Source organism: Nesoenas mayeri, assembly GCF_963082525.1.
Source record: "Nesoenas mayeri genome assembly, chromosome: Z".
NCBI lineage: Eukaryota > Metazoa > Chordata > Aves > Columbiformes > Columbidae > Nesoenas > Nesoenas mayeri.
The window spans coordinates 65,478,645-65,546,920 of NC_137542.1; the positions used below are offsets into that span (position 1 = coordinate 65,478,645).

At 44.5% G+C, this 68,276-nt stretch overlaps 1 protein-coding gene across 1 annotated transcript; it reads left to right on the forward strand.

The window, feature by feature from the left end:
• Nucleotides 1-8,381: 8,381 nt before the first annotated feature.
• KANK1 (KN motif and ankyrin repeat domains 1) lies at nt 8,382-58,969 on the forward strand (the record flags this gene model as incomplete). Its single annotated transcript, XM_080363024.1, has 11 exons — nt 8,382-8,526; nt 31,505-34,159; nt 44,324-44,542; nt 45,377-45,485; nt 47,090-47,299; nt 49,780-49,867; nt 51,640-51,859; nt 54,564-54,706; nt 55,239-55,439; nt 58,176-58,274; nt 58,907-58,969. Exons 1-11 carry the CDS (start codon nt 8,490-8,492, stop codon nt 58,967-58,969), a joined length of 4,044 nt encoding a protein of 1,347 aa, XP_080219150.1. The 5' UTR covers nt 8,382-8,489.
• Between the last annotated feature and the right edge of the window lie 9,307 nt (nt 58,970-68,276).

The window sequence follows — 68,276 nt, forward strand, 5'->3', positions numbered from 1 at the left end:
TCATCTCAGCTTTCAAATTTACCAACCTTTAAATTCACTTTAAATAAGTGAATTGATTTCGGAGTATTGGGACCTGCAGATGTGTTTTTACAATTGTTGTTCAGTCTTTAATGCTTAAGCCGAGTGAGTGAAAAGGATGCTGTGTTCTGCCTGCCGTGCTGAGCGAACAGGTGTGATTGGTGGTTTATGGACATGCTGTAGAGGAGAAGGTGGAACCGCTCCTTGTGCCAGGCACAGCAGCTCTGGGGTTGTCAGCGCTGGGAGGCCACAGGTATACTGCAGCTGGCAGGCATGAATCATCCCCACTGTGCAATCATTCCTCTCCTAACTTAACACACATTTTTGAAGGCTCTTCATTTGTTATTGGTGCTGGATTCAGGTCTTTGTCATGGCGGATGAAAATGCTGCTCAGCACATGTTTTGTTTCCCTCTTGAAGAATGATTAAATGGAACTGCTTCAAAACGTAGAAATCTCATCCTTCCCACTTCTCCACAAGAAAAATGTGGGTAGCCCAGTTGCATCCTTTGGGTTCCCTGTCACAGTAAGCATTACAACTGATAGCAATATCATACCGGCCTGAATTCATGTGCTTTCATGTGACTCATTATTCACTGGCATAAACCAAAGGAAGTGTCTTCCACATCACCTACCAGGAATTTCAGGTATAAAATAGGAAAGTGTTTTGTTTTGGTTTGTTTCTTTTTGCTTTTCTGTGCTGGATTGTGTTTCTTTTTCTTGTAGAATTTTTTCTTCTCAAGTATAAACAGAGACAGGTTTCTGAGTTACAACACTGTGCAGCCTTCTAAGTGGTTTTTTGGGGGGTTGTTTTTCTGTAATGTGATGACAGTGATGTTGTCAGGAAAGACTGCAAGAAGATCTGCATTGTCTGAGACTGTCTGGAGGCTGCTGGCTGTGGGGGGACCTTGCAGCACTGTGTGATGGGTGTCATCCGAACATTCCTGTCCATGTCCAGGCTCACAGTGTGTGAGGGAAGATCACACTCCTGCACATTACACATGGGCCACTAAGTCAGCAGACTGGACAAACCAAGAAGATTTTAGCCCAGTTCTATATGGACAGGGTGTCCTTTTTTATCTGGAGTGACAAAAGCACGCCACCTATGATGTACAGAATCCATATATAGAGGTCATTTTACCAATGAACACTAATCCTGATAGTGAGAAAATAGTGAAAGCTGCCACACTTGGCTGACAGTGAGTCTGCTGGATCTTGGAGAACAGGTATGGCTACCTAAAGTCCATAAGGCTGGCCTGATGTACATTTGGATATTTGGGAGGGCTGCTGCCAACCTCTGGCCTATACTAGGGAAAGCTGTTTGTTTGCAGGTAAATTTTGTTTTGGTTTAATTCTTGCCTGATAATAATTACTAAAATTGAGGTTTCCCTTCTCGTGTTAGCTGGTTATTATAGGCAAGCTTGGTTACCCTGAGAAAAGTATTGAATGTACTTTACCACATTTTATAAGATCATTCTTGGAGACAGTTTTTAATAAGATGTGATTCATTATGAGGGCCTTCATATGATGAGTATACACGAAAGGGTTCAAATTAGGGCAAGTAAAATGATCTGGGGATGGAGTTGCCTTATGACCTGGGAGAGAAGATTGAGGCTTATAAAATCACAAACGGTGTGTGATAAACTGAATCTGCACTGATGTTCGCCAAGTCCTGCAATACAAAAATTTGGTGGCACTCAGTAAAATTTGTAGGACATCAGTTTAAAACAAGAAAAAAGCATGCATTGGGTATTGGCAGCCTGGGACTTCCTGCCTTAGAAGGCAGCAGAGGCAGGTGGCATCAGAAGGGTCAGAAAGGGCCTAGTTGCGCTCACAGGTGACTTATGTGGATATTGAAATGACATGGTAAGGATTTGCCTTCAGACATTCCCAATCCAACAATTGTTGGTGCTGAGAGAGCAGAGAAGCACGGACTGTAACTCATAATCAGGCACGTGTAGTGTCCTTAGATAGTATCTCTTGTTGCCAGTATTGAAAACAAGATCATCTATATGGACTATTTGTCTGGCTCCACAGGATGCTTGTTATGTTTGTGTCTGCTGGGTGGTATTTTGAAATCCAACCACTGTTACTTGGTACCAGCAAGTTAATGAGTGTCTTGTGTAGAACAGCTGATTTCTTTTCTGGATCCTCCAGACCTACTTGGGATAACTCCATATGAAAGGAAACTAAAACCCAACAGCAGATAGTAGAGCATTGCTGTCGCTGCTGGCCAAAGTGACAGAGCAATACTGGAGGAAGTTCAGAAAATCACTGGGTTATTTAGGGTAGCTAGAAGGATTGAAAGATTCTGATGTATGTCAATTTTCTGAGGCGTTTTCTGTACCAAAAGCAGCCCAGTAAAGCCCAGCTCCTATGCAGCAGGTAGGTGACATGGGAGCATGAAGCAGAAGCTTTGTAGAAGGTGAGATTAAGAGGGGACCATTTTCAAGTATGCTGAAGAAAACCCCTCAAACCCTGATGTTACTGAAGGTTGTACATTTACTCTCTGCTTGCAGAAATAACAAGGCAGGCAGTTTAATGTTGTTCTGCTTAGGCAGGGGGAAGACAGTTTAGGACATACCCATGAAAGTGACTAATGATTAATTAATTCCAACATAACCTGAGAATTAGAGCCTGGCATTGCAGTAATTGGGAGTTTGTGGTTCCAAGGCAACGAAGCTCAGGGTCGAGTTTGATTGGTTTTGGTTTTGTGGCAGGAGGGAAGCATATGCCCTGGCTAGGATCACTCTGACTGTTCTCTGGTTTGCTGACTCAGGTCCCAGAGTTTCTGAGCCATCATTCTCCTCTTAACAGAGCTTAGCTCAGCTTTCGCCTGGAGCTCTGCTGTAAAGAGACATTTTACAGGCCAATGCCTTAAGTACAAGGAGTGAGGAAGGTAGGCAGGTAAATTCATGCTGACCATAGCCATATCTTGTTAATTAACTTGCCTGTTGAAAGGATTTACAAGGCTTCTTTTGCTCCCATCATACTGCAGATCCTGCAGAAAAAATGCATACAGTTGTGAGAGATGACTTTTTCTTTGGTTGTTGGCTTAAATATAGTCCAAAATAAATTGCTTGTCATATTGCATATAGTGAGAATCATCTCTGTATCATCTCTGCTGGTGGCAGGTGCTGAACCACAACAGATGGCTGCGTGAGAGAGGCTGCAGGAAACACTGATCCCAGGGAATTTTTACTTCGGCGCTTTAGGGTGGCCTAGGCAAACACCTATGCTAGTGATGTAGCTTGTTCAGTTAGTAGCAGCAACTGAATTTAAATAGTTTTGCTTGTGATTTGGATACAACATTAAAAAGACATTAACTCTATAAAGTATGTAAATGGGTGAATTGTTACATGATTAAATAATTAAGTGAAACTGAAAATGATTCACAGTTTACCCTTATCTTAAAGTTGACCGCTCTGCATCTGACCTGAAAAACATCCTCATATACCTGCATTCTTACCTGTTTTTTAAGTCTTTTTTAAATAAAATCTTCCTTACAAATGTTGCCTGTTTATTGGCCACCTGTTTTGATAAACATATGGATAAGAACACAACTACAGTAAGGGTAAGATTGAAAAGAACATACCAGTGAGATACACAGTCGTTCTCCCAGAGTAGATACCAACCACAGATCAACTCCCCACACACTTTCTCTTTTGCTGCTGCTGACTTCAGCCCTTGCTTCATTTAAATTGCACCTGGCATATTTAGTTGAGGATATGAATTAGGTTGCCGACGTTCCCATTTCCTGCAGAGATGCACAAGTTTGGGAAGCGCTGGCCCCTGTGGCTCAGCAGGAGGAAGGATTTCCAATGCCAATTTCTTCTTCCAACTGGAAGAACTACCATCCTTGCACTTAGATGCATTTTGCATGTCTTTTGGCTCTTCTTTGCAAATGTTATCAGTATCTTGCAGAATGAAACTGGGCAAGTTCTACTGATGGGATGACCCGCATGTGTGGCAAAGTGTACCAGTTCTTCCTCGAGTGTTGCATCTCGTGGGTAGACTTGTTCTGTCAAAACCCTCTATCCCAGGCCTATTTCATCACCCTTTGCACTTACTGGACAGCATTGCAGAGCTGGTTTCCCTCACGGGACCACCCTCTGACCGCATCCATCTGAACAACTGGGAGCCGGTACCTTTGAACCCTGCACAGCTCTGCCCCACAATGCTCGCACTCTTGGTCCAGATCTGGCGAAGCAGCGTCTTGGCGTCTCAGCCACACTCACCCTGTGAGTGGTTCAAGATATCTGCAGATCTGGAGCTTGTGTTGAGTGGCTGATGTGACTGTTTACTCTTAACAGTCTGTGTGTGCCATGAGAAAAAAAGTTATATGCATATCTACTTAGCCTGAAGCCCCATTGTCTGGGAAGCCAAGGCCTATCTTGTATCCCACAAGCATTTGTGCATCACCATTTCCCACACATGACGGCAGCCCCTGGACAGGAGAACTTTCATGATTGCTTTTCTGGGTTAAGAGCTGAGTTCAGTTTCTCTTTTCATTACTGTGTTGCCAACATGTCATTCTAGAACTGCTCCTAGATCAAACCTCAACTGTTTTCTATCTTAACCATCTCTTGCACATATCAGGCCGAAGTGAGAGCCTGGATCTTCTGCAAGGTCGGTGTATCTTCAGTCTGCAGCTCTTCTGCGTGGATGCCAGAACAGATGTGTATTTACCAAGATATTGCTGGTGCAGAAATACTGGCATAGGTGTAGGTGAACTGACAGGATGCAAGACAAAGAAGGAGCAAGGTTCTTGTCCCTTGTGACTAGGATAGGATTAGGACATAGGCTTTGTGTTCTGTCTAAAGAATCACCATTCTGGAAAAACCTGTAAAAGCTTGGGTGTCGTGACAGTTTGTAGAAACTGAGGATCGTGTGTGTTTAAGGTTTCTGCTATTGAACCTCAGGGCAGAAGAGAGTTTGAATATCTAATTCAAAACACTTTAAACAACTGCTTCGCTGAGCAATAACGCTTCATATAGCTAGTCTCTGCTTGCTTTGCATTTGCCCTGGGGTCTGCAAATCACGGTATTCGCAGGCAGGCATAGAGTGAGCATGTAAAAACACATGGGCAGAAAGTTGAAGAGTTAGGAATTGAATATATAAGCTCCTCTACCAATTTTCTTTTGTAAGGTGTCTGTACTGCAGAACATGTTTCAGTGTGGAGCAGGCTGTTTTCCTCCTCTGTTTATTTCAGCTGGTCTCCAGTGTTGTCCTGTGCCTTGCCCACACAAGACACTTCTGTTGAAGTGCAGAGATTGGGGTGTGTGTTGCTGGAGAATAACATTCAATACCTTTCTAAAAATGGTCCATGCACACGCTGGTGCAGTTTCAGAAATCCAGTTCCCAAAGCTGTGTCTCAAAGCAGTGTAAATCGCCTTCCTCCAGGAGTCTGCTGCGATAGATCAGAATTTTTCCATACTTCGACAGCTGTTCAAAAGGCAGGCTGTCAATTGCAGTTACATTTCACCTTAAAAATAAATAAATAAAAAAATTAATTTCTTCCACTTACCTCTGTAGCATATTATGAGACTCCATGTTTTTATCTTTTTTTTCCCTGTTAGATGGAATTTGCTTCCTAAATTATTGTATTAATCCTCACTTAAGCTCAGAAGCATATTTGTTTTAACTAAAGATGAGTTTGTTTCTCAGTGGAGGTACTTAAGCCTGCACCACTTTGAGAAGTGTACCCAGAAGGGAGTTTGTACGAGGTCAATTACATCTCTCTAAGCCACAATAAAATGTAGACCTGAGGCCTTGTTCTTGCTTTCAGCAGTGTCTTATTAATTTTATGTCAATCCTACCTCAACTGCATTTGTTTCTCATCATTGGGAAGCTCTTCCCATGCCTGCCTGTGATGGTGACTAGTGTTTTTGAAACCGACAGGATGAAGCTTACCAGATTTTACTCCTAAACCCATTATGAGTTTCCAGGCATGCCATAGCGTGGGTTGTAAGCCAGGGCTCACTTCTGCAGTTGACCTGCTCTTGTTTGGGACTGCACTGCACCTAAAAGACGTGGGTTTTCCACGAGGCAGGCTCCCACCCATGTGTCATACCCATCCTCTTGTCCAAGCGTTAGCGCAGCGGGTGGTGTGAGCAGCGTTAGCTCAGGGAGCTCACTTACATCCATCCCTGCACAAGTGCTGAGACAGGACCCTGGAGGACTTTGGCTTTTTTATTCCTGAGCAGGCTCCCTTGAGCTCTCTGTGCTTCTGGTGGGATAGGAAGCTGCAGATCTGCAGAACATGAGCTGCCCAGTAAGGCGAGGGCTATCTGAGACAGTGTGGGTCTTTTACTGTGCTTTGTTGGTTAGGTTTACAGTGGTACAAGCTTTCTGCTTCAGCATTATACAGTAAATATATATAGTGAAAGCAAGCAAGGACACCTTGTGCTAGTGAGAAGCACAGAGCTCTGCGGAACAAATTAGAGGCGGGTGAATTAATTCAGCCCTGTTTACCCTTGGGTGCACTGGTGGGAGCGTCTGATGTCCAGCTAAGTGTGGCCTGCCCTGAGACAGCGGCTGTCCTGAGAAACTTAACATGGGGATGGATGAAGATTTTCAGTAAGCATTCATTGTGACTCAGTAAAAGTTGCTTTTTTTGAACTTAAAGCATAACTTTATGTCCTGATGGGAATGATATTTTAGTATTTCTGCCTTTGAAGGGAAGTAGTTAATATTTTCCTAAAAGCTCACAGATTTCAAGCTTCAGTCCTGGCTGCAAACTCAGCCAGCAACATGCTTTTCTGTTTTTATTTCACCATGTTTCATTGTTTCAGAAATCTGATCATTATTGTTATGCCTGGAATCTTGTGATGGGCCTCTTTGCGTCATAGTCTGTGCTGGATATCTGCTTTATTTTGTTGTTTGTAGATGTTTGCTTGTACAGTCTTCATGATAGCTTCATGTCCTGCCTTCCTTTCAGCAATGGGTCATAAATTTAAGAGCATACAGCAGAGCTTGGGGAGGAGGAGTTGCAATGGAGGTCTTTCTACATTCTTGGAAAACTGATGTCAGGATTGTACTAAAAATGGAGTGATTTGTGCTTGTATTGCTTGAAGGGGAAAACTAAGCTGTATTAACCCATTGTGATGGAGCGGTGTCACTTTTAAGAGACAGCTGCTTTATCAGTTGGTAAACCTTTGACTCAGATTCGCATTGTGCTTGCATTAATTCATTTCTGGATTTTCTTTTCCTTTGCTAATCTTCTTAGCTTTTAAATACTTCCACACACGTACTGTCAGAGCCAAATCAAATATAATTGGAAAAATGTGACTGGTTTGTTGAGCAGCTGTCAGCGTGAGTCAGACTGGGGTCGGTGAAGCAGGGTGTTCTTCGTACACCTAAGCTCCACCTTTTTGAGTCAACAAAATAAAATGCTGTTTGGATGGTAGAAAACTTGAAGCAAAGCCAAGAGGAGGTGTCTCTGCAGCCCCAGAGGAGTCAAACCTGTTGCTCTGAGGATGAGGGCTGTGGTCAGGCTGCCCCCATGGTGGGCAGGGAGGAGGAGCTGGAGCCCTGTGGCAGACCAGGCAAGGCTGGCTTTGCAGAGCCAGACAGCTGGTCCCAAACCTGCTGCTGGTTTTGCTTCTGCCTCTCGCTTGGCGGTGACAGCACCCTTCTCCTGTACCCCCAGCCTGAGGGTCAGCCAGGCACCGCTTCTCGGTCGAATCTGCCACATGTGGGTTGAAAGAAAACCTGACACCCAGAAAACCTGTCACTGCTGGGACCTGCAGGGGATGGTCTCATGGTCAGCCATGCACGTCCCAGCCCAGGGTCCGTGATGGCTCTGGTCCCCAACACAGGTTCCAGGCAGCAGCTGCCGGGTTTATGAGGTGGTGGGGATACAGCCGGTGGTTTGTCCGCGTCCACTGTGGGTCCTTCTGTCCTCACCTCCCCTGGGACACAGCTGAGCTTGGAAATTGCAACTAGTCCCCTAGGTCGCTGCTACAGCTCTTCTGTAGGTGCTCTTCACCTAAAAATCGTAACCTTTGGGTAGTTTAAAACTTACACAGGTGCTAGCAAATGTGGAGAAGCTCCTGTGGTGCAAGGAGGCTAGGGACAAAATGCAAAAAAGCTCAAGGCAGACCAAAAAATCCAAGGCCAATTGCACATTCAGCTGGTTGCATCCTTGCCAAGGACAGATCCAGAGCAGTGGTCCTCCTTAGGGATTATCAGTGAGCCGCCATGCAACTTCCGATGCCAGGAGAGCTGTGGGTTTTGTGATAGCTAAGCCGCTGATTAAGAGGAAAACAAGTTACCGCTAGAGTGAAGTTTGCACTGAAGATAAGACTAAACACTCATAAATGCCTAATGCTTAACCTACGTGACTTCTTGAAACTGTCGTTTTTTAACTGCCTTTTTCTTGTCTGTTTCAGGTTGCATGTCTGGTTGGACTTGATGCATGGCATTTGCATGACACCTAACAGCCCAGCTCTGGATGTGTCACTGAACAAACATGGCCTACGCAGCAAATACTAACGGCAGCGCTACAGGTAACTCATCACGAACGCGCTTACCACCTTGGATTATTATTTTAAAAAAAAAAACCAAAAACCAACACTTTTTTCTTAAATTGTGGAAGTAGAAGAACGTGAAGTCACAGTAGTTAAAACTAAATACTGAAAACTAATTTCCTGGGAGATCAGAGCCTGTCTGTTCCCCCACCAACCCAAATAACCTTTTTAATATTTAAAGCGTGGAAAGTTGTTTGCGAAGTTGTAAAGGCTGGCGGGCACTCAGTCGCTCAGGATGCAGAGCTGTCTGCGTTCACGGACCTGCACTGGCCTAGGGGTTTGCTCCAAAATGTCCCATCATTGCTAACCTGTGTCTGTAATTAACGTAGGAGATTCACCGGCTCTTAGACATTGAAGCCCCATCCCTTCGTGGTCACCCTTACTGATCAGGCTGATTTTTGTTTCTGGCTTCTCACCAAAACATAAAAGCATTTCCCAAGCAACATTAGGAGGGAAATGTCCAGTTCACTTTTTCATTATTTTAAGAAGCTCCTGAGATGTCTATTTTGGTTTGGAATAGATCACTTGCCATGTTCAAAGGTTGCTGAGAATGACTGGTGGGTCAGGAGGGGGCAGAGATTGCAGAATGCTTGATAAATGCACAACAGCAGCGTTCCTCCTGCAGTTGTGTCAATATTTTCCCGTCCTCCCGATCACTGCACAAACATAGCTTTAGCCCAGTAAAGCTGAGGCTGCTACACTGGGGTTACGTGGAAAATTTCAAGTGCATGGCAGGAACTTGTGGGTGCTCTTTTGCGATCTCGTAATATAGGTATGATGGGAAGTAGATTTGTCACTGAAGGCGGGGGTTGCTGGGAGCACTTTGAATGTCCTGGGAAGGAAGATTAAATACCTTTTTGCTGTTCATGTGAACAGAAATTTCAGCTTCTCCCTGCCCCCCAAAGCTCATGCAGTCATGTTCAAATGCTACTGGCTAGATCGTGACACACACATACTGAGAAATGGCTTTTCTGGTGGATTTTAGCACCGACCTTCTTTGAAAGTATGTTCTGGTACAGAAACAAAGCCTAAATTACTTGCTGTGCTCAGTGCAGAATTGTTCTAATTAGTGCAAGGGATTAAAGCATTTTGTGAGCAGGAAATTAGAAATATGGAGTGTCATCATCTGCAATTTATGCAAAACAAGAAGTATTTCTTAAAGGCTAGTGGAAGTTACATGAAGACATTTGAGTCAGTGTTACTTGTTGATGATTTAAAGTTAAATTCATCAGTGTTGTTAAATCCTGAGACCACAGAAAAAGGATACTTTCTGTGTCCCCTTCCCCCATTTTTATACTATTATAAGTATATTCTCTGAGCAAGAAACTATATTCTTTTGTAATCCTTTTGAGAAGGCAGACTTCAAAACCTCTTCTGTGTGACTTAACTGTAGCTGTTTACTGCCTAAACCCCCCACATAACTTGACTTTTTTTAGTAATATGCTTTTAACTTAAGTCATGCAGAACAATTCCCTCTGCTTACAAGGAAAGAGAAATTGTGCATGGAGTGTTACTGATTGGTTTACTAATTTCCTTTCCACCCCCACCCCCCCAGTACAATTGTCTGTTGGAAATGGTAGACTGATGTGTAAGCCTAAAAGAAGCTAAATGCTTGTACCGGGGATGAGTTAATCCAAGATGAAGTTTTAGTTTCAGGATTGTTATGCAAACAAGGCTTCTTGCAGGGTAGAAGCTGTTTGTTCCCTTACTGGTAGAAAGACGCTGTAATGAATTGCAAGTATTTAATTCAGAACTAAATTGGAAAACATTTTGCAGAGACTGTCAGGACTTGTTGGCTTTGCAAACCCTTGAGGCTGGCGTTCTAACATGCAGCTATGTATGCCCGTGTCTCCAAAACCTCAGCAGTTCATAATGGACAGAGTATTGGGCTGCAAATACCTGTGATTTGTTATCCTGCTGTGCTGCCTGGGAGAGAATGCCTTCGGATGAGCAGGAACTGATTTGGGCGTTGGAGGTATTGAAGCCAGTTTCTTAATTGCATGGAGCTCTAAGAGTGGAAAGACAAATTTCAGGGGTGGTGTTTTATGCACCCTCTGAATCTATCAGCAACAGGAAAAAGAACTAGAAAGACTTGTTATGGACTTCTAAGCTGCGTTTATGTTACTTGAGTATTTTGGCAAGTCTGACCACATGTTCAGCTGCATTCAAGTACAAGGTGACTAAGGAGCAGTGGTTTGCTTTGGTTAGCTCGAGAATGTGAGTACTTACACTGTTAAATGATTATGCCTGTGTGCCATTCGGTGAATTTTTTCAGTGTACAAGCCTATATGGACTAACGCTGCTGCAGATAAAATCTATAGAGGAATGCTTGAATTTGGAACTTGTTTCCAGGAAAGGATCAAGCTATTTCGCATTTGTACAGAGATACTTTAAAAAATATGTTTATGGGAACTATATTTGCTGTAAATATTTTCAATGAGTGTGTATGTGAGATGAGCTACAAAGCAAGAGATTATTGTGGAAGCATCTGTCATAAATTTCTCTGTCTCTTCCGTATCTCGGTAAAGACATGAACTTTAAATGTGGCGGATGATAACAGAGGCTGTGATTTAGACTGAAGTACTGTTTGTCAACAGTTTTGTTTGCTGCTGACTTAAAGTTTTATCACTCTTTTCCTGGTATCATTGCACAGCGGTCTTAGAGTGAACTGTATTTCTGTAAGCTGCAAAGTTATTTGTTCATACATTTTGGAAGCTGGTTCAGAGACCTGGTATTGATTTTTGACTAGGCTCTTGTCACAGTTTTGCTGAAAATAGCTGAAGTCTCTCTGACAACTAGTGATAAATCAGTGCTTGCAGAAAAATTTCCTTTATCAGTTGGGTGCTGGCTGTTTGCTGTTTTCAAGCCTGCCCCGGTAGCATGTGAGGTTACTTACTGCTCAGCCGGTAAGCTCAGCAGGGCTGAGGGGTGCAGCTGGGCTAAGGGGTGCAGCCGAAGTCCAGAGCGCGTCACGCACTCGTCCACAGAGCTGCAGCAGGAGCTGGGAAATACCCACTGTCGGTGGGGAGAGACTGAGAGCCTGGACTTGTTTTGGTACACAAGTTAATTTCTCTTTGCATAGTACAAGGAAAAAAAAAAAGAGAATGATTGTTTCTCAAAATAGTATTAGTGTCTTCATTACCCACTGGGTGAAACTTCCAGTAATTGTTAGCTTCTGTGCTTGCTAGGACTGATGCATTAATCATCTATTTAATGAGGCTCTGCAAGCATTTGTGTAGTGGTATCTGTAGAAAGGTCCTCCAGTCAGCTACTAAGAGTACAGTAGACACAAGCTCAAAACTTAGGAGCCTAAAAGCTATGGGGCAGTTTGGAAGTACTTCTGGCTGGATTTTCATTCCTTTCACTAATGCTTGATTTGCTGAAACTTTGTTTTCAAAACACATGCTATGAATGGTGTGAAATTCAAGTCCCATTCCTTTTATTCTGATGTAGAAAACTAGGAAGCAGCAAAACAAACACAGGAGACTGATTTTAAAAATATAAAGGATTAAAAACTGTATCTGTTTCTAACCATAATGAAAACACATCTGTTTTATTTGACTTCCCCAAGCACCTCATGCTCTGTATCCAGAGACCTCAGATTTGTCAGTCAGCTCTTTAACAAGGACATTAAAAAAAGCGTTTTAACAGAAGAAAAGCTTTTCTAGTTTTCCTGAGTAGGGCGGGCTGCAGGGGTCAGTATAGCAAGGCTGTTGCACAAACCCTTTACTTCGCCGTAATGCAAATGCATTTTGTTTTCTGTACGCGGAGGCTGAGATTTCCCTGATTCTTTCTGTTTTTCCTTCTGCCTGCACCTTCCTCCTCACTCTTGTTTAAGGATTTGTGTTTCTGTGCCTTCCCATACCACTTTTAACATGCTTCTACTTACAGGAGTGCTACGTCTTACACGGATTCATTTGCACTGCTTCCCTGTGTGTTCATCTCCGCGATGCGCTTTACCTCCTTCACATTCCTACACAGTTCGTAAAGCAGTGGCATCGTAGCAACCCACCATCATTTTTACTGCAGGTGTCTCTGTACCTGTAAAGCAGAAACTGCTGCTGTGATAGCCATTGTGCAGGCAACAAATGTCTTTGCTCCCAGTGCACTCCTCTCAGCCTCCTGGAGACAGGGAGATGTCACCCCCAGCAGACCTGGGCACCCACCTCGGCTCTGCAGAGCAAACCACGGGTGGTTTGGTGGCAGATACAAACTGTGTTGGACTGCTGGTTCCCCTGCAGCAGCCTGGTGTCCCTCCGGTTATGTTATATATGCACAGTTACTCTGCGGCACCCTGTGGGCTTCTGTTTAGATTGTATTTGAGTGGTTTTCTTGACCCCTAAGTGAAATTACAACTGTGCGCCAGTTAGTCGGGGAATGAGGCCATTACAAGAGGCTGCTGCCTGAATTAATGTTTTTTTGAGATATTGATGTCAGTGTGACTCACAGGACCAAATGTTTAATAAACGTGTTTTCCATCTGCTGGTATATAAATGCTTAAGCAACTGTTGTAAAGGAGTATGAAAACCCCTGTTGACTTATTAACCCTTTTTATTGAAGCAAATAAGTAGAACACATGTTTTCTTAGAGTAAATGTTTTTATCATACACATCCCCTGCATTGATTCCTAACAATTCTTACCAAACATATGTAGGCACACTTTCCTTTCAGTCACTGGATTATTTAAGTTGGAGTCTCTCCTATGATGTGATTTTCCTGATGCGTATAATCTTAGGCAACATGCGTTGAGTTGCGTAATTTCCAGCCTAATGATCCGCAGCCTGAGAAGAAAGTGCCGTGCACTGCAACATTTCTACTATTACTAATTTTAGCAGAATATCCACCAGTTTTCATTAGAGACCTTCAGTCAATAAATGAATGGGAAGTGTTTGCTTGCTTGGTGGCAGTCAGTTTGATCGAGTCTTTACTCCCGAGTATTGCGGTGCCAGCCACATGAGCCCCGCTGACCAGTGCTCTCCAATGCTTTCCTGCAGGGTGGGTGTCACCGAGGTATCATTGCAGTGCTACTGACACCCCAGCTCTGAGCTTACCAGCCTTAAATGCATTGAGTTTGCTTAGCTTAGCAGATGCAAATGACCAGAGTTCAGGTGAGTTTGTGTTTTTACCAAGTCAGCCGTGCAAGCAATGGTAATTTGGTTGAGTCAGGGCTGTGAAATGAGAGGCTATTTAAGCCTGGGCTTGCTCCCCTACCATGCTCTCTGCTCCAAGCCTGTATCTGATAACCATCAGATTTAATGGAGATGAGTGTACACCAAAGGTGTGCTTTGGCTTGGCAGCTGGTGGAAGACTCCTGCCATTGGGAGAGCCTGCTGAATTGCCATGTAGTCTTGTGCTTTCTGGATGGGCGGACAGTATGCAGCACTGTCACTGGGATCCTGCTCCTGCCTCACCCACGAGTGATCTAGTGAGTCACGCTGGTGGTGCCCAGTATCTAAAAACAAGCTAGGGTGGGACCCTGAAATCTGTGGAGTGAAGAGTGAGTGAGCCTCCAGAGATTTCACATCAGCTTTATCATAAGGCATACCAAAATTTCCATCAATATGCTATAGTACACTCACTGATACCAGATCTGCCTTAAGGACAGATGACTGGAGATGGAGCACATGATCTCACAGCCAGTGCCAACTTTCTAATTGAGTTAATACATATTTCTTCTGCAGTTGCTAGTTGATCTCTGTAATATAAGGGTGGATTTGCAGCTGCAACAGAAAGCTTGAAAACACGTTTACTTGCCTTTGCCCGAACCAGAGCACTTTACTAGACCACAGAGGATCAGGGATTGTGCATCTTCTTTTACATAGAACTTGTTGGTGGAAGAATGCCCTTAAGGCTTGATTTTTGGGATCTGCTGGAAAGGGATAGCCCAGTCTTTAGAAATGTAAATTGGATGTGATGGGACGCAGATGGCCCAAGACACAAAGCCATGTAAGATCCAGATGCTTTGCAGAAGGACAAAGCACCGTGGGAAACAGAACAGATTTAATTAGTTTGTCTTTTGTTCAGAGATTAGTGTGGTTGTGTCTTGTTCTGGATTACCTTCTACAGCTGCCCAGAAGCTTCTTACATCTCACCTACACAGAGGACTGTGTTTATTCCTCTCTGACGCAGGCTTGCTCATGGAGTAAGGCATGCTTTCCTTGTCTGAGCTGTTGAGATGCACTTGCATGGGCAGCACCTGGACCTTCTCAAGTGGCCTGCTGCTGTTCCCTGTGGAAACACATGCCCTGTACACCCTTGGAGGCAGCTAAGGGTGCTGATCTTGTATTTTAAAGCCAATAATGCTCCAGGGACTAAACAGGCATGGCTTGCTGTTTATGGTACCCTGCAACCTCAATGAACGGGAGGTGATTAACAGTGATAAAAGCCCTTAGGTCTTGTGATGGAAGTCACTACTTTGCACTGACCTGGCAGCAGTCTGGTGAGAGGTGCCTGTGTGGAGGAGCAGCCCGTGGGGACGGGTGAGGGGCAAGCTCCGGTAACGAACACCCAGGTGTCATGGGAAAAACACCAGGAAAAAACTTTTCCCAGACTTGAAAAATTATTCTCACTCCATCTTCTTCCTTCCCCCCAGATACATAACACAACAAGTCTTCCTGTGGCCATTTAACTCAAAATAGTGTGTTTTCCTCAAAACTGTTCTACAGTATTCCTCACTCCCTCCCCAGATTCTCCTGCAGAAAGCAGTTTATGCATAATGCATCTGAATCTCCTCCCTGTGGGATGGGAGGAGATTTTGTTCCCTTTGAAAGGATACAGTCCCCCGGGGAAATGGCTCAGATGGAAATAGTCTGGTTACAGCTGGTTGTCTTCTGTTTGTGAACACTGAGTGCCTGCATTTATACATGTTCCTTGCAGAAGGGTTATTGCTGAAGCAGAAGTCCTTGGGAAGCTCTTTGTGGTGGCCAGCTCTCTGCTCCCCGCCTTTGTGCCATTTGCACGGCTTTGGATTAGAGATGACGGAAGGGCAGCCCTTCCCATATCATGTTTTGACAGCAGTTTTAAGGGCCAAGAGAGCGCTGGGGCTGCCCACGTTGGCATTGCTGCTGTATCTCCATTTCCTTCCTCTGGAAACACAACTCCCCTTGGTGGCAGAGTAGATTCCTGCCAAGATGTCCCCATCTGACCAGTTCAGAGCTTCTAGACAGAAGCGTGGCTGTGGCTATCCTGCCCTTTCTTTCTCCCATTCCCTCCTCTGATTTCATCAGGAAATCACACTTACCATATTGGCTGAAACAGATGGCTGACCACTGTGGGATGCAGCTTGCAGTGTGTGGGACTTAGCAGATCAGCGGGGTCCAAATAGGGCTCTCCCCCCCATCTCTCTGCCTCTTTAAGACTCCTCATAGCATATGCTCAGTCTGCATTAGGTAGTCTCCTGAGATTTTTCTTCACCTGACTTAACACACTATGAAAAACTACGTGCTCAGATGCTCTGAGAGGTAGGTGAGAGTGAGATGCCATCATATTCTTCATGCTTTTGGTCTATCCGTCCCTGCTTAAAAACCTTCTGCCTGTAGAAGTAGTTAATTTGACCCCCTGTCACAGCCCATCCCTTTTCTTGCTCCATTTCTCCTCCTAAGTTATCTCACATTGTAATGAGTGTTTTCTTTAATTGTCTTCTCATTTTTTTAATTAAGTAGCCCTATATGTTTTTTCTTCATAACAATATGTTGCTTTCCTTCAACATACAGGACCAGTCTGTGATATTTTGGTATTGCCCTTCAGTATTTGTTTGAAAGCAAGAGAGAGAGGGTGAAGGGAGGGGGTGGAAACTGTTTTTAATAGCTATGTTTGAAGGTTTGGTCAGATTAGGGTGAGGATCAAATTAACTGGTAATTGGGAACAGATTGTTCTCCCTATGTAAACCAGACATGGCTGGTCGGGAGTTGCTGAGGGGCACATTTGTTGATATACTCCTAGCCCCTTCCCTACCCTCTTTTTACAAAACCAACCCCTGTGCCTGAAGCACTGTTGTATGGGTTACAGAAGGTCTAATAATAAAAAGAAAACAGTTGTGCAATTTAGCTGCTGTTACTGGAATTTCAGGTCTAATCCTAGCAAACAGGTCAAGTTTTAACACTTCGTGTACACTGCTTGATAAAGCTGAAGTGTGCAGCTTTCAAAAAAAAACCCAAAAGGTATAGTGCAAGAAAATACAATAAAATGCACGGTTGTGATTTAAAAAGTGGACTGAAATGTGCATATGACAGAAGCACAAAGACAAGATCACAGCAGTCAATTTTCAAGGGATTACAAGGATGAGCAGTGTTTTTTACTTAGTTGTCCATGACTAAGCTCTTTCTCCCCTTCTTCTGCCTTCCTACAGCAGAAATTGTGATTCTTAAATTTTAGGTATTTTTTCCATATCTTAAGTGTAAAAGTGAAAAAAAAAAAAAATTCAGAATCGTTCTCTCCTGCTCCTGTCCTCCATTTTCCTACATGGAGACAGGTGTTACATAGCTTGTAAGCTTGCCAGTGCTTGAATGTGCTCACAAGGCTGTGCATCCACTGCGTGGCCCTTTAGACTGTCACCATTCTCCCTTGCCATCGTTAGTTACAGTCCTGTTCCCCTCCTCTGCTCTCAGACACCCTGTCTGCCATCGTTTTCTCCTTGTTTCCTTTTTGTTCCCTGGTATTCCTACGGGCCCCTTTCTCCAGTGCTTCCTCTCCCCAGCTCTCCCTGAAGACACACAGGGACCTCTCCCCAGGTGCAGTCCCTGCGCCTCCCCCCGGACGCCCGGCCCTCCTCTGCCTCCCGCTCTGCCTTCAGTGCTCAGAGGCTTCCTCACCACCTGTCTTCAATGCTGGGCAAAGTGACGATTCTGGGAAAATTACTTCCTCTCTCCCTTTGCAGGGAGAACTTGTAAGGCTGCAACTCCACAAGCATGTGCATGGCTCAGCCAGACATCTCATCCCGTATCCCTGTAGGACAAGACACCTGGTACAGCCAAGACTGCGGCAGCAGGAGAGACATCTCTGTGCGAAACCTGCGTGTACCATCTCCTGTTCCTCTACAGCTTTACCATCTCCTCTGATCTTCCTGCTGTGTGGTGTACTGCACACACTGTTTATCACCTACACGGCACATTATTAATGATAGGCATGCATAGTCTTGCCCATGGATCCCCATTAGTTATCCGTGGCACTTGTTTTTTTCCCCAGTCTGTGTAGCACTTTCCTTGCCCCAGCCTTTTGTATCATCAGTGTGTTACTGTGGGTAGAAGAGCAGTATTTCTGGATTAGTAATTGTTGCTAGAAGTCCATGTTATTTGATTGCAGAGTCTTGATCCCAGAGGGAAAGAGGTGCCTGAGACTGTAGCCTGTACAGTCTCCCTGGCAAAGCTGTGAGTTCCCTCCTGCCTCTGCCCAGCTGGGGAGGTGGGGGGTGACGACTGAGGGACACTGGTACCTCCCACGCTGGCAGGATCCTCCACCTGACCCCGAATGACTCAGTCTGCATTTTTCAAATGCACCAGGAGACAGTCTCTGGGCTGACACGTCCGCTTGAGCTCCCAGCAGGCAGAAGTGCACTTTGCATCCTTGTCTGTGGCATAAAAAGCCTGTACATGTTATTTCCAGATTTGAGAAAGCGTATCTTTCTTTTACAGCCATGGATTTTTCCTTTCTCTTGAGTTCACATTCAGTGTCATTCACTTTTCATCTCTGTAAAATGGGAAAACAAAGCTGACCCACAAAGCCATGCTGGGAGCTACAAACCAGGTTGCTAGCTCACTCAGTTCTACCACCCCAGAACAAGTGAGTATGCCTGACCATTCACACACACACACACACACAAATCAGCAAATGTGAAGGCTTGAATGGTCTAGTTCATCCCACAACAAAACATTTCCAAGGAGTCATACTGGGAGAGGAGCAGAGATCACAACTTGCCTCATGACATACAAAATACCAAGGAGTTGAAGGCTGTTCTCTGTGAAGTTAGACCTGGTGAACACTTAACAATGAAACGGGGCACATCTTTCAGTTGCCTCTGCACTCTAGGTGGATGCTAACTAGTGAGGGACCTAACTGTAGCCTGTGAAGTCTCATATGGAAGTTGTGTTATGTAGTCACTCGGTCACATTAATCATCCATAACTGTGTCTCCAGGCACTTGACCAGTAGATCTCCTTACAGTACTAACACATCAGCTGCCCTCTGACATTTTGAACCTAGTTATTGAATACCTCACAGCTACCCTGAAAATACACATTTGACACTGTGACTTAAAACCCATCCTGGGCCACCCCTGGCTCAGGAAGTCTCTCAGTCACAGGTTACTGAAATCCGAGAGGAGAAATGTTGCTGTATGTTTACTTTCTTCTTATGCCCTTCCAGAGGCATCTGCTAGGGAGGAGAAGGTGAGTAAGCCAGATCAGTGTTAGGTCTGACCTGAATAGCTAGTGGGTTTTAAATCTTTCTGTAGAAACTGGCTGCCAAATTCTGAAAGGCTGTAAAGAAAACAAAACAAAACCACCACGGCAATATCACCCCTCCGTCCCAAAACAAAATCCACCAAAATAAAACCCGGAAGAGCCCCATATCCACTGTTCATGAAAATGCAACATCCATGGTTTTGGGAGTAGGAACATAAACCTGAGAGTGGTGGGTCAGGCCAAGCTCTGCGCTCCCCTGGACCAGACTGCTGTAAATCATTCAGTTCTTTCCAAGCAGAGCCACTCCAGTGCTGAGAAGGTGGTCTGTTGGAGGCAAAGAGCTGTGGTTCATTCATTGCCTTTCACAGATGTATTGTGCCCTCTCTGCTTTTTGTTTTCAAAAGCAGTGTGAATTAACCTGCCCTTTAGATAAGAATTTACCATCTGGATGGGTGTCCACACACCAAACCTTACATTCCCTCCTGCAGACCAAATCAGGGGTTTTGGTCACTGCTGAGCTGTGCTGTGACCTCAGTTTTGTTTCCAGTGTAAACAGGAGCTGAATGAGTTTATTTGGCACCATAATGGTCTCAAAGGCCAAGAGAATAAATATGCATGTGCTTTTTGCCTTTAGGTTTTACTGGTGCCAACCCAGACATGTGCCTCCATATTTGACTTGCTAGACAAGGGATGAAGTGCTGATACATGTTATGGCTTATTGCTTGCACTCGTGGCGGGTGTTTTTCAGCCTGCCTATTTGACCAAGCTTTGGGGAGAGTCCACTGAAGGTGTGTGACTTGATGCAGGGCTTGTTCAGATGTCAAGCCCTTGCAACCACAGAGTAATGAGAAACAGATGGAGCACATGGAGAGAGTTGCTAAAATCTGTTCTTCTCTAAACAGGATATCATGCTCTCTTTTTTTTAGAAAAATGAAATCATGCAATTTTAGAGATTTTTTTTTTCTCTGAGCAGAATTCTAACTCTTGAGAAGGATGTTTCAGCCATGTCTTCTATTCTCATACTGTATGACAGAAGTCACTTTTTTTCATAGCAGAAAAGTAAATGGGTATTTTCATGTTTTCCCCTTCCTGGTATGAGGAAGCTGCTGATGGAGCTACAGATGCCCACCAGTAACACCCAGTGCTGCTGTGCACTGCTTGTCCTCAGCCAGCTGGTCACTCGCTCTGCAGGTCCAAAAACCATCTCTGAAGGGCAGCAAGCACAAAGCGGTGCCTGCAGGCTCTGGCCAGTGTTTCAAGGGCTGAATTGCTTCTCTTTCCCTGAACAGAAAGTACTAGTCATATTTCAGCTGCCTTAGAGCTTTTCTGTCTTCTAGGAGAAACTTCAAAGCATGGTTAGAGGCTTTTCCCAAAGCATTGTTTATGGAAAGCTGCTTTTTTTAATGGATGGGCTGGTTAGAGCAAAGACCAAACCCAAACCAAGCTTGTGGTCCATAGATGTAACAAGTCGGCTAAATCTAGAGATCTTCCTCGGGCTTTTTTTAGGAGCTCATGTTTTATAGTGTATGCATCACTGACTCGGAGTTCAAGGAAATAAATGTAAAATTACCTAGAGGGCAGGATCTAGTTTATAGTCCAAAAGCTGGTGCCTGTAGTATTAAATATTACTTTGCTTCATATTAAATACCACTGAAGCCACTAGACATGTTCAGGAAACGCTTTTATTGTAAGTCTGTGCTATTTTAGATGAAAGCACTGAGGACTTAGACCTCTCTCCTGTCATTTCAGCAAAAGATCCCACTTCTGCTTGAAGCATGACTCTTCCAGTCTACAGTGATCTTGGAAGTTATTTCAACAATTCATGCTACTGTTTTTCTTTCCTTGTAACTGTTGTTGGGAAGCTGGATAGAAGGCATATTAATAAAACTCTTCCACTTTAGTTCTGTGAAGTCTTAGGACCATTATCCTTGTTAAATTGGCCTCTCTCCTTGCCCACTCACCTTTGCAGTCCTTGTTTGGCTGTACTACAGCAACTGTTGTTGTAAGCAGAGGTTAAGAGAGATGGAGCTGAGGCCTCTGAGGATCTCTTTATGATGGTGAGAAGTGACCCTCTTTGCATCTAGAACACCAGTCAGCTTTACTCGAGTGAATACTTGAGATTATGTGGAAACAAAAAAACTGAGTACAGAAAAATCATATGTTTGTGGATCATTTCGAAAGTTCTTGCACTAGCAGGAAGGTTGTCTCATTTTATTTTGGCTGTTTCAGAAAAAAAAGACAACTGTCTGTGTCTGTAACTTTATACTAAACGTTTTTATTTTTATCCTTCAGATTATAAGTTGCATTTGAGAAGAGTAAACAAAACAAGATTGAATGTAACACAGGCAGAATTGTGGTGGTTACAACAGAGGTAATTGTTCTGCCCAAATTATATCAATGAACCTTTCTGTGCTCTCAGTCCACACGTGGGAGTGAGAAATGAGGGGGGTGGGGATGAAGGGCTCGAGGAAGAAAGGAGAGCGGGTGGCAGAGAAGTCACCTGAGCTCTTAATTCCCTCTTGGGAATTAAATCCGTCCTCATCAGAGAAAAAAAATATTGTTTTCGTAGCGTTTTTTTGGTACAGTTCCTTTCCTCCTGCTGTCCATTTTCTGTAATTTAACCCTTGGGGAGCTGGAGGCATCACGCAGCATCTGACGTGCTGTGAAGGAAACCACTGGCGCAGCGCTGGGCTGGCTGCCGGGCTGGGACTGTCTCAGGAAATTCCAAATGAGTATAAATAAATGCTCTGTAGCAACCTCTGGGCTCCCTGCCTGCTGATGTGTCAGGAATACGCACTCCCTTTAAGGCAAAGGAAAGTGTGCTTCAGACTTAATTTCCTGAAAAACCAAAGGCGGCGAGGTCCGAGGGTCTGCTGCTGGGTGGATCGGTGAGTGGGACTCTGAACGGGGCGGGGGGAGAGGTGAGATGCTGAGAAAAGGGATGGTAGGCACCCAGGGTAGCACAGCTGAAACCAGCCCCTGCTGTTCTTATAGGATATTAAGTTGGGATGGGATTTTCTTCCGTTTTTTAACAGTGTGTGATTAACTGGGTTGTCTCGCCAGTGCTGCCATCTGAATCTGAAGGGAGTTTGCAGTTGCTGTTTCACGCACCTCTGGTAGCCTCTGGTTTTGTTGTTACATACGGAGTAGTTTATTTCCTTCGACAAATGAAGGTCTTCTAGTGAGAGATGGATGTTGTGAACGCTGAAGTGAAGGGTGCGCTGCACCTATTTACTATAAGACATCATTTCAACAGCAGAAGGGGTAGCTGTTACCCTTCAAGTTGCTAATTTTGAATACTGTTCATAGGCTATCAATTACAAGCCACTGGTTTTATCTATTTAGAGTGTGCATAAAGAATTATTTCTAATAATGGCCTTTTCTGTATTTTCTCTGATTGTCACTTTTTGAACTTTTTGGAGAAAAACAGTTCACCAGTCTGAACTTATTTTAAGTGCAGAGAAAAAGCTTTTGGTGTTTTTGGAAAATGCAAATTGCTTATGCTTTTGAAGTTTGGAAGGCAACACACGTCTTATATCATACAAGGAAACAGTACTAGATTAATATAAAAAGGGGTAGGAGGGAACAATTCCCAGTATTTGAAATATCATACTGATTATGCAGCATAAACCATATTCCCTATGGAGGTAAGCATGTGACAAAATAATGTCCTTCTAGGACTCATAAATATAAATATTTGTAGAACCATTCTTGCAGAAGACAATTCTTCCATTTTTCCAGCCTGTGCACAGCAGTGAGACCAAACTGAAGCTGTAAATCAGTTTTAATATTCCATGGCAGGTTTATATCCCAGGAGTCCAGATTCTTTCCTTATGGTTACTCCTGTTACAATAGCCCTATGTATCTGTTCTCCACTTCTCACCTCTTCAGAGATTTATAGGCACAGAAGGGTAATGATATTATAAATCTAAATATTTTGATTTTGTGATTCAGCTGTTTTTGGCTAGAAAGCAAACACTGCCTTCTTTGCTTGGGTTTGAGCGGGTAACACTGATGCACAGTTGTGTTAAAAGATGTTTTCAGGCAAACACCTGGCTTTCATCCACGACTCCTTTGGTCACCACAGACAGTGGGGATATGACCTGGATGAGTGAGGAAGAAGATAAATATTTGGGGGTTTTGCTCCTATTCTGCTTTGCCAGCCCTTTATCTGGGTTTTTTGAAGCCCATCCTACTATATGGATGCAAGCCTTCATCTTTATGATTATCTTTCCTTTGTCATTTTTCTCGTGACAGTGAAGTGGTGTAAAGTAACCGCGGATGATGTACTGTTGGAGGAGCAGAACAGATATGCCACATTTTCAAGGGTTGGCAAGGGAGGTAGGGAAGCTTCAGTGTTTCTTGTGTGCAGCAGAGGACAGCAAGCTGCCTTACCAACACTGGGACCCAGCAGTGCATTCATCAGCATCGCTGGCTGAACCACTTAGCCCAGATCTGTTGGGGTGTCTTTTCAGAAAGGAGGGCTATGGTAGTCTGAAACAGTGCTGTTCTCCTACTGTGTTCAGTAGAGCACATCATACAGCTTTGTCCCAGGCTGTGAGGAGCTTGTGATTGGTATCTACTGTTTGCCGTAACTTAGATTCTTTTTCCAGGCCTGAGTTAGTCTGATTTGTAAAGTATCTTTAAACTGAATGTTCTTCATTTGTCATAAACGTGCCTGGAGCCATAAGTGTGCACACAGTAGAAAGAGAATGAAAGAAATGCTCCAGGGAGTGATGAAGGGCAGCTCTCAAGTGACAACTACTGCAAGATTGAAAAAAAATGCACATGGAATCAGGTGCTCGAAAAGAATAAATTCGTACCAGTTTGGATTTGCCATGTTGGCATCTGCTTTTCAAATGTAAGCAAACAGGACTGAGATGCCCCCCCATTTCAAGCCTAGAAGGACAACTGTTGACACCTCGTTGCTCTTTCTGGTGCTACCGGAGAGAGCAGGAGGCCGACTGTACTACAAGGAGATGAGTGCCTTTCATTTTCTGTGGCTGAGCCAAAGAAGCCCCTGTCACCTGGGGTTCACTTTCAATGTAAGTCAAGCTCTCTCTTCCTCAGTCACATTTCTTGACACGGCTCCTTGGTTAAAGTGGCATTTGCAGAGGATGATTTGGGAAATGCATCAGTGCAATGCAACTAAGGCTGCCATTTGCTTGATGGTGGACATGCGAGTCATGCTCAGAGCCACGGTTTACCCACTGGCTGACTTGTGGCAACAATTTGCCCAAGTGACCATTGTTTTTAGAGTAGTCTCTACGCAGGGGTCACAGCGCCGCTGACAACAGCAGCAGCCCCAGCCATGGTTGCTGCTCTGCTCTGCCTTGCTGCTGGTGGGGCAGTGAGCAGAATAAGCTAATGACTACATCCCTTCCCACCCATGCCCTGCTCCCTCCAGTCGTGGTTTGATTTCCCCTGGGACCTTTGAGTCAGAACCTGTGACGGAGGCAAAACAGACTAACCTCTTAGTTTCGAGTTTCTGTGGTTACTGGCCTTGAGGTGGTGCACATACAAGATGTCCCACCACAGAACTGCCACATGTAGAGCTATTCACAGAAAAGTGAGAGCAGTTGAAAAGGAGGCTTCATATCGGCTTCAAATAAGGGATCTGTCAAAAATATAAAGCAGATTTTGTGAATTTTGATAAGGGGGTATACTGCAGTCATTCTCAGAACAGCTGGTTGTGTTTGCCTCCTCCCCCAGCAACAGATCTCCCATAAACAAGACTAATCCTTTATTCAGGGTTGATTAATTGCATTACTTTCTTATAGCCTGTATTTTATATTTTAAATGAACTTACGTTTGAGCTGCAAGTTTTCAGTTCAGAGATCTAGATGTAAAAGTTACAGACGTTCAAAAGACCAGAGAGGGTTAGGAGGTGTGTTTTTTGAAAGGTGGTTTCCACTTTCAGCTCACAGAAATAATTTGTAGTTGTGGTTACATGATGTTCAGATATAAACTCTGTAGGTAACTCCTTTTTACCCTGTGAAAGAAAACCTTTAATGGTGTAAAAAAGGTAATGTGACCTTGAAAGCCCCCTTCCTAACAGCAAAAAGCCTGTTCATTTTATATATATGTGTGCTTTGGAGTATCGGGCTGGTGAGCAGGCTGAGCACTTTCTATGTGATAACAAAATGCTGCGGTTTTCGTAGCTATGAACAGTAGCCAGCATGTAGTTAGCAAACACACAGCAAAAGGAGAAAAATTTAAAAAGCCAGAGTCTCTTTTACAAGGTTAAGAAATGGTTCTGTAGTTTAGGAATTTACCCTTGAGGAGGAGGTGACAGTGGGTCATCCAGACTATGCATCCATCTGATTGCTAATACCAAGGTGAGAGCTGGCTCACCGTTTTTAATCTAATGCTAAACAATTAAATTTTTATTATGTCATTATTATAATGATAATCCTAGTATAATACTAAGCAACTAACAGTTTTCAGGTTCATAAGAACATAACTGCGTGAGAGACTGTTTTCACTGTGGGTTGATGAAGTCAATGGAAGAGCCTAGTTAAGTCAGTAGAAAGACTCGATTCTTTTAGTGGCCTTAATGGTCCTACTCCTTCTAGAAAGAGCATGATATTAAGACAGCAGATCCATTCTTAAAATGCCTTCTTTTACCAATGTTGTGTGGTAAGTATAGCATCCAGCCCAGGCCTCTAATGTTTGCATTCATGGTGCAACCAAAACACAGCAGCCCTCTGAACCATCTTTCTTCAACATTGCTGCTGCGGCTTATGTTCATAAGGTGGTGTCCTTAATTCACTTCTGTGAGGTTTGCCACTACAAATACCTAAGCTGGATCTTCTACATCTTGAAATAAAAAACTATTTATTACATGGTGTTGGAGCTACAGCCTTTCTCTGTTATTATTACAAGGGAAGTTGCTATCCCCCATTTTTCGATTACAGCCCGAACCCAAAGTACTGAGTATTTAGATGTCAGATTTAAAAGTTAGCTCCCCAGCTGAGGTATTGGCCCGTAAATTTTAAAAAGTAATCTAAAAACCTTATAAAAATATCTTACCATTTTTCTGCTCCTCGTTTTTCTTTGAGATTAAATTTGCAGCAAGCATTTACACTGGAGATTTATTTCTTCAGTAAAACGTGCAGTAAATGGAATTCTTCTGCAACAGGAGAATCTTCCGCACCTGTAGCTGTGGGGTTGGTAGCAGGGTCAGTCATCCCTCTCTGGTTGGGGCATTTTGGTTTGGACTGTAGTACCCCATGCCCTGCAGCCTCAGGTGCACCAGGAGTTAAATCCCATTTGCTCCGGGGGCAGCTGTAGCTGAGTAATAGCAAAACAGATTACCTTTCTTACAATGTGGTACTTACTGGTTGTTTTTCCACTGCAAAAAGAGGGGAAGGTCTAGGCTGTAGTGTAGTGTGCTGGGCAATTGTGCTGCTGCTTGTAGAAGCTGCTGTGGGTTATCCAGCCTGGCGTACTGCAGGAGGGGTGGCTGGGGCCAGCACCGGGTATCGTCAAGGACAGCTTTGTGGCTGGACTCTGGTGTGCTGCGGTGGTTCTGCTCCATCTGGGGGACAAGCAGCCAGATGGGGCAGTCTGAGCTCCACGGCTGTGTCGTGCTTCATGCCACGCTGTGTGCTTCACCGCGCAGGGAAAAATACAACACTCGGTGCTCCTGCTGTGTGGCAAAGGGCAGAAACAACCTTCTGTTTCTGGTTTTCCCTCTCAGTTGCTGGAATAAAATAAAAACCTGACAGATTGATTGTCTGGCTTTTTGGCTTTTTTCTCCACACCTTTGAGAACATTGGAGACCTAGGCTGAACTGTTGGAGAGCTAGTAATTTCATAGCATCCTCTGTATATTGCTAGCCAACAGAAAGCTGATCAAATGAGTGTGCTGCAAGGCCAGGATCTATTTTCCAGGTGTTTGGGGTGGAGTTTTGTTGTTGTTGTTTGTTCTTCCGTTTTGATTTTTCAATTACACTCAAATCCTAACACCTGAAAAGGAGAATGAAATAAAAATTGTTAGTTCTTCCATTCTGCTTTTTCTTTTTGAAGAAGTGCTCAGCCTTAAATGTTTTGCTTCTTTTCAGAATGCAAGGGCCATACTCATTTATATATGCTGAAGAACAGAAAGAGAAAAGAACAATAGTATTTGGGGTGGGAGGAGAGGGTAAAAACATCAGTTTTGTCTCTGTTGCAGTAAAGAATCGAGAAGTTAGAACTCTTTTTTCCTCCTTTTTTTTTTTTTTAAAATCTCCTCTTTTCCTGCCCTAGATACTGTTTAAACTGAAGTTGAGCATGTAAGAATACTGATTGAACTCCACTTATGCCAGCTATAGCCTCTGTATTTTCCTTTGCAGCATTCTTCATTAACTGTCTTATGCCATAATTCTGGAAGGACACTCTGTTATGCATAACATTATTTCAATGGAAAAGGCTTCTTTAATAGCAGCCACATCCAAGATAAAAATGCCGTAGAGGAGATACCATAACCAGATGGGGAGAGAAGGCTTTCGATGTGATGTCTGTATTTTTCAGATACAGAAATACATCTTTAGTTGCTTCTCTTTGCTCTTCCTGGACCCTCAAACGTAGCTTTACAATCAAGTTTTCCTAGTTTGCAGAACCAGAACTCTGTTCACATTTTCACTGCTTTTCTCTCCCTCAGAAGTCCTGAAGCACAGCAAGTAAATGTCATGGGTTTTTTCCAGTTCTCCTGGTCTGGGAGCAGACACCATTAGTGTGGACTTGGGTATGGCTGACTCAATATTTTAACATACTGCATTGGATAGGATGTAATTTAATAGAATTTGGCAAGACTGGAATGTTTGGACAGAGCCAGTCCCAGCAGGGCAGGAGGCGAGAACTAAAGAGTGCATTTTTTAAATGCTGCTTGTGTCCTGCCCGTGGTTATCCTGCAGCAGGGAGAGGGAAATGAAGTCTTTGCATACTTCTGGAGAAATGCATTAATAGCGACGGTGCCACAATGAGGCCTCTGTGCTGCACAGAGTGTTTTGCTTCGCAGGTACTGGCCTGAAAGTATGATGTGCTTGCGTCTCATTGCATTTAGTGACATTTCAGAAGAAAACAGGAGTGTCTGCAGCGCTTTCACAGACAAAAGTGTCTGTGTTTGTGTCTGCCCATACTGTCTCAGTGTAACACAGTGACTTGATTAAACTTTGCCTGAGCTACTATAGAGACTGCAGAATAGTTCTAATTTCAGCAGTGCCATGATCAGTTGGCCAAGGATGAGACAAGAAGCCTAATGAGAGTGTTTATGCTACCCGGTATTTGCCGCAATACTTCTCTGTGTGTTGGGGTGAATGGGGTAGGATTCTCTTGCTCACTTTCTGGCTGAGGGGCAAATAGATGCAGCTTTCTCTGAGGTTAATCTTGTGTAGCACTTGGTACTCACCCACCGAAGCCAGAGAGTAAGGGCATCCATGGTTGATCCAGCACCTAAGGGCTGAAAGGAGGAAGGGCTGCACTTTCACTGAGTGTTTACTCATTTCATTTTTATTAGATTTTTTTTTTCTTTTGGAACCAACAAAAGCATTTTTTTGCAGCTTGAAAACATCCATCCATTTTGCTTTGTTCCACACTTAACAGGCATACCCATTTGGGCCCTTTCTCTGAGACAGCAAAATGCACAAAGGATTGGCGCAGCTCCTGCACACTGCATCAGTGTTGTGTTGTTGATACATTGCATGCCCGATCCTTGTTTGTATCGAGAAATGTCTCCAGACATCAACTCACAATACTGGGATTTTGTACGTGGAGTGTTCACTTTGTGGTTTCAAGGATAAATAACAGGCAGTCAGCTCCACACACAGTCTTGTGTAGTGGCAGATAGGAACTGTGTCCTGGTAGTACAGACAGCTTACGCCGAGGACCAAAAGGATTTCATTGTGAAGACACTTGAGTTGCCTCCAGGTGTTGTGGAGAGGTTTAGCATCAGTGTGATTATTTTTATTATTATTTATTTTTGACAGGTTTCTCTTCAGCAATCTTAATACCATTCTGTGAAGAAGAAGAAAATCTATCTGAGGTTCCAGTTTGGCTCTCATGACTTAACATGAGATTTGCATGTCTTTTTAGAGGTTTTATGAATAGCTTTCCGAAGATGCATTAATTCTTAAGTTCTGGGACTTCCAAAGACTCTGTCCCTCCCTCCACCATCTAACACTTATGTGTTGTGCCCAAGGACAGTGTGCAGGAGCTGCCTGACTTCACTGGTGTAGTGATGGGAGAATCAGAGATATTGCTGGCTAGGAAGACAAGGACTGAGACCAGCAGGAAGGAACTGGGAAAAATGGGAGAGCAGGTAAAATTGACGGGACTTGAATTTACATGGGTTGGGTGAAGTGACTAGATCACAGCCTGGGATGAAAGGCAAGAGTATAAACAGATTTTGGGTTAGAATTGGTGAAGCAAGCAAATGGAAGTCAGTAGAAAAAAATGTGTCAGAAATCCAAAGCGTGGGATAAAGGCTGAAGGAGATCAGAAGACTGCAGGGGGTGAGGGCCACTGTGAGAGCGGGGACAAACCTCGGGTGCAGTCAGGGAGGAACGGTGACCATCCTGAGGCGAGGAGCTGTGGGGTGTGGAGAGTTGTCTGTCTGTGGGGAACGGAGCCAGGATGAGAATCTGGGAACAAAATAGAATTTTTAAAGAGTGTGCTGTGCCTCATTCCCTCTCTGTCAGTGGGAGTCCTGGAGACTTTTTGCCTGCCTGACATTGAGGCAGTCCTGATGGAAGGAGCTGTGTGTGGTTATGTGCTTAAAGTATGTGCGTCTGCATGTATTTTTGCTTCCACTCTGGTATTTAGATGGCTATTTCGGGTGCATCTATAAGTAAATACCACAGCATACTGAGACTCTGGTCTTTCAGCAGAAACATGTGGTTGGGGCTGGGGGGGTTGTTTGTGTCTCCTGAACAGTCTGTCCATACTGCCGGACCGAGATACCAATGTGGTCAGGTCAGCCCCACTTCAGTGGCTCTCACAGGTCCCTGCATCTCCATCCTGTTCTCTTCCCGTGCCAGTGAATTTAGACTTTCCCTGAGCAGCATCCTCCTCCTGTCTGCTGCTTAGGGTGTCCTGTGTAGCCAAAAGCAAAAAGGATCACCATGAAAGCACTTATACCGTCTGTAGACAAAGCTTTTCTTAAGCATGCCAAGGAAACTGGAAAAACAGGAGCTTCCCCCCCACACACCCCGTTCTCCTAAACCTCTTCACTACAACATTAAGTCACTTCCTGTAGTTGCAGTAAGTCGAGTTTCTTTCCACTCCCGGCGCCCTCCCCGAGGCTTATATTCCTTTAAGAGGACGCGACTTCCAAACCTCTCCTTTTTGAAAAAGGGAGAGGGAGCTGAATTCCCTCCCCGTCCCGGTGGCAGCCCCGCGTTCGGGGCGGGCGGGGCGGGGGCAGCGGCGCGGGCGCGGGCAGGCGGGCAGGGCGGCCGCGCTGGCGGAGCGCGGCGGCGGAGCCGCGGTGCCTGGCCTGCCGGGGCTGCGCGGCCGCGCTTCCTTATGGGGTGAAGAAGGAGAAGCGGGAGGGAGGCAGGGCTTCGGCGTCTGACACATGAAGCTGGGGCAGTCGTACGTGGCTGGAAAATTTGCAGTGTGGGCGCAGAGGCATGTGGCTAATTCAGGTAACCGGAAAGCTGGCTTTTATTATTCCTCCAGCTCATAACTCGCAACAGTTGGTTTTGTGTTGTTCTTTATTGTTTGTTTTTTTTTTTTTAAGTGGTGGAGGAGGAGCAGGTTATAGTATAAATATTCAGCTCCAGGAAGCGCTGCAGATCTGGTAAAGTTTTATTTGGATTGCATTGGGGAGGAGCAAGTTCTGTGTATAGAGGGCAGACAAGTTTTCGTTGCGTGCGAAGTGACAATCTTCATCAACACTGCAATTTGGGACCCTGGTGGAAGGGAGTCCTGCTGCCTGTCTTGGTGCTGAGGGCTTCATGAAGTTTAAAATGAGAGGACGCAGAGACACTGCTGGAAGTAACATGAGCTGAGGTGACAGCAAACTGGTATTGCTGCTCTAGGAGCAGCAAACCAATAAAGCAGCTGCAGATCTGTGTAAAGTCTAATGGCATCGATTGCATAAGGAGTGGGGTCAGAGTTCCCGTTGCCTGCTCGCATGCACCCTCTAGAGAAGTTGGTCTCCGGACGATTCATGCGGTACGTTGTGATCCTGTCATCTTTACGTGACAGCGTAGCATGTGTGTGACACAGGAAGACTGGAGGGGTTGGTTTCAGGGAAGGACAGCGTTGAGCTTCTGGCTTTGCTACTTCTGTGCGCCTTTGTTATCAGACGTTATCTGTGTGCATGTGTGCACGTGTACACATTTATGTGGGTATGTGCTTCTGAGCATTTGAAAACCTACTGATTAACTTTTAAAAGTTAATCAGGATTTAGTGTTGAGGGTCAGTCAGCGGAAAGCTGGTCTGCGTGCTGAGCTGCAGCAGCAGTTTCTGCCTCCGGCGTGCTATGAGCACCCATCTTTCTGCGCTTGTGTTTCAGCACATCGTTTACTGAGACATAGTTTCTTTTCCAGTGCTGATTTTATTTCTTCTTTTCCAGAAAAAGCGGAAGTTATTATAAACGGAGAAGATGAAAAAGAACGGAAGGACCCCTATTTTGTGGAAACACCTTACGGCTACCAGCTAGACTTGGATTTTCTGAAGTATGTGGATGATATACAAAAGGGGAATACCATTAAGAAATTAAACATCCAGAAGAAGAGGAAAGCTGTACCAGCCTCGGCGGGTAACAAGAACTCTGGTGGCCAGTGCAGTGGCTGGACCTCCACAGAGTCTCTCTCTTCATCGAACAGCGATGAGAACAAGCAGTCTTGCCTGGCAGCGAGGAGTCAAGTAACTTCATCCATTGCTGCGAGACCCTCTGTTTCTTTTGAAGCATCTCCTTCTTATTTAACCGTCCCCGAGAGTAAGCAGCTTCCTCCTCCCTCCCCCCAGCTTCCTCGGCACAACCTCCATGTAACAAAAACACTCATGGAAACGCGAAGGCGACTTGAGCAGGAGAGGATGATGCAGGTCACGCCAGGAGATGTCCGCAGGCCCCGGCTTTCCAGCTTTGGAGGCATGGGCTCCACGAGCTCCCTCCCCTCTTTCGTGGGGTCCAGCGGGTACAGCCATGTCTCTCAGCATCTGCAGAATGGGCATCAGGGGAATGGTGACTATGGCGCCTGCTTCAGCTCCTCCTTGGGCAGTTCTATTCGTCACAGCCCCATGAGCTCGGGAATATCCACGCCGGTCACCAATGTGAGCCCGGTGCATCTGCAGCACATCAGGGAGCAAATGGCCATTGCCCTCAAGCGTCTCAAGGAGCTTGAGGAGCAAGTCAAGACTATTCCCGTGCTGCAAGTCAAAATTTCGGTGTTACAGGAAGAGAAAAGGCACATGATGGCCGAGCTCAAAAACCAGAGGAAAACCACTCAAAATGACATATATGGTTTCAGAAAGCGATCTTACAGTGCAGGAAATGCAGAGCAGTGGGAACACCTGTCTCAGGTGAGAAGAGGTGGAGAACTGTATATAGATTGTGAGGAGGAGGTAGAGAGCATGGAGCAGAGCTCTCAGAGCATAGAGGAGTTCAGGCAACTGACTGCTGAGATGCAAGCCCTGGAGAAAAAAATCCAGGATAGCAACTATGAAAGTCCAGGAAACCTTCGGGTGAACAGGGAAAGCCTGACAAAAGAAACCCGATCTGTTGCAGTAGGTGCTGATGAGAACATGAACGATGTGGTTATATACAACAGATCTATGAGGCAACACAGAGAAGTAGCTGTGGGGACAGAGAAAGAAATGAGAGAGTCTGGGGTCGGGGTGACAGAGGCCATGCTTGGCTTGTCTACGGAGGCTGAGAAAGAGATAGAGCTTCAGCAGCAGACCATTGAAGCCCTTAAGGAGAAGATTTACAGATTAGAGGTTCAGTTAAAGGAAACAACCCATGACAGGGAAATGACCAAATTGAAACAGGAGCTGCAGGCAGCTGGATCTAGGAAAAGAGTGGATAAAGCTGTGATGGCTCAGCCCGGTGCCGTCAGCAGGATGGTGGAAGCCGTCGTACAAACTAGAGACCAAATGGTGGGAGACCATGTGGATGTTGCCCATTCGTCGGTGGGAAACCACCTGCAGACGAGCAGTGTTGGCATCTCCTGCAGACCTGCTGTGCGGAGCACAGCTGCGGGCCCCGAGCTGCCCATGAGCCGGTGGCTGGTGAGGGAGCGGGCAGAGGTGCGGGACCAGGGCACGGGGAGGTCTGTGGAGCTGCACGATAAGGCGGTGGGCACAGAGACAAGCGTCTGTGAAGCTGGCGTCAACACGGAGGAGCTGACAGGCGCTCCGAGCCCCAGCCGGCCGGCGCGGGCGGGCGGAGTGGTGAGGTCTGTGGGCTGCGGGGATTGCTCGGTGGACGTGGCCGTTTGTGCCCCCAAGGAGCGTGTGTCCCGCGAAACAGCCACAGAGGCTGTGTGCAGGACAGAGGCAATGGTGATGGCCGTGCCTTCTATGGCTAGCCAGCAGACCAGCACTGCCTTGGAGATGGTGAGCCAGTGCACCAGCACGGAGGTGGCCTCCCTGGCAGACTGTGGGACAAACACCTCTCTGAGCAGCTACGATAAACAGACCAACACAGAGAGCGTGGAGACACGGAGTGTGGCGGTAGGAGATGGCCGGGTGAAAGACATACACGCATCTGCTAAAATGCGTTCGGTTGGAGTGGGCACCTTGCTCTCTAGCCACCCTGGCTTTGAAAAGCCCTCTGCAATAAAAACCAAAGACTGTGGTGTTGGGCAGATTAACGTTCATGAGAACTACCTGGTCGGTCTTAAAATGAGAAGCATTGCTTGTGGACCCCCTCCACTGCCGGTTGTTACGGCTGGCACCAGGAGCATCGGTGTTGGTGGAGAGTCTGTGTGCGAGCCGGTGAGCGGTCTCTTGGAAAGCCCTCTGCCTCCGCCTGAGCTGAGGACGGGCTTGGATCACTACATCGAGCGCGTGCAGAAGCTGCTGCAGGAACAGCAGATGCTGCTTGCTGAAAATTACAGTGAACTGGCAGAAGCCTTTGGGGAGCCCCACTCCCAGATTGGATCTCTCAATTCGCAGCTCATCAGCACCCTCACCTCCATCAACTCCGTCATGAAATACGCCAGCACGGAGGAGCTGCGAAGCCTTGACCTTCAGAAACAGTGCATGGAGAGAAGTTCCGCGTCAGGTAAGCGCAATGTCCAGACGTACATTCGGTCTGCTCCTCGCCAGCGCTGCAGGTCTGTCACCTGCTGGGCTCTCACATGGTCTAGAAGCAAGTGTGCAATCCTCCCCAATGAAATGCAGAACATGACATGGTTGCTGGACGTGCCCGTTGGGTATTCTCTGCAGCCCACCATTGATAGTTGAAAAAACAGAGATTTTTTTTACTTCTCCCAGCCCAGCAGACTCTGAAGGGCCCGATGATAATATGCAAAATATGCAGGGTTTGACTGCTCTGCAAGGTGCTGACTCCATTTTATAACTTCAGGAGTATTCAAGATTAATGGCTGTGGCCTTGTAGTTTTGTTCTTCCTTTAAACTTGGCATGCAGTTTTTAAAAACTAGAGTGTCAGATTTGGGAGTTGAAAGTCACATTCAATGTCTGTATCAAACTGTTTCCACGAACATTTCCCTGGATTTTGTAGTTTCTTCCATTGCCTTTGTTCCTTGTAGCTCTCAGCCAGAGAGCTGTGGGGTGCCTTCCCCATTCCAGCAAGGTTGATGGCTTTATAATGGGCAACTCCAGAGCACTTCATAGAAACCACATATTGCATCTTCTCTTGTTGCAGTAACTGTTTGTCCTAATCCCTAATTGCAGCCTCATGTTTGAATGGCATAAGCTGTAATTACTGCTGGAAGTTTTGGTGACACTCAGGAAAGGCAAGAATTGACATTTAAATGCTCCTTGCATTTTATTTATCAACTTTAAAATCTATACAATTAATTTGAGGGATTTTTTTATCCCCTGGAGTAAAGTAGCTTACTTTTTTTAAAAATTATTCTTTTATGGAGTCTGATAATCTGGTTTAAAACTTCACAATTTTTTCAAAGTCCTTATTGGTGAATCCAACCACATTACTGTTAAATTCATAAATGGTGGCTTACTGGAAACCAGTATGTAATGACTAGCAGTGCTTGTTAGATACTGTCTTCTTAGTCCTGTCATACGGTAACTGAAACACAGTTTAAGGAAATGAGAAAAACTTGTGCAAATTCATCTGTATCATGGGTGCTGAAATAGAAGAAAAAATCTCGAGTAAATAGTGTATAATGTCAGCATAATAATATTGGATAATGCACTGCTATATAAAGATCCTGAAGCTTATTTACTGTCTTAAAAGTTACCTATTTGTGTTAAAAGGCAGCTTGGTAAATCTGATTCTTTTCAGTGTTCACGCACTAAACTGAACCATCTATTAAATGAGCTGAAATAAAGATTTTAGCTTCCCATATAAAGCTATAAGCTACGTTTACATAGCAGTAAAGAAAATGTATGATACCGTATCTGCGTATATGTAATATGATACTAGATATGCAATATTATTACCTTTCTGGCATGCATTTTATATTTTGGGTTTCTTACAACTATAATAATTAGGATATCTATCAGACATCAGAAGTGTCATTAAGAGCAGTGAACGACAATTTTTACTAGTTGTAAATCCTCAGTTCCCTTCTCTGCTCTTACTGCAAAGTATCAAATGTGTAGTCTAGAGACTTAAAAATATTTAGACACAGGTGGAGTGATGGATCATATTTTACTGAAGATGTTCTTACTCGGATTCGGATTTCACATTCTTCATAAAATTATTTTTGAATAATCTTACTTTAACTTGTAATGCCATTATCTTTAGCTGTGGATGCTGAGTGTAAAATCTCTTTATTTTTAGTCCCTGGTGAGAACTGCATGCCAGGACTGTGTACATAAATCAAGCTCTAGGCTATAGCTGTTTAGACCCATGGAGAATTGGGGTGGGAAGGAGGTCATGAGCCTGAAATGTTTCCCCTTCTTTTTTCTATAAATTTTGAAAATACTGCCTTTACTACATTAATCTGCTGGTCCTGCTGCTTGTTTCTGTGGTTTTACAGGTCACATGTTACTTTTTCCTGCAAAGGGCTTTTTTGCTGAATAAAGCACTAACTTGAATAATTCTGTAAGCATTGGAACTAATAAAGTCACCCTTTTTTTTTTTCCTTTCCCCATGCATCAGTATCTCCTGATAGCTTGTGAGCCCTTAGTAAGTCTTTCTTCACGTTTAGCTCTCTTGGATCTAGCTTTTCAAGTGTCTCATGGGTGAACTCACTAGCACCCATATCTCCAGGCCTGGTATCTCAGCCTGGTTTCTCTAAAGCTTGTATAAATATGAAAATCTTTCAGAGCACTGAGTCACTCCATCTGGTTTGGTTAAAATGAGCCGTCAGGTTTAGGTTATTGAAAGAAGCATGACCTCACAAGCCTCTGTTTCTTAGAAAAACAGCCTGAAAATAGAGGCAGAAGCATCTGGTTTCAGATTAGCAACAGTAGCGTTGTTTTTAGTATTCAAAGAGCATCCTTAGGAAGTGCTTCTTACAGGCCATGTCCTCTTAGGGCAGAAACACCTGACCTGGCTTTGAGGCGGGTCATTTGGGTACCAGTTTGCCATGTTAAAGGGTTAGTGGTCCATACTGCTTCTGATACCTGAGATGGCACATCAGTCAAGTCCTCACCTTTACAGATTTTTGTCCCTGCTAGTGCTGGGGAGATGGGGCTGTCCTGCAGGGGCGTCTGCCACAGCAGCTTGTGGCAGGTGATGGAGACACAGGCACGAGAGCTGGAACCTGCCGAGTGGGACACGGGCTGGCTCTGCAGTTGGCATCCTTAGACACACACCAAGCTGAGATGATCTCTGAACCAGGCCTATTAGCAATTAGTATATTGCTTGTTGCAAAATAAACACCATCACTTCCGTAACTAAGCAACTCTTATTTACATATGCACTGTCTGTCAGAAGCCCTAATGGAGTCAGGGAAGTCAAACCTGCTGGCCAGGCAAGCTGATTTCCACTCTGCAAAGTCATTTTAGCCAGCATTGGCACCCTGTCTGTGCCCAGCTGGATCAAATGGCTGAGGATGACAAACCTAGATGCTAATGGATCCTTACTCTTAGCCCAGGCAGCATACAGAATCACTAAGAGATGCGAGCATGTTCTTGTTCTCCATTTATTGTCAGAGAATTTTTGGGAGGTTTCAGAAAATTACATTTCGGTAATCGTGTGATGTGTTTTGCAAAGTATCAGCCAGAGGCCTAATGTCAGTTGTTAGGGTTTTAATTACATGGACTTTTTATGAGTCTTGTAGATGGATGTCTTTCACAGGCAAGGAGTTTGCAAGGGTGGTATTTAAAAACAAGTGCTTTGCCAATGCCCCCAAAAATGACCTGAGTATATTTGACCTGAAGATGCGTGGTTACTTGCCTCAGTGATCTTTGGAGTATCAGCTTTATGGTCACTTTTTGGAGCAATCCTGACCCCAGTGGAAGCATTACACTAATCATTGTGAGGAAAGAGGCAACTTATTAAGTCTGAGAGAGCAAAAGTAAGTGTGAAGCAAGTGGTGTGGAAAGCCTCAGGTGTTAGGAAAACATGATGTGTCATCTGGTTGGAAGATCTTTCAAGGTTTTTTGACTCTAACTTTCACTCAGAGCTGGGAAGGCAGGCAAAGGGGCACGATGGAAGGAACGGAGGAATGGTGGTGGTGGCGCTGGTGCGAGAAACCTCTGATGTCCAAAGCTGGTGTGTCGGACTGATGGTGTGGCCGTGGTTGTCTCTCTCTGTGTTGCCTTTCATAATGCAAAACCAGCAGGGAATGGGAGAAAGCTGCTTTCTCTTACAGCTCTTCTGTTCTACAGAGTTTTGTAGCCTTTTCTCTCAGAGACTGGGTGGCTGAATGGCTTGGCAGCCCCTCTCCAGGCAGCGTGGACCACGATAGTGCAACTGGAGCCTTGAGCTCCAGCTGGAGCTGCCTGGGGCTCAGGAGCTGGTGCTGTTTGAGGCGCAGGCATGTCGGTGGACCTGACAAAACAGTGGGCTGCTACGAATCACACTGGTTGTCTGTCTAGGCAAGGGAGTGAAACCCTCAGCTTCTTCTCTGCCACAGATGCGTGCCCTGATCACCAGGTTAAGTTTCTGTACAGACGTGCTTGTTTGTGTAACAAACAGTTTCCATCCATCTCTCTCTGGGGAGAGGGTGACTGATGCACGTGAAGCGTTTCTGATACTCGCTGTAAGATAGTGCATGGTGCAAAATGGCCATGCAGGTGGTCACATCTGTGTGCCAGATGAGTACTGTTTGTTCACGTGTGTCTGGCTGGCATCTCAAAGAGCACAGTGCCTCATCTGCGATTTTCACGTGACAGGTGTTAGCTATTGACCTGCTAGTTGTGACAACATATAAAGCTCAAATGCCTCTCTTGTTCAAAAATGGTAGCAACCTCTATTTTAGGAGCTGAAGCATTTAGCTGTGGGGTTTTTTTCTGTTTTTATTTTAAAAACATTTTATTTATATTTACATTCTATTTTATTCTCAGAAGAGAAGCAGGGACCTGGTCAGTAATTGTATTATGAAGATGTTACTCAAGTGGTTATTCAAGTGAAACTCCACAGACCTCTTTAAAGAGATTTGATGTACCTTCCCTGGTCATGTGCTAACACAAGCTAATCACTGTTATCATTAGAACATTTGCTGTTTTCATTCTGTGGCAGCACTACACGGAGTTTTTGAATCTGAAAGCTGCTCTATCTCCTCATTTCTGCTTCAGTTAATAAAGAGTATGATTTGCCACGCTGTAGTGAATTTTTGCTTTCAAGCCCGTTGCTGCTTAGGGAGTGGTGAACTCCAGCCTGCTGGCTTGTCCCTTAGAGTGACTTCGGTAAAACCCCAGTTGGCGGCCTGTGCTGTGGCATAGGGATGTGATGTTCAGGCACTGAGCTTTGTTCAGAGCTCAGCTCCCATGGTAACAGGGTTATCTGTGAACACTTAATGGCAGGAGATTCCCGTTTTTCCAAGGAGGTGTTGTCATATTTCAGGAACAGCAAACCATCAGCTGAGAAGATCAACTCCTCATAAATGAGAAAGAACTAAAAGTTCTGAGATTACTTTCCTGCTGTGCCTAGCATCATGAGATGCTTTGATCCAGCACTCATCAGAGAAATTAAGGATGGCTTTCACTGAGGTTCACACGCAGTTGTCTTGGAAAAGAGAGTATTTCATAAATAAGATGATTAGCTGTTTCACAGACATGTAATTTTTTGTGTTCAATCTTGTTCAATTAAAGAAATCGGTTTTGACTTCCAGTTTCAACAAACTGGCTTCACAAGCTAGTCTGGGATGGAGAATAGCTTCTCAACACAAAGAACACGGTTAAACTGAGAGTCAAAGAGAAACTGAGATTGTTATTGCGATCCAATTAAAAGAGCCCTCCTGTTAGAAGGAACATTTTCCTTGGAGCCAAATGGTAGCTGCAACACTGACCTGTGCCTGGGTCACAAGTGAATCTGGCTTCTGTTGGTTTATCATATAAAAAGTTCATGTGTGGCAATTTTAAATTTCATTGGTTCTTAACCTGGAAAGGCTCAAAAGTACTTTTTAAAATTAAACTATGCTTCGTCTTCTGGAGGTAACACATTAATCAGATTGGATGGGTTAATATCAATCGTTGTAAATGTTTAAATGTGACATGTTTGCTCATCACTGCCTTTTTATTTACCTTAGTATTTTTTTTTTCTTCAGTAGTTCCGATGCATAGACCAGTATATTGAAATTATTTCTATGAAAAAATAACTATTTAAAGAAAAAGCAACTTAATAAGATTTAAGACACTGGAGAAGATTGTGTTCATCAGTTACAGTAATTTCATAGGGAGCTTATTGCTACTTATGTGTGAAGAAATCACACAGTGTGAAAGAGAGGTATTTCCTTGCTGTGTATGCTCCAGACAAAAATTTATGTGCTGTTTTTAATAGGGAGTAAGTTGTATCATTGGCTGTTATGTTGTGCAAATAAATGCTTGCACTGGTCAACAGGTTAAAAATAAAATCTCTGTGCAGTTACCACATAGGCAGCAAGCTCGTGTCCTTTTTTTAGCTAGAAGCCTGTGATGTTCCAGCCAGAGAGCTAAGTTCTCATCCTGGTGGTATTTAATTCCCGTGGCCTCATATGCACTGCTCTTGATTTCCAGTTGTATAAAAGTATTGTCAAGCTAAACTGGTTTTATAGTAACACTTAGGTTTAATTCCATCAGACTAAATTGAGTTTTTCAATAGCAGGTGCAGGCCAGACCTCTGTTACCTCAAGTTCAGCACAAGTTCAGGGGACAAATACAGTTGAGAATTCACCCAGTGAGTTTCCTGACCCAACTTACTACATAACCACTCACGCTCTCATAGATGGGAGGGAAGGAAGCTCTGCAGTTAGGAAGTGAAATAGCATCTTAATAACAATAAATGGATTTTATGGGTGCCAGAAATGGCATGGGTAATCTGATGTATAGTAGTTTTGCTGTCACCCTGGTTTAAATTGGTGGGGGTTTCAGAAGTAGTACCATTTATTTAGGAGAAAATGTTCCTTCTAAAAGATCAAAACCAGGTGCTCTCATTCCTTCAAACCACTGGGATTAAACCACTGAAGATGCTTCTATCACTGGTTTCCTTCTGAAAGTGATGGAAGTAGCTTTCTGCATAAGGGCTTATGAAGAGTTGAAGTCTTTTGTCTTATCATACTTATGCTTTTAGATTACTTGTTAACTTTGCCAACATCCACTACCATATTGCAAAATAGATTCAGAAACTCCTGGAAACTCTGTGCTGTTGTTAGCTACGTGATACCAAGACTTAAAAACTTATGTCAAGTTTGCGTTATTCACCTAGAACAGTTAACTGATAAAAATCATCTGTCTCACTGCCAGTGCTGTGCCCCCTGACGTGGTGTCACTGAGGAGGATTCTGTGCGGGCATACTTGAGATCGTGTGAGGGGAGGTGAACAGTCTGTTTTAAGGTTCATGTAGAACACTGGTGATCTTCAGCCAGGTTTTCCCTTCCGCACTTGAGAAGTGTGTGGCGGCTGCAGTCTCGACAGCAACCCTGCAGCCTTGTTGCGGGAAGAGGGAACTTGGCTCAGTCAGTGTTTTGGTTTGGGCTGCAGTTGATTTATCTGTTAAATTAATGACCGTAGCGTTGGGTAGCATAGCTGCTTCCTTTATCCATTTTTCCAAGCGATTTCACTAGGTTTGCTCTCCAACATCTTTATGTTGGCTGTCTTCTAAAGGAAGGCCTGAGAGCTGATATTAAATGCTAATTAATGGCTTGCAGCATTAATGCTGTGTTGGGCTCAAAGCTGTGTATCCTTGAACCTTAAGTTCTGTAAAAGCAGTAAGTGTAAACATCTAACAGCTGTCTTGGGAAGATTGAGTGTACTGGCCAGTTTGTCTAATGGACACTTATTTGTTGTGTACTTGTTCCCAAGCCTTGGTGTCCTCTTTTGTCACGTGCTGGGGGCTGAGCAGGACACATCTTCATAGAATCCTAGAATGATTTGGCTTGGAAGGAACCTTCAAGATCATCTAGTTCCAACCCAACCTCCTTGGGCAGGGACACCTTCCAGTAGACCAGCTTGCTCAAAGCCCCATCCAGCCTGGCCTCGGACACTTCCAGGGATGGGGCATCTACAAATTCTCTGGGCAGCCTGTGCCAGTGCCTCACCACCCTCACGGTGAAGAATTTTTTCCTAATGTCTAATCTAATGTAAATGTCCTCTCAGTTTAAGGCTGTTACCCCTTGTCCTATGACTACATGCCTGTGTAAAAAGTCCCCCTCCAGCTTTCTTGTAGGTCCGCTTTAAGGACTGAAAGGCTGCTATATGGTCTCCTCAGAGCTGCTGCCTTCTTCATTTGAACGCATGGACAACAAACACAGGTCCTGAGCTCAGTGTGGTGCTTTCAGCCACCAAAAGATGAACCAGAAGAGGGAACCAAGTGAGATCGTGTTGCATCAGTGGTGGGTTTAGCTAGGAGAGAGCCTATGAGGTGGGGGAGACAAGTCTGCTACTGTCCTTCTCCATTCTCTGTGTCCTACCCTGCAGCTCCGTCCCCAGCTGTGTCACAGGGCAGGAGGGAGACACCCGAGGAAGTTCAGACTCTGGCTTTGGGCAGCTGAGTGTTTCTGAGGGGATTCACAGGGTGCACCAACGTGCTGTCAGTTCACGTCAGGCAGGGCTGCCTGTCTCCCCCCTAGAGCTCTGCCACCACCTTCAGCTCCAGCTTGTACAAACCCCCCTGTGCCCTCAGGACATGCTGCGGTGTCTCAGCTGCCTTCAGAGGAGACTGTGGCACCTGGCAGGGGACAGAGAGACTTCATCTGACAGTAAAGCCGTGCAGCCTCAGGGGCTTTGCTGCTGCGTCAGGGCAGCTTTCCTCTGCTCCCTCTCACGTCCTCGGTGGGGAGACTGAAGCAGAAAGGGGTAACCTCGTAAAACCAGCCGAGGCAGCCACCACCAGCTGCAGCTGGAAGCAGTTATTCCATTTGGTACTCTTTAATTGTAGCTGTCAGTGCTCCAAGCAAGCAGCGGGAGAGACTGTTTCCTTGTTTTTCAGCTAAGGGAGTTTAAAAATCATTGGTTTTGGCCTGGTGCTCTGTCTCCTTGGCAGCTCTCTTCTCCTTGGCTGGTGGATGAGGAATGGTGCTGGCTGTCAGGAAGAGACCCGACCAAGCCAGTCACTGCTGCAGAGCAAGGAGGGGCAGGTTAGCAGGGGCAGGGCTTCCCTCTTCATCTCCATGGGAGCCTGTTTGGTCCCAGGTGCACAGTCGCATCTCTCGAGGGGTTGCTCCTGCACAGGGAGCACTGGCTGCTGCCTTCAGCCCCCGCTTCTCCGAGAGAGCAGAAACTTGTTGTCTATACCTGTAGTGACGTGTGTCAGCGCCCTGCCGTGTGCTTCCCCAGCAGTGACGTGTGTCAGCGCCCTGCCGTGTGCTTCCCCAGCAGCCTGGGGAAGCTGTAGGCAGCGGTGGAAGTGGGCAATAGGTCTTGTTGCTGGTGAAAGCACCTTGGAAATGCACGAGGGGTGAGACTCGGTTGGGAACTCGGAGACTTGGGTGGGAACAGGAGAAAAGGGGAGGAAGCTGCTAGGAAGTGATGACGTTTGGAAAAATCGGCTTCATTATGTCTTATTGTAGGAAAAAAAATACTGAGGTGAAGCAAAAAGTGGGAAAGGCAGTCTAGCAAGAGCAGTAGAGGTGTCAAACTGTATTTCTAAAAGTAAATTTTTGGAATTTACCGTACTACAATCTGTTAGCACCCTGTGCAGTGCCGCTCATCTATTTGAATGAGGAGGCTTAATTCTTGAAAAAAAAACCTGTGGAGGCAGAAGTGATTGAAACAAGCTCTGGAAGAGGGAAGGGATGGTGTTTTAAGTTAAACATTACCTTTTTTTTCCCCTTGAAATGCTAGCAAGTTTACTTAAGAATGTGTGTGTAAAAAAAAAGTGTGTTCCACAAACAAAAGCGTTTGTGCAGCTTTGTAGAGCAGTTGTAATAGCACAGCTGGAGGAACTCCAGGGGAATCTGTAAAAGTCTGTGCGTAATTAGTGCTGCCTTTTAAAGATACAAAGGGAAAAATGAGTCGGTGCCAGCAAATCAGAAAAAAAAAAGGTGAAACCAAAACATTTGGAATTTGGTTTAAATACAACTACTAGCTCAGTACAATCCTGTCCAAAAAAAAAATAGGGGGAGGGGGGAAGAAAAAATAGAAAGAAATGCAGTGGGTGGGGGTTTGTTGCAGTTGTCTCAGTAACTGTGTAAAGTATATAACTTTCAGAATTAGTGGAATGCTGGCAAAAAGGAAAGTTTCCTGAAAAGTTTCTGCTTTCATGGAAAATGACGCTTCTTAATAAAAAGTAAGAGGAAAAGGGCACTGCTTTTGCAGAAGGAACGTGCAGAGCCCATGAACGTGCCCTCCAGGGATGTCAGCGATGGGCAGCACAGTCAGTCCACCTGGGCCAGGGTGGCGGGAGCTGGGATCACTGTGCCTACTGAAAGAGAAGGAAAAGGAAGGACCATTCCTTTCATCCGTTTTAAAGCAAATATCTTTGTAGTTTTTCATTGTATTGTATGTTTTCATGGAAAGAAAAACTCACAGCTATTTTTGGTGTGTTTTCTGAAAAGTATCACACCCTTTTCCTGTTGGACCCTCAGAAAAGAGTATTGTAAAACACATGTTTTTTTCCAGTTTTGGTGTTTCTTTTTCCCCTCTGTTTATCACAGTGTTGACAGAAGTGTTTTAGTCTGACTCCTCTGTGATGCCTACTGTCTTCTCTGCCAGGTGCTACTTTGGAGTACATCCCTCATGGCCAACTTGCAAACACCCACTTAACTTCAAATTTGCGAGCGCTGAAATTGGAGCAGGACATGGTGCCTGCTCAGGAGGAGAGGAAGACTCCCCTGGTGGACACCGTTCGGGGAAGGAAGTCCTTTTCTTCTCAGGACAAAACTCTCTCTCCAATTAACCTGACAGATGACCAGCTTGCCTCTGGCCTCTATGGTAATAACTGGCTCACATTCATCTTTCATCGTGCTGATGGAGTTTGAATATGAAATACAGTTAAATGAGGTTTTCAGGGTTTTCAGAATTGCGAAAGCAGGGAAAGATGCAGCTACGGGGGCAGTCACAGTGTGAGACTGTGCGTCTGCAGATAGGGGTTAGTTCTTAAATGGCAGATTGTAGTGCATGAGTGAAATGCCATTTAGTGTCTTTGCAAGAATTATGTACTGAGGGAGAAAGGGTTAATAAAATAACTTTTTTAAAAAAGGCTTGAATCGATATGAATGTTTTTCATGTTTTATGCGTAGAGATGGGTTTAAAAGTTGTTTCAGTGAATATTAAAATCTGAAAGACCAGCCTTGACGGAACCTCCCCACCCTGTTGAATAGGTTATTGTTCAATGAGCTGTCTGTACTAATGTGCTGGTTCTGGCAATTAGCTGCTGTCATCTGACACCAAGAATTAAGATTTCCTAAATGGAGTAGAGTAACCCATGTCAGTATTAGGAGTCTTCCACAGATAGCAAAGAGAAAAGAAGTGTCTTTTCTTGAAGTTTTCTAAAGCATCATAAAGATTAGCAGCATGTTGGAAGATGGAGAAGTTACGCTAAGCTAGTTTTCCTTTTCCGAAGTTGTTTCTGGAAGTGTTCTTCTGTATTTCCAGTGTGCATTTCACACTATGACTATACATAGAAAAAGATCAGAAAGACCAGCTTCAATTGGTAAATTAAACAGAAACGTGCTTGTTTGTTTTCAAAAGCTGTCTAAAGCTGCTGCAGTCAAAGCCGGCTGCAGATTTGTACTGATACATGTGCTTTGCTTCCATTGTCAACAGTATGTGCTAATAATGAAAACACACTGAAATCCATCATGAAGAAAAGGGACGGGAAAAAGGATTTGAGCAACACCAAGAAGAACCTGCAGTTTGTCGGCATTAACGGCGGGTAAGGGACCTGTCTCCAAAATACCTGTTATTGTAGCACTTTCACTGTGGGAAGGAGCCCAGAAGCTCGTGCAGAGCTTTGGTCTTTCAGGCTGAGGTGCATCTGCTGAGTTTAAGGGTCAGAGGGAAGAACATAACAGCTGAACTCCTCTTAATCACCTGTGACCATTTTGTGCTTTCAGATCATGTGGCATCAGTATCAAGTACCTGTAGGTTAGCTTGCTGCCAAATTTAACACAGGAAAATGAAACAAACTCAGCCATCAGAATGTTTCTCAGGCGATATTTTAGTAAGGCAAACTTTAATATGTCTTTGGCAGCTGAGAAGTGCAGCATTGTGTTATGGAACAATACAGCAAGAGATGGTATTTCCTATGAATTAAATTTTCTGACTTTGTGATTGATAGATACAGGAACTTTGCTAGACAAATGCAGAAAACAGTGTAGAAAACTATGTTCTTTTAAAATATGATTTACCCTTGCAGAATGTTGTAAAGAACTTTCAAATGGTTTCACCAAAGTGGTTTTGTATAGCTTTTCTAGCCCTTCCCTCAGGTTATATTTTCTTTAGTACAAATTCCTTGTGCACTACAGAGCCTAAATATTGCAATTAATTAATTTCATACATACTGACTAGAAATATTATTACTTACAGTGGGGGAATGTTGTCACTCATAAATCCCTCTTAATAATAGGCTTAGTACATTAATTCATCAGTTTTTGAGGTTAGTGAGATAAGACAATTCATTAGAATCAGCATTATAATTGTCCAGATCGTTTATATTTCATGTAATACATCAAAATGTTTTGGATCATCACAGGAAAAAATGTTTAAATTGTGGCTGTTGGTTTTAGATAGGGTGGTTAGCTTCCGTGCTTGTATCTGCCTAGCAAGGCAACAACACAATTCACTCTGAACGAATTAATTTCATTTTGGGGCTAAGGCAAGGTCTGACAGAGTGTTAAGACTTTGTTTAAAAAAGTTTGTTCTTCTTTCATTACACACGGTGCACATAATAATCACAGTGTCGGTTGGTAGTGACACTGAGTTCAGTGAGTAGAAGAGGTCCTGTGAGTAGAAGGCAGGAGCACTAAGCCTTTGCAAGACATTTTTCGACTTGTCCCAGCGCAGGCGAGTTCCAACCACTGCTGGATGGAGTGGAGCATCTCCCTTATGAGGAGGGGCTGAGGGAGCTGGGTCTCTTTAGTTTGGAGGAGACTGAGGGGTGACCTCATTAATGTTTATAAATATGTAAAGGGTGAGTGTCATGAGGATGGAGCCAGGCTCTTCTCGGTGACAACCAATGATAGGACAAGGGGCAGTGGGTTCAAACTGGAACACAAGAGGTTCCACTTAAATATGAAAAGAAACTTCTTCACAGTGAGGGTGACAGACACTGGAACAGGCTGCCCAGGGAGGTTGTAGAGTCTCCTACTCTGGAGACATTCAAAACCTACCTGGACACCTTCCTGTCTAACCTCATCTGGGTGTTCCTGCTCCGGCAGGGAGATTGGACTGGATAATCTTTTGAGGTCCCTTCCATTCCCTGACATCCTGTGATTCTGGATGGCACTGAGCAAGCGCCCCTGCCCGTTCTTCCCCCAGGTATGAGACAACGTCCAGCGACGACTCCAGCTCTGAGGAGAGCTCTTCGTCAGATTCGGAAGAGGAGTGCGAGGAGCACGAGTACACCGGTGGACGGCACACCGAAGAGGGGCAGCCCTTGCCCTGCGCCCCAGAGGTCTGCGCCATGGGGGCAGAGAAGGACAGCCCCCCCCCAGAGTGTGAGGCCGAGGAGGTAGAAATCAGAGAGAGGTAGGCTGCTCACCCTCTCCTCAGCATCTCTACAGGGGTCACCACTGCCTCATTGCACAGGGCGAGCTGTGGGCTGTGCCTGAGCTGGTGGAGAAAGCACCAGCCCCATCGCTGCTTGACTGCTGCCCACATCCCTCTTCCTCCAGCGGGTAACCAGAGGGAGTTCATCGCAAAATGACCCTATATAAGTGGAGAGGAGGTGTCATAGGGTGTCCTTTCCAGCAGCTGACCTCCACAACTTTAAATGGTCCATTTATAGTGAGTCCCAGGCAGCTCCTCCCCAGCAGAGACTCTTCCGTTTGGCAGCAGGCAATACCTTGCTCAGCCTGTAAAAGAGTAAGTAAGCAAACGAGTCTTGAACCACGCATGCCAGGTCAGTAGCCTGCTGGGAGCACATCTTGCATTTGCACCTTCCACAGCATCTCAGCCGTGGCTGGTGCTGCTCAGCAAGACGATGGGGTGCAGCAGCAAGGAGGTCATCCAGCCCGGAGATCACATACTTCATATAGGCAGGTACTCTGGTATACTTTAAGGCCACTGTCGTGCATTTGTTCAGCATTTCACTTTTGAAATTGCTGGTAAGGAGCTATGTAAGGTAGCATTTGACAAGCAAGGCATGTTTCTATTTTGGCACATGGAAAGCAGTAGTGTGGTGAGTTTTTACTGATTCTTTTTTGAAAGGAAGTATAAACAGACAGTAAAGGGATATTTTACAGATACTGGATTTGCCGGATGTCTACAAGTGTGCTAACTTGGAAAATTATGTAAGTGGAAGAATAACAGTAAGAGAACTAAGACAAAACTAATACATTACATTTCACTGGAGTTGTAGCTTAGCATCAAACTTAGCTGTAATTATCAACTGCTAAATAAAAAGGATGCAGAAATTCATTACGAGTTATTCGTAGGCCCTGTAGCTGTGAGTTTTGAAGTCCCCTGAGCTTCGTTTTTACAGTACTGTAGGATAGCCTGTTATTTCACAGGTGGCATTAAGAAGATGGGCAGTTTCACATAGGAGCTCTCTGATTTCACAGTATCACAGTATCACAGTATGTTTGGGATTGGAAGGGACCTCAAAAGATCGTCTAGTCCAATCCCCCTGCTGGAGCAGGAACGCCTAGGTGAGGTCGCACTGGAACGTGTCCAGGTGGGTCTTGAATGTCTCCAGAGAAGGAGACTCCACAACCCCCCTGGGCAGCCTGTTCCAGTGTCTGTCACCCTTACTGAGAAGAAGTTTTTTCTCAAATTTAAGTGGAACCTCTTGTGTTCCAGCTTGATCCCATTGCCCCTTGTCCTATCATTGTTTGCCAACGAGAAGAGCCTGGCTCCATCCTCGTGACACTCACCCTTTGTATATTTATAAACATTAATAAGGTCACCCCTCAGTCTCCTCTTCTCCAAGCTAAAGAGCCCCAGCTCCCTCAGCCTTTGCTCATAAGGGAGATGCTCCACTCCCTTAATCATCTTGGTTGCCCTACGCTGGACTCTCTCCAGCAGTTCCCTGTCCTTCTTGAACTGAGGGGCCCTAGCAAGGGGTGATGGTGAAGAGGGGCAGCAGGACACCTTAGATAGCCAAATGTACTTGGGGCTGCCTTGGCGATGCCCTTTGAAGGGAGGAGGCAGGGCACGTGGCCTTGTGGGACCAAGCGTGGTCCGTATGATGTTGGAGTAGTTCATTGCTCTGGAAGCACCAGCAGCTGGCTTCTAACCCTGGAGGGCTAAATTGCCGGCCTCACACACGGGTGTGTTGGCCTCTCCACTGGCTGGGAGAATTCTCCTGGAAGATGACCTGCGTGCTCTGTGGCAGCCGACAGGCGGAGATGGCTGGCTACAGCCTGGCATGCCATGTGGCACATGCATGGGCCTTCTTGGTTTTTTTCAGCTGTTCCCTGAGCTTCGAAGTCTTTGGTGGAAAGAGGCAGAAGTGAGAATATGAAGGGGAACTAGAGAAAGGCTAAATTTCCAGAGTGGACAGGTTGAGAAAGCCGGTTTTGGGTGAACAGGATAAAGCAGGAGCCAGCAGAGAGGCACCGCCTGTGCCCTTTCCCACTGGTTAATTCCATTTCCATCACAACTATCGGCATTTCCTCTTGTTAATCAAGTAATCAAAGCACAGAGCATATAACACATGCTCTGCAGTCGCAGAGCAGTAGGTGAGAATTTCCACTAGAAGACTGCCAAGTCTAAAGCTCAGAAGTGAGGCCTCGCCTGCTCTCTGTTCCCACTGCTCCTCCCACCTGCATCTGCGAAACACATTTTTCCTCCTCTGGGAGGTCCGTGGCCCTGCCAGCGGCTCCGTGTGCCATGGAGGGAGGGGGTCCCCACAGAAAAGAGCTGCCAGCGCCTCTTCTGCATTGCAGCAGGTGATCACTTGCCTGAAAACGTTCATTCTCTCATGACTTTCAGAAAGGTAAATGTTTCTGTGCTGAAACGTTGAGAGAAAAACTGAAATGCACTGTGTATTCTGCTGTCTCCCTCAGGTACGAACTAAGTGAAAAGATGCTTTCTGCCTGTTACCTGCTGAGAAACAACATTGATGACCCCAAGGCATTGACCAACAAAGATGTGGTAAGCAATGCAGGGCAAAATTCTCTCTGAGCTGCAACAGAAGAACTTCGAGGAGGGGTAACTTCTCATTTTGCAGGACCAGCATGACAGTGGCTAGGCAGAAGAGGACTTCATCTTTCCCAGAAGAGCCACAAACTGCTGCTTCTATCAGGAGACTTTTGTCCAGAGAACGTACTTGTGCTTTGTGTGCTGGGGTGTCGTCATCCTGAGGCGCACACATAAAAACACTAACGTGAAAGCGCAGCTTCAACACATCCGTGCATTCACGTATTATTTTTGTAAATGTTGCTTTACACTGCTGTGGATGGCTCTCAGGCCTCTCATTAACAGACTGCACAGGGTGAGGAGCCTGTTTTCTTCCCATGACAAAAGCTCAGAGTCTGTTCTGAAACTGAACGTGCTCTGCCTCCTAAGCACGGGGACGCTGCTTCTGTCTCGCTTACCAGCAGAGAGTAAGGAGGATTCATTGTTAATACTTAGTCTCAAGAAATAAGGTTGTGTTTGCTTCAAATTGCAATTGCCCAAATGCCTCATATAAGAATTGCCTATGCTACTTTCTGAGGACAGTCTGAAAGCAAAGGAACACTGCTAAGTGGTATGAAATTGAATTTTGCGTTTGTTACGGTTGTGTGGTGATGTAAAAGGCAACAATCCAGTGCCAGTCTCCTCTGCTACAAAGCATCTGCAGCTTCTTGAAGACAATAACATTGTCTTTTAATAACATAACAGATGCAGATATTGTCTGTGTCTAGTTATGACATCTGTGGTCCAACGAGGGTTTTGAAAGGTGGTTTAATATAATACAGTCGTGATGAGTAGTTTTTGATCACCCGTTAGTCCTTCAGGAGTAGTTCAGGCATTCAAATAACAAATGCTTCAGGCCAAGTCAGAGTTGAAAGTGTCAGAAATGTCATAACCAGGTGATGATCTCTCTCTCGGAAGTGTAATTTGAATTTACATGTTTCTTTCTTGTGTTTCAAGTCTTTACCAGCACAAGTGGTGCTTTGTATCTGAAAACTGCAGACTAATCAGCTCTTGTTCCCTCTCTGCTGATAAAGAAGTTTTGTCCAAAAAGGGTAAATTTCAGTACAGCTAGAGATCTGTATAAATTGTCCCTGCCTCTTCCAACATACTGAGATCTTGTAGCTGCTGAAGGAATTGCATCACATGCCATGAAAGCTATAAATCTGTTTATTCACCCCAAAACAGTATTTGCTTTTTTCATGACAGTGTGATGTTGTTGGCTCATGTTCAGCTTGTGATCCTCTGTAATGCCCAGCTCTTCTCCTGCAGAACGGCTGTCCAGCCAGTTCTCCCATAGTTAGTGCATTTGATAATTCATGCCTTGGGACTGGGCCTAATTACTTTGCATGCTGTTAAGTTCCCAAAAAATGTGCATTTCCACTGCACATAGTCTTGGGTTAATCAGTGATTTGTGAACTTTGTTAAGGATTTCATGGAAATAGTTACTTCAAGTCGTTTTTCTGTTCAGCAGTATTTGGTACCCATTAATCCTGGGAGTAACTCATCTTAAAATTACACACCCTCAGAGGTGAAAATCAGGTGAAATGAGAGGAGGTAAAGAATTGGTGTTTTAAAGAGGGGTTTAGTCAGAGAGGAAGCTGCAGTCCATACATCTTATTTGTGAGCTGAATACTTTCTTCCCACATTTGACTAAAAAAGACTTGACCTCCTGCATCACTGACTTGTGGGACGGAAAATCCTTTAAATAGATTGCCCGTATGTCAATTTTTCTGTCTTGGTTTTGGCAGAGGTTTTGTTTAAATACCATCCAGCACGAGTGGTTTCGTGTCTCAAGTCAGAAGTCGGCTGTTCCTGAAATGGTTGGAGACTACATAACTGCTTTTGAAGAGATTTCTCCTGCTGTCCTCAGACATATCATCAATATGGCGGATGGAAATGGAAACACAGCTCTGCATTACAGCGTCTCACATTCTAACTTCGAAATTGTAAAGCTTCTTCTGGATGCAAGTAGGTTGACTTGTTTCCATATTTTTTTAATTTTTTTTTTTGTTTTTTTGCAGTCCTCACAGATCAAATTCTTGATGAGCAAGGGGTCACTTCTGGGCTTCCTCCAGCAGCTGTTTTAACTGTTAACAGTTACGCGGTGGCTCACTTGGGTATTCTAGAATCCTTATTTCTGCTGCTAAGTTTGGAGGTGACAGTGGTGGCTCTTGAAGGAGTTAGTTACAAAAACACTCAAGTAAATTATCTGCAGAGTTGACCAGTGTTTGGGACACTTAGGTAGATCCCTGACTGTTGGACTGTAGTCCGAGTTCAGCAGCACCAGCCAGCAGCAGTTTTCTCTGGAGGCAGCACAGCTGCTGCTCAGCCAAAGGTAGGGTGCTCATGAAGGAAGATGAATTCAGGTATAAACGTTGATGTTAAACATTCAAAGTAGTCTAGATTTATCCTACTAGAGCAGTAAAGAAGGTTTTTCTGGCCACCGACTTGGCACTTCTGTGCTTCTCTCCTGAGAAACTGGAGCAATACGGCGTTCAGCCATGCAGGAGCATTTCCCTGATCCATGAGCAACGTGATGATGCTTCACTTAGTTGCTTTTGTTCTTGCTTTCTTTTCTCAATCCCATTGCCACACACATGCAGAGAGGGTAATGGCAGAGGGGAGACTCCAGAGCATCTGCTCCCTGCGTGCGCTAAGCCAGAAGGCAGTCAGCAGAGGGTGTCACACGTGGGAGCTGGTCCTAAGCAGGATGCAATCTGTTTAAGCTAGTTTTGTTCCCAGATTGAAGTTTGTTTTCCTGAACTGGTTATAAAACTTGTCGCGGTTGTGAAGCTTAACTAGACCAGTGACATGCCTGGAGTGTAAGCCTAGCAATATTTACAAATCCAGAAGGGTGACATCAGATAAACAAGGATATTAATGATACAAATCTCAACTTTGATAACCCAGTGCATCTGCCACTGCAGAGACTTCCTGGGCAGGAAAGTGAGTGCTTTGAAATCTGTGGTCCCATTTGAAGGCAGCCTGTTGGGAAGAGTGAGTCACGGCGGGGGAATGCAGGGAATGTCAGGAGCACAGTGAAACAGCAGCAGGCTGGCTCTGCAGCGCAGCGCTGGGAGGAACCTGCCCCTCCGCTCCCCTGGGTACCTCAGGGAAGCACGAGCACCCTCATCTGCTGCTGGGACTCCAGACTGCTGTAGTTTACAGCAGCTGGTGTATTTCTGTGAAGACAGCGGGTTTTAGCTGTAAAATCCAACAACCGGGGCTAGTGCCAGGTATGCGGGAACACGCTGCACATGCCAGTGCTTGGGAAGTATTTGCAAACAGGCAAATTCCTTCAGGTTTCTACTGTCTCCCTCTGGATTATGTGTAAATGGTCACTACAGTCAGCTTTGCAATATTGTTATATCACAGGCAGATTCCTGGTCCAAGAACTCCACATCTGTGTGCTTGGTGGGAAGAACAGATGAGACAAGAGACTCTTCGTATCACCATGCAGTGTTACCAAGAGGACAAATAGGAAAACAGTTCTGGTCATTAGCCCTGTAGAAAAGGAGCTGAAATGTCATCTCAGAACCTCTGCTTAAATAGTCTAGTCAGGGTAGGAGAGCATTACTTCCAGTAATTATTCACTACTCATGAAGTAATGCATGTAGCAGAGTGTCGTGTTCTGTGGCTTCACTGTCTTCCCAGAAGTGACGTCGGAAAGTAAGGCTGGGCTACGGGTTATAAGGTATCACAGGTGATGTCTACGGAACATGAAAAAATGTACATTTTCTTACATCTGCACTTGTATTGCTTCTGCAGTGTTCTTTTCACTTAAAAAAAAAAAGTGCCTTTGGTAATAAATCTGAAGAATTTCCTGAAGCATTTTTGCTTGTTAAGATATCTGTTGTGCAAGTTAAACCCAAGCCTAGGGGTACTGTTTATGTAAGTATGAGTCCTTGCTTTCCAATACGATGAGCACACTGAAAGCCCTGCTGCCTGGTAGACTAATTACCCTGCTGGATTTCTGCAGAATTTTAGAGACAGGGAGAGACTGGATGTTAGACTTCAATGAAAAGGAGAAATCTTGTTAGCTGCTGGCACTAGTTAGAAGATCTGACTGTATTTGTTCCCAGAGTACTTTTGCTCCCAGTCAAATCCTCTGAAGAGCTGGAAACAGTCTTTAATTGAAAGGATTTTTCTGCAGCTCCAAAACATGTCAAAGTACACATGCAGATCTTTAAAATAACACCAGTTACAGGAAAATATTTGTGCTGAAGAGAAACAGCTTTTCCACTGACCATGTTGCTGGGCCGTTTTGGTGTGCCATGTGGATCCCCTCAGGAGAGGAGCTTAAAGACTCTCCTTGTGGTATTCCTGGGGTTCGGCCCATGACCCCAATGGTCGTGTCAGATTTCAGACCACTTGCTTTTACAAAAGATAAAAAATGCACAAAGAAGGCCCTAAATGATGGCATATAAAATGGTTTTGTGCTCTCCTTTGTGTTGCACACATAGTAGCAGAGAATCCTTTTCTTTCTCAGACTCAAGAGCACCCCTGTTTATTTTTTTTCTTCCCCACTTTCCCTTGAATTGCTTCCATTATGAGAGCAATTGCTGCCTTTTCTTTTTATAGGCTGTTCTACTAACAGTTTATTCAGTTCATTAGCACAATTGCTGCTTTTTGGGTTCCTGCTTTCCAAAGAAATTATCTCATCCCTCTGCAGATGTCTGTAACGTAAATCATCAGAACAAGGCCGGCTATACCCCCATCATGCTTGCTGCGCTTGCAGCTGTGGAAGCAGAAAAGGACATGAGGATAGTGGAGGAACTGTTCAGCTGTGGGGACGTGAACGCTAAAGCCAGCCAGGTCAGTCACGGTTCCCGAGACACCATTCCTACTCCTGTGGCTTTTTACCTTTCCTTCCACGCTGCCCTCCCTGCTCCATCGGTTCAGCTTTTGCACTTATTCACTCTCACCCTCTGCGGTCTGTGATGTTTGTGCTTATGTTTTTGATTGCCGTATACAAAAGAGCTGTGTAAGAACAGATGAGCCTCAAGTCTGGATCTCTTCTAAAAATAAATATATTATATGAGAGAATCATTACTGAATTTCAGGAGTCATTTACAAATTCTGCAATGTTTAGCTCCTTCCAAAGAACTCCAGATGTCTGGAGATAGATCCACTATCTTACTTCAATGTAGTAAATAGCTGTGTGCATGTAGGGTATATTATACATAAAAGGTGTTTAAATTATGGTAAGCAGAGCCTTGAGTGCTGTATAAAATAATAACAATATTTGTTTTCCCCCTAGAAGCAGCACAGTGCCAAAAAATAAGTGTGCATGCTTTGTCACTGATGTCTGCGTGGTGATTTAGGTTTTCCTCTTCTTTCCATGCAGGCTGGTCAGACCGCACTGATGCTAGCTGTGAGTCATGGGCGGATAGACATGGTGAAAGCTTTACTGGCCTGCGGTGCAGACGTCAATATCCAGGATGACGAAGGCTCTACAGCTCTGATGTGTGCTAGTGAGCACGGACACGTAGAGATTGTCAAACTTCTGCTGGCTCAGCCTGGGTGTAACGGCACCCTTGAGGACAATGTGAGTTGCATTTCCTGACAGTGCTTCATCAGACCGTTTCTCCACTCTGGAATGTTTTTCTAATTCATTTTTTTTGGTGCAGTGGAGATCTGCTGAAATCTGCTTACGTGACTCACAGCACCACAGTACCAATGCATGAATCCTCTGTGTAATGGTAGCAAGTGCTGTGATTATTCAGCTAGTGTCTCTGCTTTTCTAACAGACTTACCCAGTAACTATTTTTGTGGTTAGCAGTAGATGTAGGTTTAGCCTGGCAGGCAGCTAAAAACCACACATAGCCATTTGCTTACTCCCCCCACCCCAGCAGAATGGGCGAGAATCATAAAGAAGGGTTAAACCTCATGGGTTAAGATGAAGACAGTTTAATAGGACAGGAAGGGTGTAATAGTAATAGAAAAAAAAAGAAAAAGAAAAGGAAGAAGAAAAAGAAAAAGAAGAAGAAAAAGAAGAAAAGAAAAAGAAAAGAAAAAGAAAAAGAAAAGAAGGAAAAGAAAAAGAAAAAGAAAAGCAAGTGATACACAATGCAATTGCTCACCACCCATTGACTGATACCCAGCCAATGCCTGAGCAGTGATCACTGCTCCCCGGCCAACTCCCCAGGTTTACAGACTGAGCATGACATTACATGGTATGGAATAACCATTTGGCCAGTCTGGGTCAGCTGTCCTGGCTTTGCCCCCCTCCCAGCTTCTTCTGCACCTGCACCTTCTGGCTCAAAAGTCTCTGACTTGGTATAAACATTGCTCAGCACCAACAAAAACATCAGTGTATTATCAACATTCTTCTAATACTAAACCCAAACCACATCACTATACTAGCTACTAGGAATAAAGTTAACTCTGTCCCAGCCAAAAACAGTGGCAGTGGCCAGAATCACAGAATGTCAGGGATTGGAAGTGACCTCAAAACATCATCCAGTCCAGTCCCCCTACCGGAGCAGGAACACCCAGATGAGGTTACACAGGAATGTGTCCAGGCGGGTTTTGAATGTCTCCAGAGTAAGAGACTCCACAACCCCCCTGGGCAGCCTGTTCCAGTGTCTGTCACTCTCACTGTGAAGTTTCTTCTCATATTTAAGTGGAACCTGACATGTTTCAGCTTGCACCCATTGCCCCTTGTCTTATCATTGGTTATCACCGAGAAGAGCCTGGCTCCATCCTCGTGACACTCACCCTTTACATATTTATAAACATTAATGAGCTCACCCCTCCGTCTCCTCTTCTCCAAGCTAAAGAGCCCCAGCTCCCTCAGCCTTTCCTCATAAGGGAGATGCTCCACTCCCTTCATCGTCTTTGTTGCCCTGCACTGGACTCTCTCCAGCAGTTCTCGGTCCTTCTTGAACTGAGGGACCCAGAACTAGACACAACATTCCAGATGCAGTCTCACCAGAAGAGATAAACCATTTGCTAGCTCATGGTAAAACATCTTCCTTTCTGACATTCCCTCCCCCTTTCCCAGGAGTCTTACAGTTTTCAGTTAGGACCTTACCTGGTGACTTCATCACCTTCCTGTGTTGATTTCTGTGTCTGTGGCAAACACCTACAGTTCTCTTCACAGAATGTTTACACGGTATCTACACCATGACTTACAGGTTTGGTTTTGGTCATCAAGCTGCATTGTCCTAACAATAAACAGATACAAGCTTGACAGTACCAAATGGGACACTTGCATATTTCTTGTTTGCAAAGATCATTGGAGCCTACACTGTCAGCAGACAATTGGATCTCCAGACTGCTCAAGCTTGAAAATGTTGACTTTGCTGTTTCCTTGCCAGTACTGTGTTCTCATTAACAACATCAACTCTTGGGTTATGTTTCCGTTCTTCCTATTGCTTTCACCCACTGGGCACTGAAGTGGAGCCTGGGCCTGGGATTTGGGAGGTCAATGAGTGGTTATTTGTTGAAGCTGTTGCAGAGAGGCAGAGACCTAATTTCTGTTCATTGACTTCACCTGCTGCAGAACCCAGCTCAGCTGCCCAGTGTTGGGGGTTGTACCCACATGATGCACCAATTTCAGGAAGGGAAGGAAACAAGGAAGGCATAGTTGGGATGTGGCAGCTTCATACAACTGTGACCCTGTGACAGCTCAGGGGTTCACATCACAGGTTGTCTGACATGTGCTTCTTCCTGGACCAAACACGGTCTATAGGGAAACCAGCAGGTCAATATATTATCCTTTAGGCAAAAGTAGTCTTTGCTTCTAGCAGCCTCAACAACTACGGTTTCTGAAAGCAGTATCTTCTGAAAAAGAGTCAGTATTTGACCAGAAAAGTCCATGTGTTTGCAGTAAGACTTGCATCAAGGATCATTTGGAATTATGAATGCAACTGCTCTTAGTGGGAGCCATAACACAACAATTATCATTATAATACAGCAGTTATAATGATATTTGATTAGCATTTATCCCTCCCCTATCTTCTCTTCCACTCCTCACTGACATTGTTGTTTCTCTCAGACCAATCTTCTGAAATCACTGGTCTTACACAGCACTACATGTAACGTTATAGTGATAATGGCATGCTCATTCTTCCTCAGCAATAATTGAGACTCCTCATTGAGCGAAATTATGAGGCCTCTGACAATTGGACTGCCTCATAAAACAGCAGTGCAAGGCCTATTGTCACTTAATTATAATAAAAGAAATTAAACAAGACTCTAAATTAACCCAGCTGTTGGGGCTTTTAAGAGGTCTGTTAATGCACACAAGTACTAATTCTGTTATTTCTTCTTCTCTCAGGATGGCAGCACAGCACTTTCAATAGCCCTGGAAGCTGGACATAAGGACATAGCAGTTCTTCTTTATGCGCATGTCAACTTTTCCAAAACCCAGTCACCGGTTAGTATGCAACCTCCTGCAGTTTACATTTCAACTTGCTGCTCTTCAACATCGTAGTAAAACATAAACAACAAATTACACAACCACAGTCGGCAGCTGTACCGCCATACAGCGTATGAATTTTCAGGTTTATTCACAGGATAATTTTTATGCTGGTAAGTGAAGTGTACGTTTTTAAATACCGGTTGTCTGCAGAAGGCTGGACCCTGGCTGATGGATACCTCCTCCCTTTTATCTGGGGTGAAGACAGCACACTAGCAAGGTTCACTGACTGGCTATTGTGCAGAGGTGCTGTTCCATTACTGTAATGCTAATTATTGACCTGGTCACCAAAACGCAGCTGTCTCTAGAGTTACAGTTGTCCTAAGTGTTATGGCAAATATCCACCTGCTCTGAGAGCCTCAACTCACTGTCCTGATAAACTGCTGGTAAACATTTCGCTGTCTAAACAACACGCACTCACAATTAGCAGGTTGTGTCATAGCTGGCACTGTTCTTCCTAAAATGAAAAAAAAAAATTAATCTGTGCAATTAGAGGCAAGGAATTGAGCAGGGTGCTTGTGAGCGCTGTGTTCTCATTCGGCTGGCTGGAATAATTCCCCTTTGATTAATTGTTCTTTCCTCTTTTCTAGGGCACTCCTAGGCTTAGCAGAAAGACATCTCCTGGTCCCACCCACAGAGCCACGTTTGAGTAGTAGTGCATGAATATCTGTAAAAATCCCTATGCCATCTTTAAGCTGCTAAATGTTACTGTTTTACTGAGACAGATACTGAATGTAATTGTCTTGTGCCTGAACTCACCAGCAAAGTGAAAGCAGAGATCTAGTGCTAAAGATAGAAAACTGTAAACTTGAAGCAAGCGTATAGTTAAGTAGTGCTCAGCTGAGAACCTTAGCCAGAACAGTTCTTTTGCTCACCTGCTTGTCTTTCTGTACACTGGCATACATCCTGTTTTTCTTTGCTATAGATTATCCTTTCCTGTGTTATGCAGCCTAAGACTTCTAAAGCTATCCATGCAGGGGTCTCCCAGTGACTTGTTTTAATCATTCTAAAACATATTTATATTTACTGTGCCTAGACTTTATCACAGTAATGTTTTAATAAATTTCATTCCAATGTGATTTTGGTGTTTTTAATTACTTTGACATTCAGAAGTTGCAGCTGCTTATATAGTCAGCTCCGTGGATCTTGAGCTGGTGGGTGAGTGGGTAGATGTTGGGGATAGAGCCTCTCGTCAGGTCTGAAGTTCACTAAATAAGTTGTTGCTAATTGGGGATAATGTATAACTTTTTATATGAAAGATACTAGTATCTATAAAATTAACTCGCACAGTATTTTCAACATTTTATATTCCTTAATAATTAAAAACTACATGAAGAATTACATGTCCTGTTACCATATTTTTATTAACTGCATCAGTCTATAAGCTCCATACATGTTTATTGGAGAGTAAAATTAGATACCAGCTGTATATTCCCCTTGAGTGGAACTGAGCATAGTTCTCGGTGCATATTTATGGAGTGCTATTACCTTGTCACATTCACTTTAGTCATGTGTATTGAAATGTTTGAAGTGCCTTAGACTCTTGCCATATTTTCAGAATAAAATTTCATTATGCTGTTTTACTTCTCTCCTGTTTTACGTGTGATTTGTCGTCATCCAAATACGCAGAGGCAAAACAGGATGGATTGGAAAGACGAGGCAGGGAAGACTGGATAACTCAACCCTTGGGGGTTGCTGATACAAACAGCATCAGTGCCCAAACTAGATTTTTCCTGCTCACTGGCCAAGTAAAAAGCTTTGCCTCAGATGATCTGCCTTCGCTGGTCTTGCACTTGCTGTGAAGGCTGCTGGTGAGAGAAGTGGCCTCTCTCTTGGCGATGTGCAGCATCATGGAGAGGCATCAAAGGGTGGTGTTCTAGCAGTTTGACCTAGCCCTCTGCCAAGTAATTACCGACTGAAATGAAAGGCTTTGAGCTTTATCTTCCAAACAGTCCTGGCAGATTAGTGAAGGGGATGCTTTTTAAAAGGCACCAGAGCAGTTTCTAAGCTAGGGCCTCCATATCCTTGTCAGTTCAGACCTACTTGAGGAGGTAGAGAGTGCTTTCCTTCAAGGGACCTATATGCTTCTGTTCCTCTGTGTCTCTCCTCACTCACTCCTTGTCCTACATAGTCCTTTTGGAACAGGGACCCACTGAAGCCATCTTCATTCCTACTTGGCCTACATGGGCTCAGTGGTTTGGACTGAATGAAGTTTCTGTGAGCTCTCTCAGAGCTGGTTTGGTCCATCTCCACAGATACTGCAGTCTTTCTGCTGAGGGGCACATATCTTAACATAGCTGTCCCAAAAAAGGTCCCCTCCCCTTTGAGGTCAGTCCATTTTTGCTATTGCCCCCCTCTGGCCAACTTTCTTCCCACTTTTCACTTAGCATCTAACACTGGATACTGTCTCACCTAGGTCCTACCTGCCAGTTACAGAAGTATGTCACCGGTTTGCCAAAATACTGTGAAAATAAGGTCTTCCCTCTGACACCAGACTGATGGCAAGTGGTAGCAGCAGCAGCTGTAAAAGATTTAACAGAAGAAAACGCTGCTCGCTTTGCTGGCCGCGCTGGGTCCGAGGTGGTGAGTGCAGGCTGTCCTGTGCGGAGCTGAGCTGTGCCCACACCTGCCCCCACGCCATGTCCTGAGACCTGATCACACGCAGCACAGGACACCAGCACAGGCTTCCCAATAAAGCCCTCATTCACTTAGGGGCTGGGTGGGTTTCTCATTCCGCAGCATTAGTACAACCTGGATCTCTCTGCCTTGGGCTTGGCAAGAGTGGCTTTTGTTTAATTTTCAGACCTGTTGATCTGCCACTTCTTGCAACAGTTCGAACTGTCTGGAAAGCAAAGTCAAGATAATCTGCCCTTGTCTTTATGAGTTTAAAACACACATGGTGCTGGAGATAAACAAATCAAGCTGACGAAGTGGAGAAAAAGGGTAACTGCTTTAATCTTTCTCTAGAACTTGCTCAAATTTTACAGAAAATCCAGTTCACTTATTTGTGCATACTTGCCTGTATCTAATGGATTACGTTCTTGTCTAGAGGAGAGACATTATATTGCTGGTACAGAATTTGGACAAGGGACGGGTTTCTACTTTCAGTTTTACCAATAATATAATCTTTATTTAGCACTGGTTTGATCCAAAACAGTCTAACCATGCTTTCTTAAGGAAGTTAGTAATCATACCATTAACTCTGGGAGTTGGACTTGATGACCCTTATGGGTCTCTGTTGCTGCACTCCTACCTTGCCACTGTGCTGCATTTGCAGACATGCACATTGGTATATAACGTAGCCTGAGGCTAAATAAAAATCTGAAATGGCTATGAATTTAGTTTTTCAGAGCAGGGGGCCCTGACATTTATTTTCTGGGTTGGCACAGGTCCCTGTCTCTCCCTCCAGAAATCAATGGGAGTCCTGGGCACACAGTTATTGTAGGAGAATTGTAAAAACCTGGTCTGGTGGTTTAAGTGACTAGTGGCACAGGGAGAGTCACCAAATGTACTTTAATACATTCTTTTTTTAACCTGGAAAAAAGCATAGGAAGAGGAATGTGGAAATAAATACTCTTTTTTTGTTGTTTATTTTTTACCCCTGTAGAGAATTGGTGTATCAGGAACCAAAATATTGTGGGTTAATATTTTTTTTGTGATTCTATTGCTTTCTAATGGCCTTGAGTGCCAGAAGTCTGGGGAGGAACATGACCCTTTCAACAGCATGCAAGAGTCAGGTTATCCACCTCGGAGTTCCTGGATTTATTTAGATGCCATTTTCCTGGTAAGAGAAATGGTTGACCCAGAATTGGCCACCTAGAGGTTTAGAAAAATGTTAGATGAAGCTGTGGGCTCTGCATTTCTGTGCAATGTTCAGTTTCTTCCCAAAAGCTCTTCGCCTTGGTGTAAAATGCCTTGTGAAGCAAAGTGCCCCAGTTTCAGCTGTGGGGTGAAGCAGACTATTGTGGTGTGCCACGTCAGGAAGATTGCCAAAAGCAACCAAAACTTTGGATGTGTTGGTGGAAATGGGGGAAAAATACCAAATAAAGGGATTGTTTTAATGAAGTAATTGAATATATTTTTTGGCCTAAGATCTTATTAGGGAAGACTTAATGGATTGAGCAGTAAAAAAATAAAATAAAATAAAAAATTACAATTACTTCCTTAGCATTTGTTTTTCTTGGCTGGCCCTCCTGTCTCCAAGAGGTTGACACCTGAAGCACTTCACACTGTGAAGTCAGGCCCTTCCCTGGGAAATAGTTCAGAGGTTCCCAAAAGTGTTTGTATCCACTGATGCCTCCTGCCAGCAAGTTTAATTCTACCTGCTAATGCTGGATAGAATTTATCACAGGTGCTGGGATGAAGGGGTTTACCCTGCGTACCAGCTCTTAACAGAACTCCCGCCGACACTCTCCTCAGCGTTTCTCAGTTCAGATCCGATGATGATTGACTCAGTATATTCAAGCACGATGTTGTCATCACCTTTGAACTCTGGCAATGAATATATAAAAGCTCTGGCACTTTTTCAAGATTGTAAAATACGTCACTGTCTTTTTCCAGTAATACTGTCACACATCAAGTGAACCTGCCACTTAAAATCAGCCTAAGAGATAAAAAATGATGGTTACTGGTATGAACTTTTAAAATTATGGAAATTAGTCAACACAATATTGATCTAAATGCAATGGCTGAAGAAGACATTTTTTGAAGATGTACCTTCAGAGGTTTTTATCTTGATGCAGATGGAAGAACTCAAGTTATTCTAGAAATAGCTTTCATGTCTGTTTCTCCTCGTGTCTCATACTTTTGGCTGAGAAGTCTGGCTGCCCTGGGTCCAGTTCAGCCATGGTGTGAATAATGCAAGCCTTGGCACTGATCCCTGATGCACAGGACTGGCTCTGTTTGCTGGGATGGAAGCGGCCCAAAGGATACAGAGGTCCTCCTGCCTTTGAAAGGCAGCAGCAGAGCTGGCTGAAACAGCACTCACGCTCCCACCACAGCTGCGAGCGGCTCTCTGCAGTGCGCTCTGTGTCTGCACATGCGTCTGGAAACTTCACCCCTTCCTGCTCTTCTGTCTGCACCCAGGTCCATCAACCAATAGCTTAACTACAAGCATTTCCTCATCAAAAATAGACGCTTTCAGATGATCAGTTCATGTGGGATGCTTGGGCCTGCCTCTGAGAGCCTGATGGAGGACAACAGACAGAGGTAGGAGGTCAGGAAACGATGCTGGAAGACATACAAGGAGGATTTTGCATTAAACACTCTTAAAAATGGCCACAATTTGATTAGAGGAAATGGGTACCCAGGTTCAGGTTTGGTTCAGATTTTAGTCAGGAACTGTGGAAGTATTACCCTTCACTACTCACAGCCTAATGGGATGCCTAGGGAAGTCAGTTTAAAAGTTCCTGCCTATATCTTACTTCACTTGGGCTGTTGAGTCTCTGTACATGCATATGCTGAACAGAAGTGCCTGGCTGGAGCTGAGCTACCTGGTTGCTGTCTTCTTCCATCAGTTGCTCCACTTTCTGTTTGGTTGGTATGATATCATCCAGCCTATCAGCACCTCATCTCTTCTCAACAAGTACCACTGGACATCAAAGCGCTCCAGAACTTCATGCTACCAGCAGGAATATTTGGGAACCTCTCTCTAAGATACTATGAACGAAATATAACTTTTTTTTTTTTCCCCCAAAGATGAGTTTAACCACTTCTTAAAGTTGTTTGTAAAATAGCACATCTGTTTTCCTGCCAGGTTTTTAGGCAATGGGAGCAAAGCAGGTGAGTAAATCTTGCTGGAAGCAGTACAGCCTTACAGATGTATACACACATTGGTCAATAGATCAGACAGTTCTTTATTATAGGTCATTAAATAATACAGTGCCTCGAAACCTCTGTTTTAAGTGTTCTGCTTCCTTAATGATATGCACTTTCAGCTTTTCCTGCTAAAATAAAAAGATAAGCATGTTTCCTCACACCCACGCACCCACCCCATGTGTGATCCCTGAAGAGATCTCAGGAATGAGAAGATTACCAGGAGAAACAGTCAGCAGCAGAAAAGACAAATTGCCTTTTAAATAATTATTGCTATACAAAACTGCCCTCCAAAGTCCTCTACATTTGAGGGATATACTCTGAAGCACAGTATCATTAAATACATTCAGCCATGAACAGCAAAAGTCAATCTCCATGTTGTCTAAACACCGATACAGCCATTTGCAGGAATATTATTTAGATAACATAAGGGCTAATGTCTTCTCAGAAACAGTGCACATGCTTCTTGTATGACCTCTAATTGCTGATCTGAATGGAAGTAGCAAAGAGGTATTTCTAGGAGATGCACTGGTCATTTTTTCCCTCAGCTTTTCACATACTGGCTTTAGCCACTGCTGCAGGAGTAGCCCTTGCTGTGTTCTCCCTGAGAGCTTTGGCCAGCTGCAGGGCTGAAAGGGCAGCTCATGCTCCCCCAGGAACACCGTCCTGCCTCACTGAGACATATTAACTTCACTGAGACGAAGACAGACCAGTTTTTTGCATGCCATGGTGAAGAGGCTGATTAATAAAAGATCCTTCTCCACTTCCTGGCCATGATATCACACTTTTGAGACATGAAAAGCCACCTGCTGTCTCTGGCACTTGTCCCACAGCGCCCCTGCATTGCTCTAGGGCATTTTCTGGGGCCAGAAGAGCAACTTTTCTCCAGGCTCAGGGGTGAGTGAGACTTGGAGACAGCCAGTTACAAGTCCTTGGTACTGGGGAGGTGTGAGCAGGCAGGGGCTGGTCCAGGAAATGCTCCCCCCTCACCAGGTACTCAATCTTGCAAATTTATCATGAGAATTTTCCAGTCCAACCACACACATCTGCTCAGAGGCCCTTTATTGTGGTGGTTTAATCTGCACCACTAGCTTAGCAGGAGGAGCAAGAAGCAAGTTAATGGCTTCTGCAGCGGATGCTGATTTGGGAGGAGTGTGAGCAGAACAGCTGTACAAAGAGATTGAGAGAGATTAAAAACACAGGATGATAATAAAATGAGATTTGGTTTAGGAAAATCAGACTGATACAACTGAGGAAAAATAATGTAAGTTTGTGGGAGTGAGAAAGAGCTAAGTATCTGTAATGCTGAAAGAACCTGCCAGAGAGTGAATTAAACAAGTGCAATGGCAGTGCAATGAGAGCAAAACTGGACCAGAATTGGCAGCATGATAGGAGAAAAAAAATGACCCGTGCATTTTTTGTGTCCGTTTCAGAGGAGCAGGGAAGCACCTGACCCTGGAAGACAGAATGCAACTTGACACCATTCATGTTCAGTGTGTCCCCAAGGGAACAGCTCTAAAGGCTGCCACCATCAACCCCACAAGCTGCAGCTGTTAACAAGTTGGAAGCTGAAAATAGGGAAGAAGTTTAAAAGGAATACTTTTGTTTTGCTAAGAGGCAAACTCTGTAAATAAGGAATTTAAAACATCCCACAGTATGTGACTGCTAAAATAGTAAGTCACACTGATGATTAGCAAAGGGGCAGTAAAGCAAAGAGATACAGCTGAAAGGGAGAAAGCTCTTCCAGTTAGTTCTGCAAAAAATGGGGTTTAGCTCTTGGGAAGCCTGGGTGAGTTTTCAAATGAATATGAGCTTGTCACCATCTCTTTGTATCACAAGATAGTTGTCTATTCCTGCCTTTGTATACCAGCTCATATTTGGTCAGAATTGGATCAGCAATTGGAAAAAAAAAAAAAAAGGAGAATGGGTAAGTATGTGTGTGCGTTTCTGAAAATTTCTCCAGATGATAGACTGTAAATCCTTCATTTAAGCTGTGCGAACAAAATCATCCAGCGCCTTCCTGTTCTGCCGCACCGGCCCGCTGGAGAGCCCAGCTGCGCGCAGCGGCCATGGCCGTCCTCCCCACCGCGGGAGCAGGGGGACCTCTGCAGACGGGACAAACCCAACGCCGCAAGCCTGCCGGGGAAAATAACCGGGCTCTGACAGAGCAGTCAGTTACTGCGTTTTGTTGGGGTTTGGGTTGGGTTTTCTGAGTTTTTTGAGGGGTTTTTTTGGTGTTTTTCTTTTTTTTCTTTTTTTTTTTTTTTTTTAGTATTCTGGTATTGTTTCAGACATTTCCTTCTTTTAATTACCCCCTTTCAACTGCTGACATTTCAGGGCCTGCATGTACAAGTCAAACATATGCAAGTCTTGGTCTTAGAGAATTATGTTCCCTAGCTAAAATAACATTGAATTAGTAGCCTCTATTCTTCCTAAGTTTTGTTCTTGTATGGAGGCCCAGCAATATTTTCCTGAGATGTGAGGTCAGGGGATGGAAAAATGCTGTGTCCTGTGACCTAGCATTGCCTTCGGAAGAAGTATTGAGCATCACAAAACAACTGCTGACAGAAATGTAAGCTCCATAGACAGAACAAGGAGCCTCGCTGTGTAACCCTGTGCTAAACTGCAAAACCCCTAGAGCTCTTCTACCTAGTCAGCATGGAAGAAGTTTAGGAGCCTGACATTACCTACTAGGAAATCTCTGGGGGTGGTATTTATGGCTTGCGAGAGGCTCGTCTAGCCAAGAGCAAGAGGTATTAGGATGGCTGCCCAGGTTCTGAGATCTACCTCTCCTCCAGGAATTGAAGTTTCCTTCAAATTACAGGATGATTGTCTTGAGGATGCTAACAAAATCACCAGCTGTGCAGCCTGGTTCAGGAGATATGTTTCTGGTGTCCACGTGTGTCTTTTCCAGCTAAAGTGTGACAAACACGTCACGTCCTGCTCCTGACCAGCAGCCAGATCAAAAGAGACACTTGCCCTGAGTTACAGCAGCTGAGGATCAAGACAAACTCTCTTCCAACTGCAGAAAGGTTTGTGTATTATTTTCTTTAAGCCTGAAAGAAAGAAGTTCTTCAAAGGCAGGTACAAACCTGGAAAACAGGCTGTCATCTACCATGGGTCTGTCCAGCAGAACCCACGGTCTGCTGCTGGCACACATCATTACCAAGAGGCAGGAAAAACATTTGGAATGGACATGCTGCTCCAACACAGAAATACTTGAGCTGAGAGCCTAGCTATCCCGAAGACTTTCACCTGAAATATAACACAGATGGCCTTAAAGTACCTGAAATAGCTGACTGCCTTCCACAGGCAGCAAACCTGATGCTTCTCTGTGCCCGAGCAGAGCTGAGCATGTCAGTCTCAATGTTAAACAAAACCACAGCACAATGATGCTTATGTTACCATCCTGAACTGCCACATGTCTTCTCTTGGAGGGGCGTGTGGAGCAAAGGTGGAGGCTGCATGTGGAAAGTTAGCCTTGGCTTTAAATGAAGCTTTGGGGAAGGCATGAGTTCCAATTTGCAAGGAAATGCGCAACATTTCTGTCCTTGCCTCCTGTACTTCTCTCCGGCATTCCTGATTGTGAGTAACCTATTGAGTCCATTATAATGAGGTTGCCTTTCCTGCTGCTTTGATAACATAAAAAAAGACAACGCAGAGTGTGAAAGTCAGATCTCCCTGCCAGAAAGAGGGTGGTATTATCCAGCACCTTGAGGCCAGGGCACTCCTCAATTCCAGTGCTGGAACTAGCACTGTCTCACTCTACCACCTTTACCTTCACCGGTCCACTAATAAACTACAATTAACAGTGCAATCTCATATGACTTGGTCTGGGACATCAGCTATTTTTACTGTCTTTCATGAGTGGTCATGTGGTTAATAGCAATAAGTTAATACTGGTGATAGCAATGACTTTAGAGACCTTTTTTGAATAGGAAGAAAAGGCAAGTACAAGATATTCCTTGTATAATGACAATACTGCCAAGCTTTCTAACAGCTCCTATTCTAACAAAGGGGATGTAATGATATGACCAGGTGAGTAGATTTTTTTTTTTTAAGGGGGCGTGTGTGTAATTTTCATTCCCAAAGTTTGCTTGAAAAAATGATAGGAGGGATCTCACTGGAGCACATAAGAATGAATAG